Below are 72,089 nucleotides of genomic sequence, written 5' to 3'. Positions count from 1 at the left end.
TCCTGCTTCTTCCCCTTTATTCTTCACAGGCATTTCTCCCAATAAGTCTCTTTTGTGTTTAATTCAACTTGGCATCTTTTTCTTGGAAGACAATCCGATATGAGGCAATGAGGGGGGAAAAAAGCATCACTTCTGTGATATTTATGCCAAAAATGCATAATCTGAATCTCTTTATTAGACAAACCCACACTGAGGCATCTTGTACAAAATAATTGACCTGTAATCCTCAAAAGTATGAAAATAAAAGACTGAAAAACTGTTCCAGGTTAAAAAAGTCTAGAGACAATATAACTAAAATGTAACATGTGATCCTGGATTGAATCTCTTAGTCACAAAGTCATTATCAAGATAATTGGAACTTCCCTGGTGGTGCAGTGGTTGAAAGTCCACATGCCAATGCAGGGGACATGGGTTCGTGCCCCGGTCCGGGAGGATCCCACATGTCGCGGAGCGGCTGGGCCCGTGGGCCATGGCCGCTGATCCTGCGCATCCAGAGCCTGTGCTCCACAACAGGAGAGGCCACAGCAGTGAGAGGCCCGCGTACCACAAAAAATAATAATAAGATAATCAGAAAACTTGAACTGGTTCTTTGTATTAGATGGTAAAAACGTCTTGATGGCAGGAGAGGAGATACTCACTGAAGAATTTAAGGACTATGAATGCATCATCATATCTGAAACTGAGTTCAGGAAGACCTTTGTCTTTGCCCTATACCTGAAAATTTCCTGTAAATTTGGAATTCTCATTTTTCAAACAGTAAATCTGGTGGTGTGTGGAGTATGGATTAGAAGAGGCCAAGAAGTAAAGTCTCCAGACTTTCACAGGTGCCCAGATGAGAAAGAGTGGGCCAGCAGATTTGGCAAAAGCAACAATAGATTCAAGTTAGATTTAAGTGATAGAATTAGTGACTCATTAATAAATTGGATATGGGGGGGTTAAAAAAAGGCTTTTTGTTGGTGGTGGTGTTTTGTTTTGTTTTGTTTTTTTTTTGGACCACACCAGGCAGCTTGTGAGATTTTAGTTCCCCAACCAGGGACTGAACCCAGTCCCACGGCAGTGAAAGCATCGAGTCCTAACCACTGGACCACCAGGGAATTCCAAAAGAGGTTATTAAAAATAGATTTTTGTTTCTGGCTTTAGCAACTGAGTGGAGGCTAGCCATTCAGTGTAGCAAAGAAGATGGAGGGGTTAACAGGTTTGAGAAGAAATTCATGAGTTCTGTTTTAGACATGTTATAATTAAGAATCCTAGTATTAGTAGGCAATTGGTTATATGGGTCTAGAACTCAGAGTAGAAGTTTGGGGCAGAGATGTAAATTTAGGAGTTATTAGCATATAAAAGCCATTTAGATGAATGAGATCACCTGCAGAGAAAGAGTAGACACTGAAGAAAGAAAGTCCATAAATTAAACCTGGATGATCTCCAACATTTACATATCAGTTAAAGGAGGAAAGCAGCTAAGTAGACCAATTCTGATGGAATCTATTTAAATAATTGCTCATCTGTCCCATAGTAGCTGAAAACAGATGAGCTCTAAATCTGGTTTTAAATTTGCACATGCAGTAATAGGCTCATTCCTTATAAGAACTTGGGAATTATTGTTTCTCCTGGGGCTCATTTAGAAGCTTCCTAGCGTTAACAAACAGGTAACTATTTGCCTTATTACACATATAAGAGAGAGAAAACTACTCTCACTTTCAATTCACTATCAGTATAATCATCAAAGGGGATTGTAAATGAGAGCTTTCTTAAGAAATACAATTAGCTTGAGACTACTTAAGTATTCTTTCACAAAATTTTAACTCTGTCTCTGAAAGATACAAAACATATGTGGATTGATTTTATATATTTTACATTTGCTATTACACAAATTCAATAAAAATAGCTGGCATTTTTATTTTTAAAGATAGGTCGTGGGCTTTCTGGGTACCCCAGTAACTGGTGAATGGGAAAGAAAAACAAAACTAAGTAACCATTAAAACAGTTCTTCCGGGCTTCCCTGGTGGCGCAGTGGTTGAGAGTCCACCTGCCGATGCAGGGGACGCAGGTTCGTGCCCCGGTCCGGGAAGATCCCACATGCCGCGGAGTGGCTAGGCCCGTGAGCCATGGCCGCTGAGCCTGCGCGTCCGGAGCCCGTGCTCCACAACGGGAGAGGCCACAACAGTGACAGGCCTGCGTACCACAAAAAAAAACCCAAAACAAACAAACAAACAAAAAAACAGTTCTTCCTAGAAGCAGGATAAAATGGATGATCCTGATGACATTTTGGCAGGGGGATTTCTAGGAAGATGTCACAGATATTCATAGTGACTCCAAGGAAGATATCTGGTCCAGTGTCCATAGGGTATGTACTTTGTACACCCTTACAAAATTGTATTAAGAGAGATATTTAGAATGCTGATGTTGAAAGACTTGAAGAATCTTACTTGATCTGTAAATTTAATAGAAAGAGTTCTATCTCAGCTCTGCCATTCACCTGTGAAAGACTTCACTAAATGGAGTTTGGCCCTGACATTTCCCTCAGTTCATGTTTTCTGTCCTTCTCATGTTTATGAACAAGCATAGCTAGAGTTCTTGGCTCTAACCCTCCAAAATTTTAATAGTAAAATCAGTAGTAGTAGCATATTGAGTTACTTGAATGGTATTTGCCATTGCACAGAGTAAAAGAAGGGGCCAGCTGGAGAAAGTCTCTCTTCCTTATCACTAGCCTCTACACAACTGCTTTTCTTCCCTTTCCTAGAATAGACCAGGGACCCTCATTAGGGCTCAGCTGAAGCAGAAATACAGAAACCAGATGTTTCATGGAGTCTTAGTCATAGGTACTAATGTATATTTAATTATTTTATTTCAACACCCTCATTCTCTCAGAGGCACTTGTCTTATTCCCTATTTTGTTCATCACTGTATTGCCAACACCTAGAATAGTGCTTGGTATCAAGTAGATACATTACAAACATTTTGTTGTAGATACATTACAAACATTTTGTTGACTTACTGAATACTAAAATTAATATGACCTTGTGTAGATGGAATATGACTTGCTTACTTCACTGTATTTAATAAATATTCAAAAATGTTGACTCTAGGGAATTCCCTGGTGGTCCAGTGGTTAGGACTCCACACTTTTACTGCTGAGGGCCTGGGTTCAATCCCTGGTCAGGGAACTAAGATCCCGCAAGCCACGTGATGTGGCCCCCCCAAAAATGTTGACTGTAAATAATTTTTCAATTTTCATACGTGATATAAATGCTAGGGAATATAATTTAATACTCATAACTATACTATACCTGAGGCTCTTTCCTTTTCTGCATTATTGAAAACAAGAACATTTAATTTTTTTTGTGAATTTAATAGAAACTTTCTGAATACTTTCATAAATTCACTGAGGGATATTGTAGAGCTCAGTGTAACAAGTACAGTCATTAAGGTTTAGAAATTAGTTTCTTTCTTTACTTTCAGTAATTCAATGTTTATTTTCTTAAATCTTTTATCAATACCTTAGAAATTTTCATATTTCATAAAAATGGGGTAAGTTTTTGATTAATTGATTAACCCTTTGATATTTGTATAGGAAGTATTTTTCCCAATTTATTTTCATTTTATTTTTCTTAGAGTTTTATAGATATCTATAACAGACTGATATAGATATAAGTTGTTATATGTAAGCCTCATGGTAACCACAAATTAAAAGCCTACAGGAAGTACACAAAAGGTAAAGACACAGAAATATAAGCATACCACTACAGAAACTCATTAAATCACAAAGGAATAGAGCAAGAGAGGAAGAAAGGAACAGAGAGGAACTACAAAAACAGCAAGAAAACAATTAACAAAATAACAATAAGCACATACCTATCAATAATTACTTTAAATATAAATGGACTAAATTCTCCAATCAGAAGACATAGGGTGGCTGAATAGATTTAAAAAACAAGACCTATCTATGTGCTGCCTACAAGAGACACCCTTTAGCTGTAAGGATATACACAAACTGAAAGTGAAGGGATGGAAAAAGATATTCATTGCAAATGGAAACCAAAAGAAAGCTGGAGTATTTATACTTATATCAGACAAAATAGACTTTAGAACAAAGACTAAGAGACAAAAATAATAATAGACAAAAAGGGCATGATAAAGGGGCTAATCCAACCAGAGGATATAACATTTAAAATATTTACGCACCCAACATAGGAGCATCTCAATATATAAATATTAACACACCCAAAGGGAGAAATAGACAGCAATACAATAATAGTAGGAGACTTTAATACCCCACTATGCCAATTGATAGATCACTGAGACAAAAAACAAATCAATAAGGAAACATCTGCCTTAAATGACATGTTAGACCAGTTGGGCTTAACAGATATTTACAAAAGGTACCATCCAAAAGCAATGGATACACCTTCTTCTCAAGTGTACACAGAACATTTCCTAAGATACATTGTGTGTTAGGCCACAAAACAAGTCTTAATAAATATAAGGGGATTGAAATCGTATCAAGCATTGTTTCTAACCAATGGTAGAAATGAGAAATTAATTACACAAAGAAAACTGGAGAATAAACATGCTATGGAATAACAAATAGGTCAAAGAAGAAGTCAAAAGAGAAATCAAAAAATACTTTGAGACAAATGAAAGTGGAAGTGTAACATACAAAAATTTATGGGATGCAGTAAAAGCAGATTGAAGAGGGACGTTCATAGAGATAAACACCTACCTCAAGAAACAAGGAAAATCTCAAACAACTTAACTTTACAGCTTAAGGAAGTAGAAAAAGAAGAACAAACAAAGCCCAAAGTTAGAAGGAAGAAAATAACAGAGATTAGTGCAGAAATAAATGAAAGAGACTAAAAAGACAATAGTAAAGACCAGTAAAACTAAGAGATGGTTCTTGGAAAAAAGTTAACAAAATTGACAAACATTTAGCTAGAGTCAACAACAACAAAAAAAGATTCAAATAAATAAAAATCAAAAATGAAAAAGGAGATATTATAACTGATACCACAGAAGTACAGAGGATCATGAGACCAATATGAACAATTATATGCCAAAAAACTGGACAACCTAGAAAAAAAGTGGATAAATCCCTAGAAATATACAACCTACCCAAACCAAATTATGATGAAATAGAAAATCTAAACTGACCAATAACTAACAAGGAGATTGAATCAGTAATCAAAAACTTCCCAACAAACAAAAGTCAAGAACCGTATGGCTTCCTGGTGAAATTTCACCAAATATTCAAAGAAGAATTAATACCAATTCTCCTCAAACTCTTCCAAAAAATAGAATAGTGGGTAACTCTTCCAAACACATTTTACAAGGCCAGTATAACCTGATGCCAAAATCAGACGAGTTTGCCATACACACACACACACACACAAAGAGAAAATTACAAGCCATTCGTAATGAATATAGATGCAAAAATTCTCAACAAAATATCATCAAATCAAATTTAACAACACATCAAATGGATCATACACCATGATCAAATGGGATTATTCCCCAGATGCAAGAATAGTTCAACAGCTGCAAATCAATCAGTGTGATACACCACTTTACACCATTAGTAAAGTGAAAGATAAAAATGATATGATCATCTCAATAGATGCAGAAAAAGAATTTGACAAAATTCAACACCCATGTATGATAAAAACTCTCAACAAAGTACGTATAGAGGAAGCATACCTCAATATAATAAAAGCTGAAAGCTTTTCCTCTAAGATTAGGAACAAGACAAGATGTCCACTCTCACCACTTTTATTTAACATAGGATTGAAAGTCCTAGCCAGAGGAATTAGGCAAGAAAAAGAAATAAAAGGAATTCAAATTGGAAAGTAAGAAGAAACTTGCAGATGACATGATATTATATATACAGAAAACCCTAAAGACTCCATCAAAACACTATTAGAACTAATAAAGAAATTCAGTAAAGTTTCAGGATACAAAATCAATATACAAAAATATGCTGTGTATGCTTATTAGTGTATGAACTATCATAAAGAGAAATTAATAATCCCATTTACAATTGCATCAAAAAGAACAAAATATCTAGGAGCAAAGTTAATCAAGGAGGTGAAAGACCTGTATATTAAAAGCTAAAATACATTAATGAAAGAAATTGAAGAAGACACAAATAAATACAAAGATATTCCATGTTCATAGGCTAGAGAAATTAGTTTTGTTAAAATATCCATACTATCCAAAACAATATACAGATTCAGTGTAATTCTTATCAAAATTCCAGTGGTATTTTTCATAGAAAGAGAACAAACAATCCTAAAACTTATATGGAACCACAAAAACCCCAAAGAGCCAAAACAATTTTGAGAAAGAATAAAGCTGAAAGCATCACACTTTCAGATTTCAAACTATATTTTGAAGTTATAGTAATTAAAACAATATAATTTTTGGAATAAAAACAGACACATAGATCAATGGAACAGACTATAGAGCCTTTACAACAAAGGAACCAAGAATACACATTGGGAAAGGAGAAGTCTCTTCAATAGATAGTGTTGGGAAAATTGGCCAGCCACATGCAAAAGAATGAAACTGGACAGCTATCTTACACAATACACAAAAATTAACTCAAAATGGATTAAAGGCTTGAACATGAGACCTGAAACAATAAAACTCCTAGAAGAAAACATAGTCAGTAAGCTCCTTGACATGGGTCTTGGCGATGATTTTTTTGTATCTGACACCAAAAGTAAAGCAAAAAAGCAAAAATAAACAATTGGGAATACACCAAACTAAAAGGTTTCTGCACAGCAAAGGAAAATATCAACAAAATGAAAAGTAAAACTACTGAATGGGAGAAAATAATTGCAAATCATATATCTGATAAGGGGCTAATATCCAAAATATACAAAGAACTCACACAACTCAACAGCAAAAAACAATCCAATTTAAAAAATGGGAAGAACACCTGAATAGACATTTTTCCAAAAAAGACATACAGATGGCCAAAAGGTACATGAAAGATACTCGTCATCATTAATCATCAAGGAACTGCAAATCAAAACCACAATGAGATGCCACCTCACACATTTCAGAATGGCTATTATCAAAAAAATAAGAAATAACAAGTGTTGGCAAGGATGTGAAGAAAAGGGAAATCTTGTGTACTGTGGTGGGAATGTAAACTGGTGAAACCACTATGAGAAATGGTGTGGAGGTCCCTCAAGTAATTAAAAACCGAACTAGCATATTATCTTGCAATTCCACTTCTGGGTATTTATCCAAAGGGGAAAAAAATCACTATCTTAAAAAGATATATACATGTCCATGTTCACTGCAGCATTATTTATAATAGCCAAGATATGGAAACAGCCTAAGTGTCCATTGATGGTGACTAGGTAAAGAAATTGTGGTATATATCTACAATGGAATATTATTCAGCCATAAAAATAATGCAACGTTGCCATTTGCAACAACATGGATGGATCTTGACAGCATTATGCTAAGTGAAATAAGTCAGGCAGAGAAAGACAAATACCATATGATCTCTCTTGCATGTGGAATCTTAAAAAAGAATGCTCATAGATACAGAGAACAGACTGGTGGTTGCAAGAGGCCATGGGTGGGTGAATTGTTTTTGTTTTGTTATTTTAGTTTAAATAAATCTAATTTAAATTCTTTAAAAGAATTACAAACAGTATTAATTAGCAATAATAATTTTAAAAAGAAAATGAAAATAGGCAAGTCAGAACAGATTTGTTTACAACAAAAGACATGTCTCAGGGGAAAAAAATGGTGAAGTTTGCCAGTGAAGCCATCTGGTCCTGGGGTTTTCTGTGTAGGGAGTTTTGGGGCTTTTTTTATATATATAAGAAAATAATAGATACCACAGAAATTTTACCCAGTATCTCCCAGTGGTAGCATCTTGCATAAGTATAGTACAGTATCAAAACTGGGGATATCACAACTATTGCTATAGTCAAGATATACTACAGTTCTATCACCACAAGGATCCCTCATTTTCCTTTTTCATAGCAACACCCACTTCTCTCCTGTCCCCACCCCCTACTTAATCCTGGCAACCATTAATCTGGTCTTCATTACTATAATTTTGTCATTTCCTTTTTTTGGCCGTGCCACACGCCATGTGAGATCATCTTTCCTGACCAGGGATCAAACATACAGTGTTTGATCCCTGCAGTGTTTCAAAAATGTTATATAACTCATAGCATTCTGCATGGTGCCCAACTTCAGGAAAGACTGAGACGCCATCCTTGTGGGGAAACACAAGTAAGGCTGGATCCAGGGCTCAAACCAAAGCCTCAGGCAGGGGGTCCACAGCCTGCTTTCTGAACCCCCCAAAACTCTTATGCCCTAGACTCTCAGGAGGCCTGCCATGCAGAATGCCATGAGTTAGAAGCTGGGGGAAGGAGGGCTTAGAGATGCTTGAGGGACGTCCTTAACCTACGTGAAATATTGGAAGTTGAGGTGAAAAATATGGCTTTGATATCTTCATGGAAAACTGCATTATTTCAATCCTGAATCTGGTTCAGTTCCCTTACTGACTTATTATTATATTAAAAATGTTTATTTAGCAGTGATTGTAAAATGAAAGTAATTAACATGCAATGTTTTTTGTGGGGAGACTAAGGGGAAACAGGTGTTCAGCCTAGAAAAACATTTCTCATTGGATTTCCTGTGAAGTCAGTGTGTCTTGGGTTTAACTTTGAAACAAATTAAAAATTTTAAAAAGTTTTAAAAAAAAAAGTTATATAAATGAAGCCATACAATATGTAATCTTTTGGTAATGGCTCTATTTCACTCAGAATAATTCTCTGGAGATTCACGCAGACTGTAAATAATTTGAAAAGAATTCAATCTAGTAATGAAGAAAATATAAATGAAGATGATGGTGATACTATTTTGTTAAACCGCCAAAGCTTAAAAAACAAACACACAAACATCCAACATATGTAACACTGCAGGGAAATATACACTTTCATGAAAAACAACTAAAATAGCTAACATTGATTGAATGCCTATTACTCAGGCAAGGTTCTAAGTATTTTTCTGTTTTAATTTACTAATTCTTACACAACGCTACGAAGTAAGTGCTGCCATTATCTCCATTGTATATATGAGCAAACCAAGCACTGAGACATTAATTTGCCCAAGGTCATAGAACTAGTAAAAGTCAGAGCCATGACTCAAACATTTAGTTCCTGGTTATTTTCAAATAACAGATAAGCATTATTGTAACATCAAAAATTCATCTCACAATTAAAAATCATCACCAAGTGTTCTGGCATCATAATTATTTCAATGCTTCACTTTATCGCCTATGTCCTACAGTGCTAAGCACCAGTGCAACAAATAAAAATTGGTATTATTATCTCTAATACAAATAATAACCAAGTTATTTCTATATTTATAATTTTTAAAATATTTTTTTCTTTTTGACTGTGTCCAAAAGCTCTGAAATCATGATTATCAATACCTAATTTAATAAAATGCTACAACAGTAAGGTGTATTAACATTTTACTCGGTGTTATTTCCCAAGTTCTAAAATATCTGAGGCATCTACAAAAAAATGAAATTTATTTCCTAAAAGGAGGAATTTATTTTAGACATACAGACACAGATATTTAGAAATGAAGGGGAAAGAAATCAATTACCCTGAAAATATCATCACCTAATATAGTGTTTTAAAACTGTAAGCATTCTTTATGGAACCAGAAATCCACATTAACTCAATGGGTTGCAAATAATCAAAGCTATTATGTTTATCTAAATGAGTTCTGAGTGTATATAAGTGAAACATAGTAATAATTTATATAGATTATGTTAATCATTTAAATATTGTCTGTCTACTTTTTTTTTTTTTTTGCGGTACGCGGGCCTCTCACTGTTGTGGCCTCTCCAGTTGCGGAGCACAGGCTCTGGACGCGCAGGCTCAGCGGCCACGGCTCACGGGCCTAGCCGCTCCGCGGCATGTGGGATCCTCCCAGACCGGGGCACGAACCCGCGTTCCCTGCATCGGCAGGCGGACTCTCAACCACTGCGCCACCAGGGAAGCCCTGTCTGTCTACTTTTGTAATAAAAAGCTATTTACCATTTTTTTCCTCTGATATTTGTTCCACTCTAAAAGTGCTGTTACCGTTTTTCAATTTTAAAACTATACTTTATAAATATATGTACATATACATTAATCAGAGAAAGAAAATTACATAATTATCTTAACATTACTCAGTTAAAAATAAACTATTTTTCTAAACTTAAAACTACCATATTATGATTACTGTGGCTTGTTGCATTTAAGTGGTGATTAAAATTACAGCAAAGCATTTATGCTTTCAGGAAAAAGTGTTGTATATATGATCAGCTTATTGTCATCATTATACATGTAACTGTGAAGGTATATAGACAATCTACCCAATATTAACACAGCCAAAACCAAAACAAAACAAATAAAAAGTAGTCACTGAAATGTCTGTGAGCCAGAGCACATTTGCATGTGAAATCCCTTATTTCAGATACACAGACTTATTCTTGTCACTAGAAATAATAACAATAAATGTATCTTTCTTTTGACCCCTGCGCCATTATAAATCAGGGTTGAAAATGTGTTCATTTTGGGGCTTCCCTGGTGGCTCAGTGGTTGGGGGTCCGCCTGCCGATGCAGGGGGCACGGGTTCGTGCCCCGGTCTGGGAAGATCCCACATGCCGGAGGGCGGCTAGGCCCGTGAGCCATGGCTGCTGAGCCTGCGCGTCCGGAGCCTGTGTTGCGCAACGGGAGAGGCCACAACAGTGAATGTGTTCATCTTGGATTTTCTTCTTTTTTATGCTTCTTGAGAGTATAAAATACTATCCCATACAAAATTATTGTGTAATTTTGTACAGAGATTCCTTGTAGCAAATTCTCCATAGGTGAAAATATAGAGAACTCAAAATAACTCTCAACAGATTTCAGATATTAATTATATGTTTTAGCGGGAAAAAAGTACCCATTAAATTTGCCCTTCTGCCACAGAACATAAGAATTGGCTAAATGAGATGCTAATTACATGAATGAGATAGAATCTCTGAGAATTAAATTCTATTTAATATTTAAGTATTAACTCTCCTTTCATATTAACAACTATTCAGTTTGATTCACATATTTTGGCTCTTTTCAAGGTAAGTAAAATTACTTCTTGACTTCATGAAATTCACATTCAATTTTATAAAGTTTTCAGATAATAATACTTATGCAAAACCCATATTATCTTAGGTTCTTAATGGTCACAATAAGTAATTTAAATGATATTTTCTTTAATGTAGAAAATAGTTTCATTTCTGAAATGGGACTCTATGTTTAAAATACTGTAAATTAGATCATGTTTGCCCATTGAATTCTACTGTATATCTAGAATTATTCTTTGGGAAAATGTAAGCCACAATCTAGTTTAGATGTGACATGGCTCTTAAGGGCAGAGCATGAAGATTTTGATGGTTATAATGTAGCACTAGCTCTAGTGACCCATTCATCTTATGGGAAGTTTGTGTACCTCTTTACTCCATATGATCTGGCTTACTCATATTCGGATAGTACCAAAGTTTGAGTACAAGGTAACAGCTAACTTTTTTTGAGCTCCTACTGTGTATCAGACATAATTCCAATCATTTTCAGGGATGATCTAACTCTGTGCAGTAAAATTGATTAGCCCCCTTTACAGGTGAGGAAAATGAAAGTCAGAGGGCTCTCATGGCTAAGAAGGGCTTGAGAACACAGTTTGATTTCAGAGATGAGTTTAGGACCACTATGCTATGCTGCCTTCCCATTTTCAAGACTAGAACTTCTCAATCATGAATGGGTAACAAATATGTTCAGATATGGGCCCTCTCAGCCCTTGGGATTGATGGACAGGACCTGGAGCCCAGAACCCTGGTCTGTTCCCATGTCTGTGAGCAGCTTCATTTACTTACACCAGTGCACTACACAAAGATGATTTTCTACATGTGCCATAGTGTGAAAAAGTTTGACAAGCATGCTGCCCCAGAGCAAGGAAAACATTTAGAGATAAATATATTAACTGTGTTCCTAATTTGTAACTGACATTAAATTTTCAGAGTCAGCAATCTTCTGACAAGGGATAATTTATATACCTTATATAATGCTACTTTATGTTGCTTTGCTAATAATTTCCTCCACTGATATTTTGTTATGCTTCACATTAATTCTTAACTGGCAACATTTATCCTGACTAGAGTTACCATGAATTCTTTTTTTTTCAATTCCAGAAATTATCACTTTACTATACAAAAAAACCTAAACATTTACAAAAGAAAATCAAGAGAAGTTGCATTTTTAGACCTCACTGGGAAAGTTACACAAGAGTCTGATGAAAAACCAATATCATAAAACATCTCCGTACTATGTCAGTACCATCCAGAGAAATCCAATCAACCATTATACCATAGATTGAAGTGTTCAGTACCTGAAAGTCAACCCAGTGCCCTCTTGGTTTATCATTTGCCTATAACAATATAAAACTCTAGCATCTTTACAAAACATGGAATTGTTGTCTATGAACTTTATGGGAATAAAATTTTGTTAAAGGAAATAATATAGTACAAAGATGACATGGTTCAGCTGCCAATCAATATTAACAGGAATTAAGTTATAACAGTCAGTCCAAGCAACATTTGAATAATTTTAGAAATGTGACTATAGTGTGCTGATATTCCAAGCAATCTTGCTCTGACATAGTTTTATTTTACATATATACAAGTCATGTTATTGCGTATACACATCAAGAAACTACTCCAGTTATCACATCTCAAAGGTAGTGCCTATTTTTTAGGCCAAAATTTTCCTTTGGCTTCTGGCTCACAACAAGGGGCATAGGCAGCCATTTCTTTCCAAGAGTTTACTACATTCAAGGAAGTCTGGACTCCTAGCTTGTTGTTTTCCTCATGGAATGATGAGCAGTACTGAGGATTTGAACATCGTGTCTCTGAGCATTTCAAACATTAGCTACACTTTTGATTTCCTTGCTTCTACAAGACTGTATGACCCTTTCATGTTAGCTTTTCTAGCAAAGTAAATAATCATTCCAATGGCAGGTATTATTAAGGAGGATGCACAATAGAGCATGAGAAGTTCAGGAGAAAAATAGTCCGTGTTACTTTCTCTTCCTTTAACATCAAGTGTTATGCTTGTTAATTGAAAGCCAACTTCATTTTTAGATTCACATTCATATACTCCTGCATCCTCTAACTGGGCCCTGTGGATGGTATATGCACCATCTGTAGACTTAGGCACTATGTAGCCTGGCTCTGCTTTTTTCTTCAGGATTATCAAAGTTTGGGGAACATTTCCACATGTACAGGAGATAATGACAGTGTCTCCTTCCTTGACATTCTCAGAAGGAAAAGCTGTTAAGTTGTATATCTTTTGGAGCAACTTGGATAATTAATTTGACTTCTTTTCTGCTTATTCCAACCTGTTTAATGCCTTCACAGACATAAATACCAGAATCTCCCATTTTTGTAGATGTTAAGATGAGAGTGATATTCTCAGAAAGAGGCTATAGATCCCCATTACTTAGCAGCCTGCTCCACAGGATTTTCAAAGCTGGAAGGCCATCGCTAGAGCATGTCATATTCACAGACCTACCTTCCTCCAGGATGGAGGAGGGGCTGACCAAGAGGGTTGTATCACCAGGAGCAACATTAACATATAGTACCTGTGTACTCTGCCTTTGTTTAGGTTCAAATTCCATTTCATCAATAGGTAACTTAGTCAGACAAACAAGAACTTTTCCAGTATCTTCAGTGGTGGGGATGAAGATCATTTCCAATCTCTTGGTCTCTAGGGATTTCTTACTTACATCTTCCAAAAAGATTTTATTTTTCATAATACTCTCCCCTTTAAGTAATTCAATCTCCAGCCGGTCAAAAGGATACACATCAGGAACCTTGCAGCTTACAGTGACCAGGTTTCCACTCACTAACAGACCACTCATCTCAATTTCTGGATCTCTAGGGAAGGAGTAGAGCTCCACCTGGATTACCTTTTCCAGTTTCTTATGTCCACATGTCATGGTGCACAGGTAAAAATGTTCGTTCTCAAATCTCACAGGGCTCAGGATCAACGTGGATTTGGACCCCTTGCTCCTCACCTTCCCATTCAGAGGGCTGTCTATCTGGGTTCTCCAAGAGAAAGATGGGGACTCGCAACACATGACATCACAGGTCAACACAACTGAGTCGCCAATCTGAGCAGCAATCTGGGATCCAGGAGACATCTCTACAGTAAACATTTTCTCTTGAACAATTAATTTCACCTCTTTTCTGTCTTTCCCAACCAGGTTAACTCCTTCACACACATAAATTCCAGAATCTTCCATCCTCATAGCAATTAAAGTGAGAGTTGCATTCTCAGAAACGAGCTGTAGATTCCCATTGTCTAATTTCTTGCTCCAGAAAAATCTGTGGAGCTGGTAGACCTTCACTGGTACATGTCATTGTCATGGAGTCAGCTTCTTGCAGGCTTGTGGAGGGATTCACAGATATAACTGTGTCCTTGGGTGAGACATAGACTTGCAGTTTTTTTGTAGTCCCCTGTACTTGGGGTTGAGAATCAATTTCATTAATGTGTACTGTAGCTTGACAAAAAAGAGCTTTCCCAATATCCTCATAAACAGGAGTGAAGGTTACTGCCAAACTCTTTGTTTCCTGGGACTTCATTTCTGAAGGCTCCAGAAAGTTCTGTGTCTTCACTGTATGGTTGCCCTTCAGTAATTCTATCTCCAGCTTTTCAAATGGGTAAACAGCAGGGACCAAACACGTGACTGTGACTGGCTTCCCAACTTCCAGGGAGCCACTCAAATGAATCTCTGGGTCCTTAGGGAAAGAGTAGATCTCCACTGGGATTCCTTCTTCCAGTTTCTGGGACTCACAAATCACTGTGCACAAGTAATAGTGTTCATTCCCCAGACTAACAGGATCCATGGTCAGCGTGGATTCTGTCCCCTCATTTCTCACCTTCCCGTTCAGCGGACTGTCTGTCTGAGTTCTCCAGGAGAACGATGGGGACTCACAGTCTGTTGTGCTGCAAGTCAGTGAGATGGAGTTACCAATCTGAGCAATAATTTTGGATTCAGGGAAGATGTTGATTTTAAAAGCTTGAGCTGCTAGTATTGGAGGGTCTCCTGCAGAGGTGGGGGGTGGCTGTGGCTTACCACAGGGACAAGGACACTGGCAGCAGAAGCTCTGGGAACTACTCCTTGGTGTGAGCCCTCCCAGAGTCCGCCATTAGCCCCACCAAAGAGCTGGGGAGGCTCCAGTGCTGGGTTTCATCAAGCCAAACAACCACCATGATTTCTTGAAATCATTAAAATGGAATTTTAATTATTCTTGATAAATTATTTTTTACTGTTCATATGGACTGCCTACTTCTCAATCAGAATTGGCAAATATTTTGGCTTGAATGCTGGAGTACCACAAAGCACATGAGGGTGAATAAAGTATTGATAAATAAGGGAATGCTTTCTTCCTTTTTTTTTTAAGATGGGGGGCAGGCTCCCCAAATCCAAGGAGAAGAGTTGCTCAGGGACTTCGAGGTCCAGGCTTTCTTTCTTGCCCCCGAGGATTTCTACTGTGGTCCCCCCACGCTTCCGCAGTCCCAGGCTTGGCTCCATGCCACTTCCCACACCTCAGCCACTGTTCACCTTGACCCACCACTGACTGCCATCTTGACCGGCCCAGCTGCCGGGAATGCTTTCTAAAGAAGTGATGCTTGAAAGTTAAAAAAAATATATGGAGAGTCTGTTTCTGTTTTGTAAATAAGTTCATTTGTATCATTTCTTTTTAGATTCTGCATATAAGTGGCATCATACCATATTTCTCTTTCTCTGATTTACTTCACTCTGTATGACAGACTCTAGGTCCATCCACCTTACTACAAATAACTCAGTTTCATTTCTTTTTAAGGCTGAGTAATATTCCATTGTATTTATGTACCACATTTTCTTTATCCATTCCTCTGTCGATGGACATTTAGGTTGCTTCCATGTCTTGGCTGTTGTAAACAGTGGTGCAATGAACACTGGGATGCATGTATCCTTTCAGACCATGTTTTTCTCTGGATATATGTCCAGACTTAGAGAATGACTTATGGTTACCAGAGGGGAAGGATTGGGGGAAGGGATAGTTAGGGAAAGTGGGATTGACATGTACACATTGCTATATTTAAAATGGATAACAAACAAGTGTCTACTGTATAACACAGGGAACTCTGCTCAATATTATGTAACAACCTAAATAGGAAAAGAATTTGAAAAAGAACTGATACATGTATATGTATAACTGAATCACTTTGCTGTACACCTGAAACTATCACATTGTTAACGAACTATATTCCAATATAAAATAAAAAGTTAAAAAATAATGGAGAGAGTAGGAGTGCTGTCTTAATGAGGAAAGCTTGAGCTGTTTAGAAGCCTTTGCACAGCACTGAAGTGAATTTTGAGACTTCACATCACTTCAATGCCAGGATAAAATTAAGACAGAATAGTTTAGAATCCCTGGGATCCTTAGAAACAGCACAGGGAAACCCAACTGGCAATCCCAACTGTCTTAAGTCAACGTGTAGTGACGCATAAACACTTGCACTCAAGTGTTTTCACTGTGTTTAAAATGATTTGTTCAGAACGCATTAACCATGGAAGTGTGGTTTGTGGTTTTCCAGATTTTACCTCCATAAAAGTTTTCAGGTAAAGATAAATGTTGCAGGTGAGTCAAAAAGGAAAAAAAATAATTTCCTATTGGTTGCAATAGCCAGAGAATGATTGCCCAATTACACATGTTTGTTCTGGCTTAGAACTTTGGTGGGGGCCATCCTTGGAATTTGGACAGTTTGCCATCTGGTTTAAGTACGTGATTACACGTGAGATACCAGGGAGGGGGAAGGAAAGGTGACTCCAAAGTTGTAAGCCTCACTGATTCAGTAATAATGGGCCATTGTCAAGGAAAGTATTACCAAGAAGAGGAGCTGGTTGGGTGTGTTTGGGGTGGAGAGGATGATGAATTCTTTGGAGAACATGTAGATCTGAAGGAATGAGGAGGAAATCCAAGTGGAGGTTTCATGAAAGCAATTGAAAATGCTTGCCTGGAGTTGTGTGGAGAGATTAGGACTGACGGTTTGTGTTGGAAGTCATCTACTCATAGCCTTAGGAGTGAAAGAGATCTTCTCTCCAAGGAAAAAAGGGAAAAGATAAACTAAAGGGCACATTGCATGGGTAACCGCCTTCACAGGGGGAGAAAGGTGGAAACAAAGGAGACAGGCCACACTGGCCTCCGTGGTGTCCTTGAACCCACCAAGCATAGCCCCCTGAGAGCTTGCACCTTCCATCCTCAGCCTGGAATACTCTTCCCACAGAGGCAGAGGTGCTTCCTCTGTGCGCCTATAATACTCTAAATGTTTCTCATGCTACATTCACCACAGATTATGACTTCTGTTTGTGTTGTCTCTCCTGATACATAATATTCAGAGAATGAATGAATGAATGGGAGAAGTGGAATGAGAAGAGATTGCATTCAGGGCCACATTTCAGAAATGAAGATCTTGGAGTTCTCATAAGTTGGTCAGACAATATGTTATTTCAAGGAAAATATAATCCAGTGCTTATTGTGTGCCAGGCACACAATCATCTGGAACAAAAGCCAGATGTTTTGAGACTTCCCTGGTGGCGCACCTGCCAATCCACCTGCCAATGCAGGGGACACAGGTTTGATCCCTGGTCCAGGAAGATCCCAAAAGCCGCAGAGCAACTAACCCCGTATGCCACAACTACTGAGCCCGTGTGCTGCAACTACTGAAGCCCACATGCCAAGAGCCCATGTTCCACAAGGAAAGCCACTTCAATGAGAAGCCCACACACCGCAACGAAGAGTAGCCCCCGCTTGCTTCAACTAGAGAAAGCCCGCGAGCAGGAATGAAGACCCAATGCAGCCATAAATAAATAAATAAAAGCCAGATATTTTAAAGTAGCGTCAAGACAACTCTCTCCATTTCTTGGCTATGGTTTTTCTAAGTACCGGCCTCATCTTCAGGCAGGTTCTTTTGAAGTGGCAGCGAAGTCAACACTCACTCCTTCAAAACGATTCTGTCTCTGCTGGAGTCATTTGCCTACCTTTGTGAAACTAGGGGAGGTTGGGCCCCTGATGGATTACCCAGGCCAGAGGGGGACAGTTTTGAGAGCAGAGTATGATATGAGGGCAAAATCAAAAAGTAACAAGTCCATTCTTGAAATCAAAAAAGAGGCCATCTAGTGGCACTGTGATCTGAAACAACAGTAGGGAACAGAAGGGGAAAGAATAAATTCACTCTCCCCCTCCTCCATCTTATTGTCAAAATTACACTGTACTGTCAGAAACAAGGATGGATGCTGTTCCCTGAGATTGCCTCTGTTGTGTGTTTAAAGTTCTGTAGATGAAGGAGAGTTGAAAAAGCATCACCTGAGAATAAAGCCACTTGTTAGTGTTAGAACGCTGAGCTTTGATGTTTTTATTTATATAAATCTTGCCTTTGGTATGATATGAAAATATAAATCTAATATAAAAGTTTTATATAAACTTTAAAAAGTTCTCTAAAGTCCCATATATATAATGTTGTACGTATATCATGGGCTTTGTAAATAGACCCAGGTTCAAAGCCTGCTATACCATTTACTATTTGTGTGAAGCCTAGACATATTAATTAAGCTTTTGTGTCTCATTCTCTCTGGTACTTACCTTAAGGGTTAACTAAGAGAGTGCATGAAAAGCATTTAGCACATTGTCCAGTGCACTAGTCAATATTGGTAGGTATTATTGGCATTATTGCTGTGGCCTAAGAATTTTTTATTATGGTAAATAAAATATGCATAAAACATACCATTTTAACCATATGCAGCTAAGTGGCATAAAGTACATTCACATCATTGTACCACCATTACAAATATCCATCTCCAGAATTTTTTCTTCTTCCCAAACTGGAACTCTGTATCCATTAAACAATAACTCCCCATCTCTCCTCTCCTCCCAGACTCTGATACCAAACTTTCTGTCTCTCTGAGTTTGTCTATTCTAGGTTCTTCATGTAAGTGAAGAAAGAAAGACAAGATTTCTCCTATTGTGTCTGGCTTAATTAAGATTTTTTTTTTTAATAACAAAAGCTAAATCCAGACTTTTTAGTCATTGATTCCTAGGGTTCCTGTATTACATAGACCCCAACAGATGAGCCTAAATTCCACCATCTTGGTGATAGTATCTACTAATTATAGGCACAATCTTAGTAGGTGAGAAATAGTCTCTACAGTGCAGGTTTTAGATACCCAATCTATTTCCACAGCATCACAGAAGCAGAGTTTTTTAGTGTCTATAGAATCTGAAAATATTTCTGAAAGGTAGCTGAAATGCTTGGGTGCTTTAACTGTGGATAAGGATAAAAGTTTTCACAGCTTTTTAGTAATCAGCCTCAGGACCCCTGTCCCAAAGTGACTGTAAATTGTGCAATCAGTAAGCAAAATAGATGACAACGAGGCGTAAGACTTTATTATTAAACAATGATATAAGCCTAAATAAGACTGTTCAGAAAAAACTCTATATAAAAATTTTCTCTCACAACCTGTTTCTTTTTATCATATTATGAGCTTAATGAGTTATTTCCCTGCCTGGCAAATCTGCATTCCTTCAGTTTTGCATTTCCTGGACAAAAAGCAAGAACTGTTCAGCCTGTAACCATCAAGCACCAAGCAAGTTGCTTCTGTAGCAACAAATCACCCACATGAAGTCTCTTAGGGTTTTTATCTCTTTGTTTCAATGACTTTTCAATGCAAATTTGGCTATTATCAGTCAAGTGGAAGATCCTAAAACTGCTGCTTAAAAATCTGGGAGCAGACTCTTTCTCCATAGCTCAGCTCCTTTGAGCCTGGTCTCTCTAATGTCCCTGACCCATATTACGATAATCATCACTACAAACAACATATGCCACCACTGACTGTAATTTCTATTTTCTTTGTATAATCTTGGGCAAGCAATTTATAATCTCTGAATCTTAGGGTTTCATCTATAAAATAGGCAGATAAAGACAGTTTGTGAAAATGCCTAGCATGGCATGTGGCATGTGATAAGGTACACAGGCAAATATTTAGGAAAGAAGCATGTGTGTATGTTGTACTTTCCAGCCCTCTTTCTCCTTGAGACTATTTCTCATTTCTCTCCTAACAACCGTCTCACAGCTTCTTGCTCTAGTATTTAGGAACTGAAATTATCACCTCATTTGCCCTTCTACTAGCAAGACCTGTCCTAGCATAAGCTAAGACTGCCTTAATCATTGCCCTTCCCACTTAATTATGTTTATCTCTTCCATATCCTGGGCCCTCAGCACTCTGCCTGCTGCTTTGCAGAAAGCAAGTTTGATAGCCTGCTATTTCTAGTTTTTAATCTAAATGAAATGGCATTGATTCAGACATTTGAAAGTACACTGTGATAATTAGAAAATCAAAATTCTGTAAGAACAAAAGCTTAAAAAGTGTTTATATTTTATGTTAACCCTGGGCTTTTTGTCAGAAAAGGTGATGCTATGTTCATTGTATACTTCTATTTCTTTGAACAATTATGCTGGTATTTATTGAGTGCTTACTACAGCCCAGGCACTGTGTTAAACACCTCACATATATTATTATTTCATTTAATCCATCCAGCAATCCTAGTAGGTAGGTGTCACTCATACCCATGTTATAGATAAGGAAACAAAGGCTTAGAAAGATTAAGTAACTTGCCTAATTTCACACAGAGCTGGATCAAAACCAGGCTGACCCAAGAACCCATGGTCTGGCCACCACACCAGGGTTTTCAGTGGTGTGTTCAAATGCAGGTCCTCAGTCCAGAAAAGACAGTACTGAGTTATTTTAAACTAGGAAGCCTCTGGAGGGCCTTAAATGATGGTCCTTTTTACCGTATACTTTTTTTTTCCCACTTACCTTCTTTATTTTTCTCTTATTGAGGTCCTTAGGTTTAATTTTTAGTACTAAAATCTATCTGTTCTCTGTTCCTTGCAGTAAGAAACATAAGGCTTCGAGAGCGTCATACAACTTTACAAGTTTGAAATTCCTGTGGCAACATAACACACTGAATCAATTCAAGAGTACATGGTGACCTCAGTGATTCTTGTGGTTGGAATTTTTCTTTTGTAATCAAAATAGTAAGAACACTTGATTAATTTTCTGTGAAAGTGTGCCTGAAATTAAGAATGTTCCCCACATAATATTTTATTTCTTCAAGTAAGAAATATACAGTCCCATGTGCAGAATTTATGAAAAAATGAAAATATGAAAAAAAATCGGAACTCCGATTTTATGTGGGTTATAACAGTTGTCTCCAGAGTGGGTCTTCCAAGTCCCTTGGGAAAGTTCTATTTCTTCTATTAGAATTTTGATTTCTAATTTTTTTCTGCTCATTATTTTTTAATTTCTATTTTTTATATACTTTATAATGTATATACTTTATACAAAATATATAATTATATACAATTTATTTGAAATTAGGTACTATTATGTACATAACATATGCAATATATATTCACATGTATTTTTATTCTATATATTCATGTATTTTTGTTCATATATATAAAGTATATGCTGAAAACATTTTGATGAAATGAGTCATCAAAATTTTAAGCTTCCAGCAATTCTAAAATATAACAAGAATTTATTTTTTTGTAATCTAAGCAATCAGAAATGTTTTTAAAGATACAGTATTTTCATGAGAAGGAGCTAAATCATAAATAAATACCCCGTGATAAAGTTAAAAGGCCATTTGTAGGATATACCATGTTCATCTAAAGTATAATGATGATTAAAAGCTATAACAATGTTCTTGGGGGTTTGCAAAATTCTTAATTATCCTCTAGCTTAAATTGTCTTGTGTCTAGTCTAAAAGTAAAATTATATAGAGCCAGTCATTGGTAAGTGATTTTTTTCAAGTTAATTTCTGATACTTGCAGTGGCTCCATTGTCCCTGATGTGACATACAAGATTTTCTAGTATCCTGATGGTGTCCAATTCTATCTCATTGCTCAACACTACTCTCCTCAAGTCTATGCTAAATTCACTTCTCTTTAACAATTCTCTTGCCTTTGGGCACTTGCAAAATCCATTCCCTCTCTAAGAGAGAAACATCCTTCCCTTCTCTTTGCCTGGCTACCCTCTTCCCATCCTTTCAGCCTCAGTTAAACTATGTTTCTTTTAAATTCATATTAGTTGCCCCCTCTGTGTATTCCAGGGCATCCTATACTCTCCTCTCCTTTAACATTTAACACATTGTATGTCTAGATGTCTGTCTTCCAACCTAAATTTGTAATACTTGCCTCACATTTCTGGCAGATTGGACTATTTGGATCCAAGTCTAGGTGGAGAAATAATGGCACATGACTGAAGCCTTCCAACTTGAGTGATACGGAAGTTTCTCTGGCCCTTAAGTGGCACTGCATACCCTCTCTGGTCTGTTGGTTTATACCTTGTGGACTGTTTATTATATGCTTTGGTATCTTTACTTAACTCATTCCCTCACTCTTTTTTCTTTTCTCCTTGTCCTCTCTTCTTTTGTTTATTAGACTGACAGGTTAGCCCTGCTAATATTTCTGATTTTCCTCCATATACCTACTGTCTATAGGAAATTAACCTTGCTCATCTAGGCAGCGTTAAAACTTAGGCACTGATCCAGAATGGCCAGTCGAGAAATGCGGCTGAGCAGAGGCAAGAGAATGCACTAGCAGCATGGGGAAGGACCAAGCTGACTTTAGATGAGACCAGATTTAGTAGATATTTGACCCTTGATCAACAATCAGTCTTTTAATGCAAATTTTCCCTACTTTGGGAAAAAAGAGGTAGGTTTTTCTTTCTCAGCTCCTAATCTTTTTTTTTTTTTTAATCACAAAATGCATTTTCTCTATCTTTACATCCACTTGACTCTAGGGCAAGGATAGTTTCTAATTATGCTGTCAGCAAAATTATATTTGATTATGAAGGCAAAAACATTGCTAAATTATTTGAAATTCTATTTCATTTACATTCTAATTCAAATTTGACCTTCCTTGATTTTGTTTGATTGCAATAGTGTATTATAGTCATTCATCAGCCATTTTTCTGGATCATGAACTCAGATTTATATTGTTTGTATTAGTTGATTTGGAAAGTGCTTTCAGTTTTCATTGTATTATTTCTTTGTGGATCTGAATTGTAGATTTGCTCTTCCCACCTCTCATAGTGCTATCATAAGCAAAATAAAGTCTTAAAACCGGCACCATCCTCAAGATTTATTTTTACAATAATTTTGCCTGTAGTGATACTGTTGGCTTTAAAGTCTTCTCAAGATTGTGCCTTACACCTCTTCTCATGAAGGGATGATGTAGTCAATTTGATTGGAGTAATTTTTTTGGAAATTACTGGCACGATGGGGAGGTGATACACTGTTTTCTATCAAAACTGCCTTTCTCAGGGAAGCCTTTGCTGCCTGCCTTGCCCATGGGTAACTTACAGACTCGAATACAGATCACTCAGGGAAATAAATTGCAGTATCAATGGAGGGAAAAAAAATGCCTTATATAGAAAATTAATTTGTCAATTTCTTAGTGTCCAAAGTTTTCTTTTAGATTTTGATAAACAGGCAAAATTATTTTAACTAGCTGTAAGTGAAAGTGTGAAACTCTTGTTTAAGGATATTATTTGCCTTTCAATGGTTGAATACATGATGAAGTAAACATCCTAAGGTTCACATTATTAAAGTTATCACAGTAATTGTCAATAATTAATTCTACTTAAAAGTATAAATGATTAATCGGGAGACCATGTATATGTAGAATCACGTTCTGTTAATAATCATAGATTAAGAATAGGCTGAGTTGGACTTAAACATGATGACATCTGGCCTGAGGAATGAGTCCACGTAAGTGACTTTTTAAAAGTTGAACTAGTTACTTAAAAATTTTTAAATATATACATTCTTAAAAATCTTTTTTTTCATGTTGCAAGATGTAGAGAATACAGAAAATCAGATAAACAAAAAGAACATAATTACCCAAAGTCCAACTACCCAGAGACAACTATTGGTAATATTGTGTGTATGAAACAAGTTTTAAAAAGTGTACAAATAGTGTATATAGCATACCTATTTGTGCAAAATGATAGAAAAAGGCAACTTCTCAGTTCCTGGCTGTTGTTTTGTTTTTTTGATAGTACACTTCCTAGTTTTTAATACAGAAATCTTATAGAAAAAATAATATATACATATCTCAACACTTTTTAATAGAGAAAAATAACATATTTACATCACCCAAACTCAGTACAATTTTAAGAAAACAATGCTTGGGAAAGCCTCGAGTTATATTGCAGACACATTGGTAGGTTAAGAATCAAATGTACATGTTTTGGGACGCTCACAAGTGTCAACAAAAGTCATCTGCTTCTCTGAAGTCAGTGCCTGAAGATGCCCTAGTCAGGCATACAAAGCAAAGGTTTGTTAATAAGTCTATTATTGGTGATTAGTAGGTGATGTTTTAAGGAATTTTTATCCTAATATTATAGTATGTTACATATATAAACACTTTACTGTGGTTTATATATGATTTAGGAAATTGGGGGTCTGGGGGTTGACATGACACAAGATGCATTAGAATGATAAAAATAGGCACCTGCTTAACATTCTCTTGCAGATTTTCAGGACTGTATTATTAATGTTAATAACACATTACCATTAATGTGCAGGCATTAACATTAACTATACAGGTGTGTGAGATACCTGTATATGTAATTGTGCATACATAAACAATTTCTGGAAGCATATACCAGAAACTGGTATCACTGACCGTCTCTGGGAAGGGGACTATGTCACTGGGACAGGAATGTCAATTTTGAACCATATGTATCTGTTAGCTATCAAAAATGAAATTATATAAGTACAATCAAATATAATGTGAAAAATATACTCATGCCTTTGAATATGACTAGTTTTATCTATTTTCAGTAAAAGCAAACATGATTTAAGACTATGATTCATAGTCTCTATCCGTATTAAATGTGCAATGATTTACTAGGGGCTACTGAGATATGAGGAGATGTTCATATCTATAGTAGACTTAGACTGGTGGTCTTGAAACTCTAGTCAGGTATCCAGTGGCCCCTTTAAGGAGCTATTGGGCAAGAGCTGGTATCTCTCATTAAGGAGCACTCTAGGGAAAGAAAGAGAGAGAAAGTGAGGGACGGAGAGAAAGAAAAAAAGAGGAAGAAGAAGAAAAAAATTGCCCTGAGCACTTCTCACTTTTCTGCTTCTTTTTGCTGGCTGTTATCTGATTCACAATCCATTGCTCCCAACTACAGTCGGCCCTCCAAATCCCAGGTTCTGCCTCCCTGGATTCAACCAACTGCAGATTGAAAACATTCAGGAAAAAGAAAAATTCAAGAAAGTTCCAAAAAGCAAAACTTGAATTTACTGTGTGCCAGCAACTATTTACACAGCATTTACATTGTATTTAAATTATTTACACAGCAATTACATATTAGTATTAGGTATTATAAGTAATCTAGAGATAATTTAAAGTACATGGGAAACTGTGCATAAGTTATATGCAAATGCTACGTACACTATTATACAAAAGGAACTTGAGCATCCTTGGATTTTGGTATTGGGGGTCTTAGAACCCATCCCCCATGGATACAGAGGGACAACTGTACAACTTTTGTTATCTCCACTGATCAGCTCCAAGTGGTTTTTTTTCCCCTTCCAGTTTTATTGAGATATAATTAACATACAGCACTGTTTAAAGTGTACAGCATAATAATGACTTATATACATCATGATTACCACAATAAGTTTAGTGAACACCTATCATCTCATATAGACACAAAATAAAAAGAAAAAAAACTTTTCTCCTAGAGATGAGAACTCAGGATTTATTTTCAACAACTTTCATGTATTACATACAGCAGTGTTAATTAATCATGTTGAACATTATATCCCCAGTATTTATCTTATAACTGGAAGTTTGTACCTTTTGACCACCTCCATTCAGTTCTCCCTTCCCCCGCCTCTGGTAACCACAAATCTGATCTCTTATTCCATGAGGTTTTTTTAAAATTATTATTATTATTATTATTGGCTGTACCGCACGGCTTGTGGGATCTTAGTTCCCTGACTAGGGATTGAACCCTGGTTCTTGGCAGTGAAAGCACCAAGTCCTAACCACTGGATCACCAGGGTATTCCCAAGTTTGTTTATTTTTTGGTGTAGAATTGACCTACAACACTATGTTAGTTCCTGGCGTACAACATGACAATTCAATATTTCCATACATTACAAAATGATCACCATGGTAAGTCTAGTCACCATCTGTAATCATACAAAGATATTACATTATTATTGACTACATTCTCCATGTTGTACATTTCACCCTGTGACTCATTTATTTTGTAACTGGAAGTTTATACCTCTCAATCTTCCTCAACTATTTCTTTCCTCTCCCCACTCCTCTCCTCTCTGGCAACCACCTGTTTGTATCTATGAGTCTGTTTCTGTTTTGTTATGTTTGTTCATTTGTTTTTTCTAGATTCCACAGTAAGTGAAATCACATGGTATTTGTCTTTCTCTGACTTATTTCACTTAGCATAATACCCCCTAGGTCCATCCATGTTGTTGCACATGACAAGATTTCGTTCTGTTTTCATGACTGGGTAATATTTCATTACCCAGTCATGAAAATACACACACACACACACACACCACATCCTCTTTATCCATTCATCTATGGATGGGCACTTAGGCTGCTTCCATATTTTGGCTATTGTAAATAATGCTGCAATGAACACAGGGGTGCATGTATCTTTTCGAACTAGTTTTGTTTTCTTTGGATAAATACCGAGGAGTGGAATTACTGGATCTGGTAGTTTTATTTTTAAATTTTCTTTTTTTTAATTTTTGGATGTGTTGGGTCTCAGTTGCGACACACGGGATCTTCGTTGAGGCATGCGGGATCTTTTGTTGTGGTGCGCAGGATCTTCATTGCAGCGTGCAGGTTTTCTCTTTCCAGTTGTAGCACGTGGGCTCCAGGGTGTGTGGCTCTGTAGTTTGCAAGCATGCAGGCTCTCTAGTGGAGGTGTGCGAGCTCAGTAGTCGTGGCACATGGGCTTAGTTGTCTTGCGGCATGTGGGATTAGTTCCCTGACCAGGGATCGAACCCAAGTCCCCTGCACTGTAAGGTGGATTCTTTACCACTGGACCACCAGGAAAGTCCCTATTTTTAATTTTTTGAGGAACCTCCATACTGGTTTCCATAGTGGCTGCACCAATTTACATTCCTACCAACAGTGCACAAGAGTTCCCTTTTGTCCATCCAGGTATTTCTTAATGATCTCCCAGATGCTACTTGAGCAAACAAATGAAAATCCTGCCTGTAGGAGCAAAGATTAAACTTCTTTCCTGTTCAATGATTTTTGGAAGTGCCCTGTTTAATCCTAGTTCTGGATTTGTCTAGCTCCAGCTGAGTATAGGGACACTGTTAGCTCATGAGGGAAACTCTCAGAGTCCCTGCCCATCTGCAGATTTTTGGAGGCATGTGTTCTAATTGCTCTGACTTATGTCAGAAGTCCAAAGCTAGGTTTCTATTCTCACATGCATTAATCTCAAGATACAGGATCTTCCCATTTAGGAAAAGAATAATGAATGAAATGATTCCTGGCCACCTTTCAGCCTGCTCATCATTATGCCAAACCCTTCATCCTCCAAATGTTTCCAAAAAAGGCTATTTGAACTCTTTTTTGCTTTTATAACACCCTCCTTAGCTTTGGTAATCAGGCATCCACTCTTTGCCTCATACCATATGTACTGGCTTATTATGGAAGTCTAGTCCTGGCTGAAATAAACTTCATGGTCTGTGGCCACTGAGGGTGGGTATGAACTAGTTTTCATATCAGCTACCTGATAAATCTGGTAGCCTGACAAATCATGGGATCTATCATAGTCATGCTATTAAGGTTTATCAAGGCTTCATGTCACTTCCCCTTGAGGACTCATGACAGTCAAAAGCTGATTACTTTAACATGATTTATTTCCAAACCACCAACAGCTCTTCAAATGACAGAAAGTTATCAGAAGTCTTTCAACAGCCAGCCTGACACTCTGTCCTATAAGCTTTAACTGGCTTTGCTAAGAACATTGTCTCTTAAGCAATTCTTCACTCTATAATTTTAAGCCACTCAACACAGGCTGTACCAAACCAGCTTTCTCCAAATCCTCAGTTGACTTCAGCTGAACACCCTGTTATTATTACTGAGAATAGGTTCCCTTATTGTCATCCTGTCAAGGAAGTACCAGGTGCATGTGTTACACTTAGGCAATGACGCAGTCCTCTTATCACCCACACAAGCACCCTAATGCAGCCTAAGTTCCTATAAGATACCTCTATCAGTCTGCTTTATCTTCCTCATTACAGTGCTGTCTGCTTCCTCATATCTGCCTCACATCAGTTTGTATATCTCATGACTTTTCAAGTGAAAAATTTAAACTTTTAACAGTAGGCAAAGTTCTGTGCTTGCAGACAACAATCCTTGCTCTTTAGGAACTTATATTTAGAAGGATACAGGAGACATATGCCTTAATTACTGTGACGCCAATCAGCTGATTGTGTGATGTATCAGGAGTCCAGGCAAACCACAATAGAAGTTCAGAGGAAGAGATCTCTGTCTGGGGCGGCAGAAGGCTTCATGGTGGAGATAGCATCTGAGCTAAGATGTGAAGGCTGGCTAGGGTTTTAAACCACAACTAAAATGGAAGAGTTGACATTCCAGGAAGAAGAAAATAGTCAAGTAAATGGAACATCTGAAATTATATGTTTAGAAAACAATCAGCAGCCCATTTCTGGCTGAAAAACAGAGTACATGAAACATAGTAAATCTAGACATTTTGGGGTCAACTTGTGGCATGCTTTGATTTTCCAAATTATAGAACTGAATTAATATGTATTAAAAATAAAATCACAGGATTGGAACAATGTTTTAGAGATGAATTTGATACTGAAATGCAGAGTCAGAAGGATGGAAAAATAGTTAAAAGATTACTGAAACAGTAGTAAAGCTCTCTTAGAAACAGGATTGTAAAATAACTGAGTGCTGTAAGGAATTATAAAATAAGTTATGTGATGAATACTACAAAAAAATAGTATCAATGTATGACAACCAGTTAGCTATTTTAGACCTAATGGATGACTTAGAAAGAAAAGGAATGATAACACACTCCGTTTTTGTATGCTATGCAGCATCTATCATTTTTCTTTGCATATAGTAGGTGTTCTATAAATATGGATTCAGATGCTCTATTTTTAATATCTGATTTCAACATTCAGGATATTTCTAGGTAAGCTAGTCTCAATTTTGTTGTAGCTAATTTAAAATGCTGGATTTATAACTACTAGAAATTGAAGTGCACTATAATACTATGGCTATATTATCATTGAAATTCTTTGATAATTTATTACAAGTTTCACAGCATATACCATCATAAATTTTAATCCTTACATTTTATCTGCAAGAGTAATACATACTTGTAACAAATGCACAGAATATAAGAGCATATGAAATAAAGGAAGCAAATTCCAACGCCCCTGGAAACCTGGCAGGTAACAACACGAGTCAAGTCTGACACAGAGAGGGTACATACCTGTTAAAGGGGGCAGCGTTTATCCAGCTCAAGCCAATTGTTGCCAGGCAGGAATACGGGTCTTGGGTTTCCAAATCTTATTTTAAGAGAGCTGGAAGTCCAGGTTTTCTCATGAATTCTTTTGATCTTTAAAACATTCTCTCTCTGTAAAAAATACATCTGCTAGTTGAATCAAGCTGGCAGGTCACCAGTTTGCAGTCTCTGATATGAAGTAAAAAAGTGAAAGTCTTTATGCTCTAGCCTCATTTCATAAAGATGTGCATTGTGGACAATTTGATGCACTATGATATGATGATTATGTCTATTAGTCTATAAATTGGTTTTTGAAATTAACAATAGATTGAGGACATTTTATATGCCAGCCTATGGAGATGCTCTTCTACTTCATCTCTTCCATCTTCCTTCTCTGGGCTCAGTTTTTCATTGTTGGAATTACATAATTAAATTACCTATTTGTACCACTTTAAGGGAAATTTATATTATTTCCCTTTTTAAAAGTTACCATTGGTAACAGATGGACAGCCTTACAGAGCTATCATTCTTCTCTTGTGCTAACATGGATTCTGTGATGTGGTGTTGCTGGGTGAGTGAAAAGGCACGTGCATTTGAGATTTTAATAGATATTTCCAAATAGTACTCTAAAAAGATACCTGGAGTGTTAGAGAGTGCTAGATTTTATCATCTCTTGTAAATACCAGACAGAATCTTAGACATTTTTCTCAGCCTGATTAGAAATGTTGTATTTGATTATTTTTTACTGGTGAGGTCAAGTACCTTTCTCTACACTAATTGGTCATTTGTAGTCTTCAATAAATTGCTTGCTCATAGTTTTTGCTCATTTGTCTACTCAGGTTGTTTGCCTTGGTTACTGATTTGCAGCTTAGTATTTTCTCCCATCCTGTTTGCTCTTGGCTATGGTTCATGTAGTTTACCTTTGGACTTTCTGCCTTTCACTGTATGGAAATGTTAATTTTCTATATCATCAGATAAGATCATCACATCACCAAATATTTCCTATGTGTCTTCTGAGTTCTAGGTCATACTTGGAAATGCCATTTTCTCTTCAAGATTATAAAAGTATTCACCCACATTTTCTTGTACAGTAATATATATATATATAATATACATAACATGCTTATATACATATTAAATGCTACTATATTGAATTTAGATATTTAATCCATTAGAAATTTATTTTTCTAAATGGTTGGGGTAGGGATCTACCTGGTTTCCTTCAAATGGTCCAACTGTCCAAATATCATTTGTTTGGGTAACTGGACCAGCTGATTTTAAGTGTCACCTTTGTTATATATGATTTCCCACACATATGAGTTTGTTTTTGTTCTCTCTATTCTGTGCTACTATTTATCTATTCTAGTACCAGTACCAGATTTTTAAATGTCTATAGCATTATACTACATTCTTATATACAGTAGGAATCTCCTTTTTAAAAAATTTGACTATGCTGAAGCTAAACATCATTTGACAGTGACTTTTCTGATTCGATAATATATCATGTATTACTATTAATCCAAGACTTCTACAATGTTAGTTGAAAAAGTTTGAGTTTATTCCTAGATATTTTATAATCGGGGTTGTTGGTAAATGAGTATTTGCTTTTTTTTTATATAACTCATTACTTGGATACAGTTGTCATATAAGAAATCTATAGTTATTTATAGTATCTTTGGGGGGACCATTTTATCTAACTTAACTATTTCTAAGCAGATGATTTTAGTCTCCTGTCCTGTAGGATGTTGAGGAGAAAACGATCAGTGAGTTGAGCTGCCACAGAAGAACGCTGAGATTTTGGCAGCCTAGTATGTGTTTCTAAAAGTCTGGAAACTCTCAGGACTAGGTAGTGTTGATAATATACATTCTAAAGGAAATTAACTACTAGTTGACAATAAATTAAGATGTTAGCATTGCATTCCAAAATAGACAGTGGCACTCAATTTAAAGTTCTAAAGAAAACTGTTATAAATGATTATGCTCAGAGGCATTTGTCTGAAATGTTTGCACAATGATTCAGCACTTTATTAAGGTGAAATTTTAAAAAACTGATCACCAACTTGAGTCAATAAACGTATGTTTTATAAACAGACTTACACTGAAAGGTAAAAAACATCAAGTTCTTTTATAAGTGAATCTGACAAATATTTCCTGTAGCAATAGCAACCATTTAAATTTTACAGAGCTTTTAGTAGTTTTGTAGTTTACCTGCAATCATTTAATCCTCAGAAAAATTCTATGAGATGGAAAACAAGGCTCTAGTGTTATCCTCACTTTCTCAATGAAGAAACTGAGGTTTAATGAGGTTAAATGAGTTGTCCAAATTTATATAACTCTTAAGTGGTAAAGTCAGGGTTTAGATGCAGATCCCCTGAAGCTTATATCAATATGCACTGCAATCCACACTGCTGCTTCCAAAAGGATCCAGCATATTGTAAAATGACATATGAAATATCCTGATGATCTTGTCTTTGATCCTTGATTACATGGCTGTGCAATCACACATGCAATCTGTGTGACCCCTATCTGACATTAACATTGCATGGGTACACCAAATTCTCCACCGTGCAAGTCTGAATACTGTCTTTCTGCCATGGCCAATGAAAGATTTCATTAAAGCCCTCCAATGTTTTTTTGATATCCATATTGACTTTATGCTAAGCAATTGTGTTCTATATAATAATCAATTACAACATAATTCCAAAAGAAGTTTTTTAGCATTTACAATCCTAAATTCAATGAACTCTCTACTCTGCCATTGGCATGACAACTTGACGTTCACAAGGATTTGACATTTTTGAGTTTTAGAATCTAGAATATTTTAAAAAGCATTTCTGAACTTTCCATAACAATTTTTTTCTTCAAATTGTGAGGCTGTAGAACTCCTTGTATATTATTTTTCCTATGTCAAATGCCCTCTTCCCTGGTAGAGAAGGGCTGTAGAGAGGATGGAATATTAATGGATTAAATCTCAATGAATGCCCTACTGATGGCTGGGGAACATACGTTTAAAAATTTAGTTAATTATACACTGAAACTTTCAAAAAAAATTGAGATTTGTTATGATTCTTACTTCTAAAACCCTCACTTCCTCTCTTTTCCATCCCTTTCCTGCCCCACCCTTGTCATATTACTTTTTCCTCAAATTCACCAGATCACCAGGGACTAACACATTTATTCTAAGCCATCTCTATACAGCAAAGTGCTGGATAACAGGTATGAAAAAAAAGAGCCTTTCAAATATTTCTAGTTGAGGAATAATACAGATAAAAGAATATTTTAAGGATTAACTTCTTAGTTCTATTTTGTGTTGGCTCCTGTCAAGCTTCCATAATTTGAACTTTGAATAAAAATACATATGACCTAAAAATTAGTAATCAAAATGAAGTAAAAAAAGTACCTTTCTGTGAAACTCTCAGAAAGTTGTACTTAAACAAGGAGAAGTCAGTATATCATATACTGTATTCAACACTTTTTTCAGATTACATGCCAGGGTTTAACAGAGTAAACTGTCAATCCAAATTATGGCTAGATTAAAACCTCTCTCTAAACCAGTGACTGTAGTGAAGACAAGGAATATCACATAAAAATGTTTTCTCTTAAATAAAAAAGCCTATACATAGTGTTCTAACCAAAGCAATCCTTGTTTCATGCTTACAGCTGAACTCCTTATAAAATGGAGATATGCTGTCATGGCATTATATATGTAGCACCTCAGGGAAAATATTGTCAAAGCAATAAACTTATGTAGAAATACATAAAACATTCACAAGTCTTTCCATATAATATTCTAGCATATGTTTAATAATTTTCTCACTTATTTCTATGAGTTATTTACTGTTTACTTGGCTAAAGAGTAAGATATTACCATAATGAGTCAGAACAGTATATTCCCTAAACAGAAAATTCTCTAAAGGTTTAGTTTCTTAGCATAGCTTTTTGCCTGCTAATAAATGTTTAACAAGAACGCTCAGGTTGCTTGAGTGCAAGAGATATTAGTTATGTACCAAAAAAGTTTTATTTAAATATTAATTTTGATGTGAAGACATACCCCCTATATTCTCCACCAATAAAATAGGGCCAGTAGCCTCTGCAACAGTTAGAATTTTTCTTTATTTTAGAGAAGAGGAAGTTGCACAAAATAATAATTCCTGAAATATATTGGCATTTGCTATGTGCAGGAACTATGCTAACGATCTAACAGGATAGAAAATGGGTATTTACACCCATTTTTCAGCTAAGAAACCTGAAGTTGTGAAAGTCACTTGTTATAAATGGTAGGGACAGGATTCAGTCCAGGTCTACTTAAATTTAAAACCTGAAGCTTCAACTAGACATACAGCTACAGAAGAGCACAGGGAATATCTGGCTTCCCCTGAACATATTTTTGAAAAGAATATGCTTTCTTCTTTTTAAGAAGAAAATTAGAACATTATGTTGATACAATGGTTATGATTACAATAGTGGCAGCAGCGTGAAAATAATAATGTCAGATTCTGGCAACAACCCTGCTTTAAATCACTGCACTATAGTACTTTCCACGACACTGAGTACTTCATGAGGACTTTTTTTTTTTTTTTCTGTTTTATCTATTCACCCATTGCCCGATTATTTGTTATTTCCTGGTTACCTTGTCTTCTAGCTTTAGAAATGGCCTAGAAGTCAGACATCATTTTTTTAAAAAACTTCTCAGAGAGGAAATATGTGGTCCTCCTAGAATTCCTGGAAGGACTGGATTATCTTTCTTCTCCCACAATAATAATACTATCTTATGAAGAAAATGTCAGGAGGTCATAAAACAGTTACTTTTCCTGATAGTGGTGGTAACTGTACCTAGATGTAGTCCTACTCTTTCACGTGCCCTAGTGACATATATTTTTAGGACATCTGGTAAGATTCAGTAGGTTAGAGAAGCTTACAAACAATCTTGGGGTATTGAGTTACAGCTTCAAGGAAAAGAGCATGAATGTATCCACTGAATCATCACTACTAAAAAAAGACTTCAGAATCTCTCATAGTTAGACTTTGATTCATTAGGTTTTCAATAGCAAAGACTTTCTGCACACAAGTAGACAATAGACAGCTTGGTCAGGAATTAAATATGATCCTGGACTTCACAAAGTTTGCTTATGACATTGGACAATGCTACAGTCTATTCAGTGAAATGTCCTAGGCCTGAATCTGTGTTGGGACAGGTCGTTTGCAACTAAAATATTTATCCCACATCATCTAGGTCTATTATAGGTTGAACTATGTCTCCTACAAATTTATATGTTGAAGATCTAACCTCCAGTAACCTCAGAATGTGACCTTATTTAGAAACAGTCATTGCACATGTAATTAATTAAGATAAAATGAGGTCATATTGCAGTAAGGCGGGCTTCTAATCCAACACAAACTCGTGTCCTTGTAAAAAGGGGAAATTTGGACACAGAGACATGCACACAAGGGTAATACCACGTGAACATGAAGTCAGTTGGAGGTGATACATCTACAAGTCAAGAAATGCCAGATTTCCTGCAAACCACCAGAAGCTAGAAGAAACACATGAAGATTATCCCTCACAGCCTTCATAAGAAACCAATCCTGCCAATATCCTTGATATCAAACTTCTGACAATAAATTTCTGTTTGAGCAGCCTAGTTTGTGGTGCTTTATTATGACAGCCCTAGGAAACTTATACATGGTCCTTCAAGAAAGATCTTCATTGATTTAGGATGAAATATATGTCTCTATGCCTTCAGAGGGTTGATATGAAAAACGTTGTTTAAATAATCCTTTATATTTTATAAAGCTATTGTTAAAATAGCCACACACTATGATAAAGACTATTATAATAAATTCCCATGTGGATTTAGTTGCAAGAAAAGTTTTGCCTTAGTATGCTTTTATGTTTTCCTTTTTAATAGTGCCTCAATGTGCTTCTCTTCTTACTCTAGCACCCAGAAAGCTTGGAACCAAGTGTATTGCCCCCAAACTGAACATGTGTATCTGAAAACATCTACTCCTGAAATGAAAACATTTGCAAAACATCCTTTAGATGTTTTCTCTTGTTGTATCCTTACTTGTCTCATCTGAATGTAATTCGTAAGTAGTTTCAAAGCCTTTCAGGAAAGAAAAATCAATTTTTAAACAAAATGATAGCATATGCCCTCTAGAAGTTAGTCATAATTTGTGATAGTGTCAGAAAAATTAGAAGTACTAGCTGGAGAACAGCGTTTGGGTAGCCGAGTACTGAATAGCTATTAATTCGGAAAAAAGTGTTGGGGTGGGGGGGTATGGGCATGGAATCATCCCTTTGAGATCCAGGAAAACTCTTATACAAGAGAAAGCATCAAAGACACAAAGATTTTTCCCATATGGTGTTTCGTCAGTTCATCAATAACATTACTTTCTGTGATTGGTTCATGATGTCGAGAAAAGGCTCACCTTTTTTTTTTGTAAAAACTGAAACAAGCAGAGGTAGTATATTAATGTCCTAGGAAGAAACAAAAAAGTTAAGAGGAGGACTGATGGTGGCAAAAGCCTAAGCAGGGAAGTTGAATGATAATTGTGGCAGCAGAGCTGCAAGTAAGCAGGCGTCTTGATGTCAAAATGAAGCGAGTCAATGAGTCAATACCAAATATCAGTGAGGTCTGAGTCTGGTGATACAAACTGCAGCTTGCATCCCTGCACTGAAGCCCATTAAGCCAAAGACACAAGAAGTCCAGAAATACAGAGCATCGACAGTGATGCCACAGAACATGTGTGCAGAGAGCATAGCATGAAATTCAAGAATTCACCTTAACCTTAGTAATTCTCCAGATGATGCACAGCAGTATGCCAGGGCACATCAACCAACATATCCAAGCAGCTGGCAAAGTAGGTGGATGTTTACAGTCACTGCATGTAGCTCAATGTTCATAAGCTGTGTCATAGCTCTATGTCATACCCCCTCTCCCTCAGCTACTACTGCATCTGTACCTAGGGCTCCATGAGCAGCCATGAGTTCCAGGCACTCAGATAATTTATGATCTCATGTCATGTTCACAATAACAGTATGAAATAGATTTTTTTTAAAAATCTTGCTTTAAGGTAAGGAAACAGAGGATCTGAAACGTTAAGTAATTTGTTCAAGGTAACCCAGCTGATGAATGGCGGAGTGGTATTCAAACTTAGGTCTGTTGGAATTTCAAGTGTTCCTACCCAGCCTTTCCAAAGAATCATTGCTATTGCCAACTCAATCATTGTCACTGTCCAGTTCGGAAATCTCCAGATCGATATTGTCATTTTTCTTCTTTAGGAGAGTATTTCTGGCTTTTCACAAAATGTCTTGCCCCCTTTACAGTCATCCTTGTCATTTCACTAATGTCACTTATTCTTCCCCTCCATCAACAGCTGTTGATGGCAGCTTATCTCTGGATACAAGGTCTTTTAGGAGAGGGTGGATAATTGTGTCTACTTGGAATCAGCTGTAAGTATGCCTTCTGATTTCTTCTCAGCATCTCAGAACGATTGATTTTGTCCCTGGTGTGACCCAGTTGTCTTGCCCCTTTACAAAGCTGGAGATCTGGAGTCAAAGTAATTTAAGGTCTGAATTTGCTCTATGGAGAAATTTCAACAGCTCTAGGCTCACACAATGGACAATGACAAGAGGGTCTTAGCATCTGCGGGGCATAAGGGTCTGGCCACCACACTATGCCTTCTTTCTTTTAGCTTACATTATAGTATTTAAGTCAAGCAACTTAAATTGACACTCATTGTAGTAGCCTGAATAATGACAAATTATGTCCATTTCCTAATCCCTGAGACTGTGAATGTTACCTTATACAGTAAAAGGGACTTTGCAGTTATGATTAAGGATTTTGACATAGATTATCCTGGATTATCTGGGTGGGTCATAAATATTATTACAACTGTCTTTAAAAGAGACAGAGGGAGATTTGATTGCAAAGGATCAGGTGATGTGATGGATCTGATGATGCCATGAAGCTCTAGCAATAGAGAAGGCAAGGAAAGGGATTCTTCCACCCAGAGTTTCCAAAAGGGAGTACAGTCCTGTTTATATGTTGACTTCAGTCCAGTGAAACCAAATTTCAGACTTCTGACTTCCAGAATTCTAAGTAAATGTATGTTGTTTTAAGCACCAGGTGTGTGTTAATTCATTATAGCAACCATAGGAAACCAATGAACACATATTTTTAACCTTAAATGGAATGGGCCCCAAATACTTGAAATGTTACCATCTTCTTTATCAATGTCTTTCAGAAAATAACTCCCTTAGAGATTCCACTCAGTTTTACTAATAAGGGGCTGGAAGTCCTGTAATGCAACTTCAAAAAAATATGCAACCCTTCTTTTCAATAAATGTGTTAATTAATGTGAGCCACAAACTTTGCCTTTTAATATTCTTTGTTCAGCTGGCATAATACAGCTGGGGGTCCTATGCTTAAAAGAAATAGTAGGAAGAGTTCTTGAGTGTCCTTGACTATGCCCCCTCCTCCCCCTACTTACCTTTTAGTGCTGAGGGTCAGGCTGCAGAATGCAAATTTATTTTGTAGATTAGATCTTATTTCTTGTACACCAGGTCTGTGTAGCTGCTTATTTCTAGTATCTGGGTGAAATAAGTCTAGAAAATGCCAAATAGCCCTATGCAAAGGTGAAAGAAATGAAAAATTATCAAAGAATGTCAAATAAATATGCACACTTATTATAGTTATTTTTGTGTTTACTATGTAAAACCATTAGAATATTACTACCCTTTCTGTGGCTCATATGAATTTATATTGATAACTTCTTATTCTAAATAGATGACATGAAAGACCTTTGGATTCAGCTGCTTTCCTTTTCAAATTTCACTCTCAAGAAAGTGAAGCCAATGATCATGAATTGGCACAGTATACATTTTAGACAGATTCTTAGGCTCATGACCCAGTTCTGCTACTGCTCAGATTTCTGACTCCTTCCTGGAGCTCATCCAAAAGCACCTAAAAGCCACTTTTTACTTAACCATGGTGATTTCAGGGTCCCATGGATCTGGTTCATCTCAGTAAGGCTAATAATTCATTGAACAACATACCCAGGAAAAGAAAACTTAAAGATGTTTTCTGGCTTTATTTAAAATGACTTAGAGCAAGATGCTATTTTGTTCTTTGTGGCAAGTGTTCGTGTTTTAAAGACACAGTACTCCAGTAAGTCTTCCAATTTTGACCAGGAGTTGCTTTGTGTAATTCAGAAATTACTGATTGAAAATCCTTTAAATCCTTTAAAGTTTTTTCCTGAATATTTCAAATAGGTGAAGATTTACTGTTACCTAAAGCTTTCTAATAGGAACATTTTGATTTAAATGGGATTTGGGGGGCTTCCCTGGTGGCGCAGTGGTTGAGAGTCCGCCTGCCGATGCAGGGGACACGGGTTCGCTCCCCGGTCCGGGAAGATCCCACATGCCACGGAGTGGCTGGGCCCATGAGCCATGGCACCTGAGCCTGCACGTCTGGAGCCTGTGCTCCGCAACAGGAGAGGCCACAACAGTGAGAGGCCCGTGTACCGAAAAAAAAAAAAAAAGGGATTTTGGTCATATTTGAAACTATCAGTTAAAAATCACTGGACTTCCCTGGCTGTCTAGTGGTTAAGACTCTGTGCTTCCAATGCAGGGGGGATGGGTTTGATCCCTGGTTGAGGAACTAAGATCCTGCATGTCACACAGTGTGGCCAAAAAAAAAAAAAAAAAAAAAAAAAAAAATCACTTCTTTATAATTCTTAACCAATTGGGTGCTGTTTTTCTTGCACAAATTGAAAAACAATTATTGACCTTAGAGAGGAAACTGCATGCCCTGGGTTGGTGATGAGTCCTTTTCATAATTCATTGTACATACTCCAAATCTCGGTGGAAATCTAGAAATACTATGGAGCAAAAGAACAGAGGCTTGCCTAGTGGGCAGAGAAGTTGGGCAAACTTAGGTTACGGGGCAAATGCTTGGGCTAGAAGCATTTGGGAACAATTAGGGAAAGAAACTGAAAAAAACAAAAGAAAGAAAGAGGATAGAAGCACAAGGTCGTAAGAGGCAAGAGGGCTCATGGGAGGTTAAACTGTAACAGAGGAAAGGGACGTTCATGAACTTAGAAAAGGGAAAAGTGGGACTAAGTGCTAATTTGTTAAATTTGGAAATGGAAATTGAGGGATGTCAGATGGCATCTATTGTTTCAGTGAGTAAGATAGGAAGGAGACTAGAGTTCAAAGAGGGGAAATGTTCAGGATAATATTTGTGAATATGACAGAAAGTCAATTAATGACTGAAGAAACTGTTGAGTGGAATGAAGGCTGGGTTGAGACTGCATATCTTAAAAGTCTGTAATAGAACAATCAGCTAGGCTATGCTTTGCAAATTCAGGTACCCTTGGGTCTATCAGCTGTGTGCCTAGAATAAACAAAGCTGTAGGAATAACAGAACAGCTTCCTCTAGTATCAGTTTTACTTGAAACATATGAATGAAATTTTAAGTGCTTAACTGAATGTTTTAAAAATATTTTAATATAGACAGAATGAAAATCAGGGTAAATTTTTTAAGATAAATGAGAAACTTCAAACAAATTAAGTGCTTGTGGTAAGCTGCTCTTGATTATAACCCCCAACACTCTCAGGACTGCTACATGTAACTGTTCATTTTCTTCTACCCTTGGAGGAATGCCTACAGAAAAGTTTCAGATGCTAGGGAGCTGTAGACAACGTAAGCAGGAGCAGAGAAAGCAAGAGGGCTGATTTCTCCCTGGGATTGGCAAGGGCTGGAGGCCAATGAGGTGAGGAATTATAAGGTGCTTGTGCAAGGCATTAAAGGTGGCCTTTTACTCCATAGGATAAAGTGATTCTCCCAATCTGTCTGACATAGATATTATATTTATCTGTTTTACAGATTTGGAAACTAAACCTCAGAGTGGTAAACCATTTGCCTAAGACACATAGTTAATAAGTAACAAGGGAACTAAGTGTGGTCAGAAAGGTTCTGATGGCTTAGGAGACCAAGAGGCAACAGAGGGACTACAAGTCTTGATGACAGTAAAGGCAGGGTCAGCAGGGGCAGGGCCTAGACAAGGTAGAAAGACATCAAAGGGAGGCACTGTATTTACTGTTGTTTGAAACCAAAACGTCATGGTTTAGATTTAACAAAACTCCGTAAGCACCATTCAAAAAAATCAAATCAGCCTTATATCTCCCACCAGCTATTTAGGGTGGCTGTTCCTCTGCCTCATTTTTCTTTCCTGGAGGACAGAAACTTCAATAAGACTGAAATTTCCTTCTGTTATGCAACAATCACAAATTAAGAAAATGGAGTAAACTACATTGGATTAGTAAGCAGTGAAGTTTTTCTGCACACCATTATTTGGGGAAAAGCACAATCTCTAGCAAATTGTATCTTCTTGCTTCTTAATAACATACATATAGTATGCCAAAGATTTGGGACCTATGAGAGCTTCTGTTCCTCCCAGTTACACATCATTGTGTTGCCTGTGGTCAGGCTCCCTCATTACTTTAAAAGACTTTTTCCACATTAAGAGCAACCTTTTCAATCTCTTGGGGATTTCAAATTATTATTTTTGTTACTGTTCATTTAATATGTATTTATTGAGCACAAGCTGCATTTTAAACATTGTGCTATTTGGGGGGCAGGGGGCAGCGGAGAGAGGCACCAAGAGACTTGTTTACAACCCAGGACTCATCTTTAACTGCTACCTAGTTTACCTACAAATCAGACTTAAACCTGTTTTCTAACAGATGGAAATCCTAAATTATCAATAGTAAGGTCAAATAAAGGAGCTTGCAGTAGGCCTGGTTGGTCCATTTTGGAGCCTGGTGTTTCCAGAGAAGCAGGATTCCAGAGAGTGAAGAGTCAGGCAGAGGACTTGGGGGACTAGGTATGAAGTAAAATCACTGTGTGCAGCAGAGCTGGAAGGTCACAATAAAATTCCCACAGATTAGGGAGGTTAAAGATGCACTTGGTGTGCTTTAAAATGCATTCATGAGCTGTGTGCCAGACAGGTGAGAATCAACCAGGGCAGCTCCATCCTTACCCATGATCCCCTTCCTCAGTTCAACCCATCAGCAGTAGCAGTTACAGATTAAAAATAGCAACAGTAGCTCTATGTTGGCTAATCCTACTCCAGAGAGGCCACTATGTCTATATACATTAAATAACTTTACCAAAAAATGTCCGTTTGAAATGATGGACAGGAAATTAAATTTCCTGGCAAAGGAAGTGGTGAATGCTGATTAGAAGACATTGTCTTTCATGAACTCAGTAGAGTAGACTTCTCTATTAAAAATAAGAAGCAATCTTATTGCTTTGTCTGGGAACCAATATTTCCAGATTCTTTTGATATATTTGTCTAAACAGTGGAGGCTGAGTGGAGAAATGTTACTGATTTTCAGATTAAACAAGTTAATTGTTATTACAGAATCGACTAACTTAACAAGTGTGTATCTGAGTTGACCAGAAGTACCTCACCTCATGCAAATCAGTTTCCCAATTAAAAGAATTTCTGAGATCACATCATTTTGTTTAAGGTAAATGGACTAGCTTTTGATGTAAAATACCAAAATCATAATTAAGACTAAGAAATGTGAATGATCCATAATGTATTTTGAAAGCCAAGTAGGTAAAAATCCAAAAATTTAATCATTCAAGAGCAGTAATGCAGAAATGTCATGAAAAACATAAATATCAAATTCACAAAATACCATCTGACAGACATTTCAGGTGAATGGTAGCAGTGTGGGTCCAATAACAAGAACAAGAAACAATTATAAAATCTAGGGGGACTTCCAGTCCTTTCCATTAGACATTTACATGACAAGTCTGAAGATGTCTTAATAGGAAGTTTGGAGATTTTATCAGAATGACTTTTTCCTTCACAGACTCTAAGGAATGAGACATGTATACCATTGGTGCAGATATTGAGATTAAATATCCTCCATAGGATTGTGCAACATTCATTAAACATTCTGGTGTGCAAACTATGTTCTAAGTGTTGGGATAACTCTGAAAAATCTACTTAAGCTATTTTTTAATCTTTAAGTGGAAAAAAGAGGTGTGGGGAGAGAGGCAGTGTGAAAACGGCACTAAGAGGGATATGCTGGGAAAATACTGGAAAATCAAAAGGGTTTCTGAAAACTTGGGCAAATTTAATAACTATGTTTAGGAGAGGCAATTTAGAAATCACGACTATAGGAGCCCCTGTATTGTGTGAGGTGCCATTGCATGAGCAAGGATGGTGTGAAAAGGGACATCCCAGGCTGCCACCATGGCTGACCTGGGTGGATAACGGAGGATCAGTAAATATTTCTTACAAATCTTCCTATTAGATTGCCAGTTGTGGTAACATATTTGTAATTTTTGAAAAGCAATTAGGTCAGGAAAAGATTTTCGAGTTTCTGAAGGTTTTGGAGTTGAGGATGAGTGCTACCATGACCAGGATGGGGGCTCTGAAGCCCAGCCCTCTCCCCTCCCAGCCTTGTGTCAGCACTGGTGGTTTTGGTGAAGATTAAAGGAGAAGCACATACAGAGCATCTGCATTCTACCTGGTACAAATAAGAGCTATCCTGATCACCAACATCTTTTTCATCATCACTCATAAAGTGCTGGGATATATATGAGACGAATGGTGAAAACTTAATATTTAAACAAAGAATTTAAAATGAAGAGAAGAGTTACAAAAACAACAAGACCAGAATCAGCAGCCAACTCTCAAGAGCCAGGTTCCAATGAAGAGTACACATGCCAAGGGAAAGGGCTCCCAGCCTTTCCTGTCAGCAGGCAAGTTCGGGGGAGAGTAGACTAGAGCGCATTTCTCAAAGGGTGCCCACCACATTCACCTGAGATGTTCTGTTGGAAAGGTGGATGTCTTCAAATCACTTCCCAGGCATCCCAACTCAGGAGTGCAACAAAGCACAAATGGGAAAGGAGCCACTGTCAGCAGGGGCGACTCATGGGGATGTCAGGACTCACTTGTTGCTCTCAAACTACTCAGCTTCACAGACCTCTGAGTTTTCCTGAACTTCTCTGTTGCTGTGGTAGTATGAGAACACGTTTCCCAAGGGAAAGGCCTTGTGGAGGGATTGCTTCTTCTCCATGCCATGGAGATCTCCTGTCCATCTTTGCCCTGTGGGAGAAGGCTGTGGCAGAGGCCCCTGGCCTGGGGGTTCAGTGCCTGGGAATCCCACTCAAGCCCATGCCAGGGGGGTCTGGCAGGCAGTCCCTACCTCATTGACGGGCAGGGCCACAAGCTCAGTGGAACCATTGTTGGCAGTTGGCACCACCTTCATGAAGCTCACTTTGCTGGGGTCCTACTCCTTTGAGAGGCAAAGTGCTGCTGCTGAACCCTTCTCAAGCCCAGCTCCATGGTCCCCAATGGGGAGGCTGCTGGGGCTGCAGCTCTCGGGACATGTTCTGGAACATGTTCTGGACTCTAGGTGTTGGTTTGGTCATTCCCCAGTCTGTCACTGGGCCAAGGGACAGCACCATGCTGGACACCTCACCATGCCTCTGGTCCAGCTTATATCAAAGCTGGGGTCACAAATAACACCCAAAGCCCAGAGCTCTGCTGATGACATGAACTCAAACAGGAAGAACAATACCTGGCATGAGGTTCGCTCTCAATCCACATGAGCCCTGTCACAGGCCACATGGCCTGCTGCCTCTTCCCCCCAACCCATCACTATTCTTCCTTATGTCCTTAAGTAATGACAGACAATGAGACTTGAGGATTGTTCTTAACTCAGCTAAGGGGCTTGGCATGTTCTGTTTTCTCCACCTGGAACAGTCACACAATTGGCTTCAGGCCTTTGCTCAAAGGTCGCCTTCTCAGGAAGTTGCCCCTGGGTGCTCCATCTAAAGTTCCCTCACAACATTCCTATCCTTGTCCTGATTTTCTCTCTTTAGCATTGACTGCTGACTATGAGTTCTATCTTCCCCACTAACACCATAAAAGCCATGGGTTTGTCTGTTTTGTTCACTGCTATTTCCCAATCACCTAACATATGGAGGCATTGAATGGAGTTCAATTAGTGCTCCCTCAATCCTGTGAGATGCATCCATCCCACCCTCTGCTGCCATGGGTGTTTGGGGGATGGGGGTGGGAGGGGAGGCACAGCCCTGATCCTGAGAAGCAAGGCCCTGCCCCTCTGAGAGTTCATGGGCCACCAAAGCAAGCAGAAAATAATGAAAACAGACAAATTTACAAACTCTGGTAACCTATGAAAGAAAAGTGCAAAGCACTACATGGGGCCAGCCCCACGGCAGGCCGTTTGCAGAATAATCACAATGGTACTCTGAGGTATGTGTTACAGTTCTCACTAAGGACCCTGGCTAAGATCCCTGATGCAAACCCAGATCTTCCTGTCCTAACCTCACAGCTGATTAGCTCTTCTTTGTTCTTCATCCTTGGAGAGAAGGTTAACAGTCATACTTTTTATTTGCAGGCCAACAGGCAGCGCCCCCCCCACAACTCCCCTCCATTCTTTTGTCCCTTGCTGGGGTCTTTCATTGTACTAACTTGAAGCCACCAAGCCCAGAAGTTTGAGCCCCTCCCCAGGGATAAGGCTTGCTGGGATAAGGGAGATTTCACTCTCTCGGAAGAGAAAGAGGATTCAGTCCACTTTTGAGGGGGTGAGGGATTCCTGTCTTTTTGCAGCCCTTGGTGCTGTTTCCTTTCCCTCTTCTTTCAGCAAACACATGCCTGGGATCTGAGGGGAGGCTGACTAAAGGCTGAACTCAGTGCTCATGGCTCCAAACCTGCTGATGTCATCTGAGGCAGACCCAGAGGGCCTGATATCAACTACTGACGCAAGGCAACTCTCACTCATCCATATTTCAGGGCTAAAGGTCACATGCACTATCTTGCTGTTGTATCCTGATGGCAGTCTTAACTAAATCACTCTGGTCTTGCAGAAAGGCATTTAGACTCCAAGCAGTTAAGTCACTTGCTCACAAATAGCTCCTGCTCCTCCTAAACGCTGCGTTAACTGCATTTCAAACTACCTTTCGTCCACACAGTGTGGGGGAATGAAAGGGTGAGCCTCTGAGCATTGTACAGTAGGACTAATGCTCAATTCTCAAACCAAGTTTCATAGATAGGGAAACCTACCCTGCAGGTCTAGCCTCACAATTTGAAAAGCGAGATAGGAGATAAGACTACAAAGACGACAGGGCCGCTTCCAAGAAAAACCAAGTACCCGCTAACATGGGACCTAGCATTAACAAATCCTATCAAACAGCAACATATACCGGGCCCAGCGCTAAACTATCGAATCTAAATGACCACACCAGGAAGGAATTCCAGAGAAGGGAAGTAACCGGCGCCAGGGTGGCACAGCAAGTCAGCAGTGGGGTCGGGATTTAGCCAGCGCAAAAGGGTGGAGAGCACCGCTGGAGACCTAGGCCCAGAAAATGCGAGGCCCAGGCAGGGCTGGGGACGGACACAGCGCAGTGGCAAAGCCCGACCTTGCTAGGGATTGTGCTCGTGCGCAAGCACTTACCGGGGTGCAGCTGAGCGCGCACTGCGCGTGCTCGTACCAATGCGCCGAGAGAACGGTAAGAGCGCGAGGCACATGGTGGCGAGCACGAGCCACATGGCCTCGGGGACCTACGTCCAGCTGCCAGCCCCAGCAACCAGCTGCCGCGGCGCCCAGCCAGGCCAGGTAGAGCAGCCCCTCGAACGGCAGCACCGTGAGGCGCCGCAGCCACCGGTTCGGCCACAGGGCGGCGACTAACTCACTCACTGTGAGTGCAGGTCCAGCAGCAAGGAGCGCGCGCGCGCGCGCGCGGCAAAGAGGGTACGCGGCTGCAACCTGGGCTTGGGCTGCTCGACGGGGTGGGCCAGGCCTAGCAAGGCCGAGCCCCTCAAGACAGGCCGCTGCCCCCGGGCCCAACCAACATCGCCCCCGTCTTTCCCAGAGCCGCGCTGGTTTCCGCATAGGTACCGCCTCACTTCTGACGTTTTACTTCCGCTGAGCCTTGGGAGCCACCAGAGCATCCCGGAATCAGAACAGCTGGGGACACGTAGTGGGCTGGATCCGGAAGTGGCTACTCAGGGAGACGCCATGACAGGTTGCTGCCGGAAAAAGAGGCTGGACGCCGCCATGACAGAAAGGGCTTGAAAGGGCTAAAGGCGGCCTGTCTACCCTGCCACGCCGGACTGAGACCGGAAAAAACGAGGCAAGCCCGGGCGCCGTGACAACCTGAACCGGAAAAGGCGAGTCCTCCTCCGAGACTACACGGCACCGGCCTATCTGGTTCACGAAGGACGGAACTTGTACACTTCGGAGGCAGGGCCTGTCAGGGAAAAGCTGGTGTTCAGGGGGCGGGGCTTGCTATGAGGTGGGGCTTGTGTCTCCTGCTGAAAGCCTCCGCCTTCAGGGTCCTGGGGAGGGCTCAGGACTGGCAGGCTTACAAAGGTAACACGGGACACAGCCACACATGACAAGAGCCATCATGCAATAGATAATAATTACTCACAAAATTACTACTTTAACATAAAATATGAAAAATCGGTGTTTATTTGAAATGATGTATTTTTTCTGTATTATTTACTTTCCAGTTACATAAATGCTGTTGTTTGAACAAAACCAAAATAGTATTGTATTACTAATAGAAAAAGGTATATCAATATGTTTATAGTGTTTCTGCCCTCTGATACAGAATTTATGAGCTATATTTTCAACTGTTTATTGGATATTGAATTTTCTGTTACATTGCGTGTTCTTAAGATTCTTAAAATACATATGTGTAAGACTTTGCAAAAGGAGAATGGGACTAGGCACTTGGATATGGCACTAGGACTTGGATAATATTCTATATTTAATAAAATAACGATGATGTTTCTTTCTTTCCCGTTACACAGTAGGATATTTTTACTCTTTCACTCTTCTTTTCCAATTATGCTTATATGAACAGACTGCGACCTTTAGAACATCCTTTTCTTTTATGTAGTTATAAAACTAAGGCAAAGATGACATCATTTTGACTTGCTCTTATAAAGTTCACAATTCTTGATTCTTGGTGTCATTCCAATGTGATGACATCAAGCTAAATATCCTCTCAACTAAAGCCTTTCTTTACTTACTAACAACAACAAGCTTTTTGACTTGTAGGACTTTGTTTCTAGTTCTCCAAAGCAGGTTTGTTTTGTAGACCAGCTTATTTATCAATCAAGCCTTTGCATCTATAAATTTATCATATGCTGCTATCGGTGTCCACAATGTTTGTAGATTTTTGAACACTCAGAAGCACGTGGGATATCAACATACATTAAACCTCCCTTTCTCCGGGAGAATGGTTTTAAAGCATAGAGGTAATTTGAAGTTGTGAAATCAGAGTTGGATTCCAAATAGTTACATTTTTAGGAAAGAAACTGAGAATTTTTTGTTTAGTTTGACTGCCCTTTCCTGGTGACATTTTGAATTCTAAAGCAGGCTTATTTCAAAAAATGAGTAATTTTTTGCCATATGAATTTTTGTCACAAACTACACATAGTGTTCAACAACTTAGGGGCAATTGGTTCATCCTTGTCTTGTGCTTTTGGTGTCATATGCAAGAAATTGCTACCAAGACCAATATCAAGGAGCTTATTCTCTCTGTTTTCTTCTAGGGTTTTTACAGTTTCAGGTCTTATGTTCAAGTCCTTAATCCATTTCAAGTTAATTTTTGTGAGTGGTATAAGATAGAAGTTCAATTTCATTCTTTTGCTTTTGGTATTCAGTTTTCCCAACACCATTTGTTGAAGAGACTACCTTTCCCCATTGGGTATTCTTAGCTCCCATGTCAAATATTTGTTGACCATATATGCATGGGATTTTTTCTGGGTGCTGGTGGCCTTATGGAATGAGTTAGGAAGAACTCCCTCTGCTTCTGTCGTCTGAAAGAGACGTAGATGTAATAATTGGTATACCTTCTTCTTTATAGGTTTGGTAGATTTTACCAGTGAACTTGTCTCGGTCTGGTGCTTTCTGTTTTGGAAGGTTGTTCATTATTGATTCAATTTCTGTAATAGATACATGCCTATTCAGATTGTCTGTTTCTTCTTGTGTGAGTCTTGGCAGATTATGTCTTTCAAGGAATTGGTTCATTTCATTCAGCTTATCAAATTTGGGGGCATAGAGTTGTTCATAGCATTCCTCTATTATCCTTGTAATGTCTATGAGATCTGTAGTGATGTTCCCTCTCTCACTTCTGATGTTAGTAATTTGTGTCCTCTTTCTTTTTTATCAGTTAGCTGGCTAGAAGCTTATCAATTTGATTGATCTTTTTCAAAGAACCAGCTTTTGGTTTTGTTAATCTTCTTTATTGATTTCCTGTTTTCAACTTCATTGATTTCTGCTCTAATTGTTATTTCTGCTTACTTTGGATTTATTTTGCTGTTCTTTTTCTAGTTTCCTAAGGTGGAAACTTAGATTACTGATTTTAGATCTTTCTTTTCTAATATATACACTTATGTATAAAAATTTTCTCTAAACACTACTTTTGCTGCATTGTAACAATTTTGATACCTTGTTTTTTTTCATTTTCTTCTATTGGGTTGGCCAGAAAGTTCATTTGATTAATGAATATGTTGTTCAATAAAATTATTGGTGAAAATGAAAAATGTGTCTTTTACACACACTTACTAGAGAATGGACTTGAGGATATGGGGAGGGGGAAGGGTAAACTGTGACAAAACGAGAGAGAGGCATGGACATATATACACTACCAAACGTAAGGTAGATAGCTAGTGGGAAGCAGCCACATAGCACAGGGAGATCAGCTCGGTGCTTTGTGACCACCTGGAGGGGTGGGATAGGGAGGGTGGGAGGGAGGGAGATGTAAGTGGGAAGAGATATGGGAACATATGTATATATATAACTGATTCATTTTGTTGTGAAGCAGAAACTAACACACCGTTGTAAAGCAATTATACTCCAATAAAGATGTTTTAAAAAAATGTGTCTTTTACTTTTACTTAAAACATAATGAACTTTTTGGCTAACTCAATGTTTTAAAATTTCTCTTGAGATTTCTTCTCTGACCCATATGTCCTTTAGAAGTATGTTGTTTAATCTCTGTGTTTTTGGATTTTTTCAGTTATCTCTCTGTTATTGATTTCTAATTTAATTCCATTTTGGTCTGAGAGAAGACAATATGTGATTTCTATTTTTATAAATTTTTAAGGTGTGTTTTTTGGCCCCAAATGTAGTCTATTTTGTTGAAATGGTCCCTGTGAGCTTTAGAAGAATTGTAATCAGCTGTTGTTGGATGAAGTAATCCATACATGTCTATTATAACCAGTTGACTGGATATGCATCTCTTCCAACTGGCTGTTCCTGAGTTATATCTTTTTTTAAAAAACTGGTAACCTAGTAAGTAAACTGTTTTTCTGAATTCTGTGAGCTGCTCTAGAAAATTAATTGAACCTGAGGAGGAAGTGGGAGAAACCTCTGATTTATAGCCTGTAGGTCAGAAGTACAGGTAACAACCTGGAATTGTAATTGACCTCTGAAGTGAGTGGGAGAAATCATGTGAGACTGAGCTCTTAACCTGTGAGATTTGATGTTATCTCCAGGTAGATAGCATCAGAATTGAGTTAATTGCTTGGTTTTGTTGGAAAAACAAAACAAAAAAACACATACCAGAGTGTCTGACATTAGTTGGGGGGAAATTCTCAGTCATTAAGTTTCAAATGTTTCTTCTGGTCCTTTTTCTCTTCTCCTTCTGATATTATTATTATATGTAAACTACACTTTTTGTATTTGTCCCACTGTACTTGGATAGCTGTGGTTTTTTGTTTTTCTTCTCTTTGTTTTTTTTTTTTTATTTTTGGAGATTTCTATTAACATATCTTCAAGCTCTGAGATTCTTCCCTCAGCCATGTCCATGTCTACTAATAAGCTCATCAAAGGCATTCTTCAATTCTGTTACAGTGTTTCTGATCTTGTGAAAGAATTTTAATCTAAAATACAACCAGAGGATATAAAATGGAGAATCTCACACATGTGCCCTCAGGAAGACAAAACTTAAGGACTAAGAGAAAGGTTTCCCATAAATGCCTGCTTTACAGAAAACTGATAGTGTCAGAATTTTCTCAGATGATAGGGATTGATCAAAGTTGTCTTATACCAATTTTGGAAAGTTTTGCTGGAGACATGAATAGGTGATAACCCAGGTTGTGTTGATCTCACAAAGTGGGCTGAATTGAGCTTGGTTTGTGTGACTGGACTGATTTTGTCAGCTCAGTAAGTTTTCATGGCTAGTATATATTCTTTATTTTAACAGACTCTAACTGAACTTTCTCTTCTTTACATTCCCTTTGCATAAATACAGCCTACTCCAAGCCCTCAATGGGCTCACCTGTAGCTTGCTACACTTTGCTTGCCCTGACTTGCAATTCCTCTAACTATTCCTGCACAAACTCACCTTTTCGAGCTTACCTCAGTTTATATCTTTATTGTCAACAAACTCTAACATTTCTATTTTGTTATTTCTTAGGGTTTTCATCTCACTGTTTACACTGCCCATCTGTTCTTGCATGCCATCTACTTTATCCACTGAAGCCCTTAGTATGTTAATTATAGTTGTTTTAAATTCCTGGTCTGATAATTTCAACATCCCTGTCATGTTTGGTTTTGATGCTTGCTCTGACCCTTGAAATTATGTTTTATGCCTTTTGGTATACCTTGTAATTTTTTCTTGATAGCCAAGCATGAGGTACTGTGTTAAAAAAAAAAACAACAACTAGTGTAAATAGGCCTTTAGTCATGTGTGGTGAGGTTTCAGGAGCAGGGAAGCAATTTATAGTCCTATGAATAGGTCTCAGTCTTTTAGTGGGCCTGTGTCTCTAGGATCTCCCTTAAGTGGGAGAGAATGGCTAGAGTTGACTGGAATTAGTATTTCCCTTCCCTCAGGTCAGGTAGGCTATGATAATACCCCAGCAAATTAGGCTTTGGTTAACTAGTTTCCCCTGAGGACAGGCCTTGTTAAGAATAGTTCTATGACATTTATCAAAATGGTTCCTTTTTGGAGGGGGATGGGGAAGATGACAGAGTAAGAGGATGTGGAATTTACTTCCTCCCACAAAAACATCAAAAATACATCTACATGTGGGACAATTCTCAAAGAAAACTAACTGGAAACTGGCAGATCTATACAACCAAAGCTGCAAGAAGGATCTCCACATAACTGGGTAGGATGGGGGAAAAAAGCCGTCACATCAGGACCAGCACCCCTGGGAGGGATCTGTAAGGAAGAGAAGGCCCACAGATGAACGCTCAACCTGTGGAGCACCCTTCCTGCTGAGAAATCTTCTGATACTGGTTAGCCTAGACTCTACTCATGAGGAGTGTGCGTGTGCTGGCTTGCTAACAATCAGGGCAGAGAAAGACTTGCACTGGCAGCTACTGCCGCACTGCACTTCCCAATCCAAAGGGGTTAATGCCCCAGCCCTGCTTACTCCCCACCACAGCCTGACACGAGAACAGGACAAAGATTTGGTCTAGCTGTGCAGAGACACAGGTGGGGGAGCCTGGGGTGTTATTTTTGCAAAACTACAGAGACCACTGTCAGTGCATGCACAGGGGTGGTGGGTAAAACCGGGCAGACATATTCAGCATGCACACCAGGCAGTGCCACAAGAACGCCAGCAGCTAAGTGTTAAATCTCAGGGTAGACAGTCCCTGGGAAAGGATCTAGCTATGCAGAGACAGACTGGAGTTTCTGGGGTGTGATCCAGGTGAAGCCGCAGAGCCCATTATTAGTGTGTGCACAGAGGCGGCAGCTGTAGCCACAGAGTTCATTGTCAGCAAGTGCACAGTGGTGACAGGTTCAACTGTGGCAGACATTGTCAGTGTGTACACCAGGTGGTGCCACATGAATGCTCAGGGCCTAGGTGCTAAATCTCATGTGGTCAGGCCCTGGGCAGGAGTATGTGGTGATACATTTCCTGGAGGAAGCAGCCCAGCTCTACCCACTCCACACCACAGCTTAGCACCAGATCTGGGGTGGACAGGTCCTGGGAGAGTTCTGCCATAGAGGCAGCCCAGGTCCCAGGCAGAAGAACAGCCACCTAGATTCCTGCAGCCACAATGCCCTGATCCCCAGGCCCAGCCTGCTACACACCACAACCTTGCATTAGATCTGGGATGGACACAATGGAGAAAGGGACACAGCCTTGGAATGCTTCTGTGCAGAACCACAGACACCTACACAGGCAGTGCATAGGTTCACTGTGCCTGGACATGCCTCACTTGCTTCAGCAATGACATTCTTTGGGACAGGGCATGCACTTAAGGGAGATGGAGCCTGATAGAACCTGGCCCTAAGGGCCACTATTCCATCAACTGGGGATCAGACCCACATCAACAGTGTGATGACAGCCAGAGAGTGAAGAGAAGACCCCACCACACATCCAGCACAGACTCTGGACCCCCCAAAAAAGTCACACTCCCTTTCAAGGGTATAACGACCAGCATACTCTGAGGAAAGATGTGGCTGGCATCCATACCAAAACCAGCCCTCTCACCAAAAATATTTGATGCGCCGTTTACACAGGAACACTCCTACATAAAATCACCACTTTAAGACCACAATAGATAACTGTTTCTCCTAAATTCATAGACACAGAGAAAGTTAAGTAAAATGATAAGGCAGAGGCAATACTCCCAAATAAAAGTACAAGAGAAATCTTCTGAAAGAACAAACCTCAGTCTACTAGACCTCGAGTTCAAAAAGGAGGTAATAAAAATGCTGAAAGAATGGGCATAGAAATGCAGATAACTGTAACAAGGACCAGAAACTATAAAGATGACCCAATCAAAATTTGACAATTCAAGTTCCAAGGTAAAAGTAAATCTAGAAACAATGAATAGCAGGCTAGTGACCCAGAAGAACAAGTAAGTGATATGGAATATAGAATAATAGAAATCACCCAATCAGAACAGCAGACAGAAAGACAAATGAAAAAAACTTTGCAGGCCAGAAGGGAGTGGCATGATATATTCAAAGTCCTGAGAGGGAAAAACCTGCAACCTAGGATACTCAACCCAGAAAAATTATCATTTAGAATAGGGTAGATAAAGGATTTCTCAGATAAACAAAAACTAAAAGAATTCACCAGTACTAAACCTACCCTAGAAGAAATGTTGAGGGATCTTCTGTAAAAGAAGCAAGAATCTATAGGAAAGGGAAAATCCCAATAGGAAAGGCAAATATATAGTAAGTATTGAAGATCATTTAAACAAGCAAGTATGTGGATTAAAAAAACAAACAAAAAATGTAAAAGCAACCATAACTGCAATAAGCAGTAAAGGAATAAGCATGAAGATGTAAAATATGACATCAAAATTACAAAATGTGGTGGAAAAGAGTATAAAAATGTAGATTTTTAAAACGTTTTTGAACTTGTAGGACTATCAGTTTAAAGCATGTAGCTATTGTTATGGATTAAAATACTTGAACTCCATGGTAACCACAAATCAAAAACCTATAGTAGGTACACAAAAACCAAAAGCAAATTAACTCAAGCATACTACAAAAGAAAATCATCAAACCACAAAAGGAAAAACAAAAAGAAGAAGAAATGAACAAAGAAGAACTAGAAAGACAACTGGAAAACAAGGTTTAAAATGGCAATGAGTACATACATATCAATAATTACTTTAAATGTCAATGGACTAACTGCTCCAATCAAAAGACACAGACTGGCAAATTGGATAAAAAAACAAGAACCTACAATATGCTTCCAATCAGAGCCTCACTTCAGGATGAAAGACACACACAGACTGAAAGTGATAGGAAGGAAAAAGATGTTTCATGAAAATCAAAACAATAACAATGGAGGTAGCGATACTTAGACAAAATAGACTTATAAACAAGGGCTATAAAGAAAGACAAAGAAGGACATTATATAATGATAAAAGGATCAATACAAAAAGAGGATAGTAAAAAAAAAGGGGGTGGGGGACTTCCCTGGAGGTCCAGTGGTTAATACTTTGCCTTCCAATTCAGGGGGTGCTGGTTCAATCCCTGGTCAGGGAGCTAAGATCCCACATGCCTCACAGCCAAAGAACCAAGACATAAAAGAGAAGCAATATTGAAACAAATTCAATAAAAATTTCTAAAATGGTCCACATCAAAAAAAAAAAAGAGGATATTACAATTTTTAACATATATGTACCTTATATAGGAGAATCTAAATGTATAAAACAAATGCTAACAGACATAAAAGGAGAAATTGACAAGAATACAGTGATAGCAGGAGACTTTAATTCTCCATTAACATCAATGGACAGATCATCCAGGCAGAAAATCAATAAGGCAACAAAGGTCCTAATTGACACCATAGACCAGTTGGACTTAATTTATATCTACAGGACACTACACCAAAAGAATCAGAATACACATTTTTTTTCAAGTGCACATGGAAGATTCTCTAGGATAGACCTCATACTAGGTCACAAAACAAGCCCCAACAAATTTAAGAGCATAGAAATTATTTCAAGCATCTTTTCTGACCACAAGGGTATGAAACTAGAAATCAACACAGAAAGGAAAATGGGAAAAGAAGTAAAACATGGAGACTAAAAAACAGGCTACAAATAAATAAATATATATATAAAACAGGTCAATAATGAAATCAAAGAAGAAATCAGAAAATACCCCAAGACAAATTGAAATAAAAATAAAACCATGCAGTTTTAAAAGGGAAGTTAATAGAAATACAGACCTTCCTCAAAAAATAAGAAAAATCTCAAATGAATAACCTAATCCACCACCTAAAATAATTAGAAAAAGAAAAACAAAACCCAAAGTCAGCAGAAGGAAGGAAATAATAAAGATCAGAGAGAAATTTTTAAAAATAGAAATAAAAAATAATAGAAAATATCAATAAAACCAAGAGCTGGTTTTTGAAAAATTAAGCAAAATCCTTAAACCTCTAGCCAAGCTCACCAAGAAGAAAAGCAAAAGGACCCAAATAATCAAAATAATAAATGAAAGAGGAGAAATAACAAAACTGATACTGCAGAAATACAAAAAATCATAAGAGATTACTATGAACAGTTACAGGGCAACAATTTGGACAACATAGAAGAAATGAACAAGTTTCTAGAAACATACAGCCTTCCAAGACTGAGTCAAGAAGAAACAGATAATTTGAACAATGAAATAGAATCTGTAATAAACTCTCAGCAAACAAAAGTCCAGGGCTGGACAACTTCAATGGGGAATTGTACCAAACATACAAAAAAGAACTTATACCTATACTTCTCAAACTATTCAAAGAAATTGAAGATGAGGGAACACTCCCAAATTCAATCTATGAGGCCAACATCACCCTGATACCAAAACCAGACAAAAGCTCTACAAAAAAAAGAAAATTACACACCAGTATCTTTGATGAATATAGATGTAAGAATTCTTAACAAAGTATTAGCAAACTGAATCCAACAATACATAAAAAGGATCCATGATCAAGTTGTATTCATTCCAGAGTTGCAAGGATGGTTCACCATTTGCAAATCAATCAATGTGATACACCACATTAACAAAAGGAAGAACAAAAACCAAATGATCCACTCAATAGGTGCAGAAAAAGCATTTGACAAAATTCAACATTTATTCATGATAAAGCTCTTACCAAAATGGGTATAGAAGGAACATATCTCAACATAATAAAAGCCATTTACAACAAACTCACAGCCAACAACTATCACCACTTCTATTCAACATAATATTGGAAGTCCTACCCATAGCAATCAAAAAAGAAAAAAATAATCAAAAGATATCTAAATTGGATGGGAAGAGGTAAAACTGCCACTATTTTCAGATGATCTGATACTCTATATAGAGAACCCTAAAGTCTCCACATAAAACTATTAGAACTAATAAATGAATTCAGCAAGACTGCATGATACAAGATTAGTATACAGAAATCTGTTGTGTTTCTATACACTAAAAATAAAATATCAGAAAGAGAGAAAGTAAAAAAGAAAATGGCTTTTAAAACTGCATGGAAGGGGCTTCCCTGGTGGTGCAGTGGTTAAGGATCTGCCTGCCAATGCAGGGAACACAGGTTCAAGCCCTGGTCCAGGAAGATCCCACATGCCATGGAACAACTAAGCCCATGTGCCATAACTACTGAGCCTGTGCTCTAGATCCTATGAGCCACAACTACTGAGCCCATATGCCACAACTACTGAAGCCCACGCACCTAGAGGCCGTGCTCCACAACAAGCCCCAGCAATGAGAGCCTGCACACCGCAACGAAGAGTAGCCCCTGCTTACCACAACTAGAGAAAGCCCACATGCAGCAATGAAGACCCAATGCAGCCAAAAATAAATAAATTAAAAACAAACAAACAAACAAACAGTCTGGAAAATAATACAATACCTATGTAACTTAACCAAGGAGGTGAAAGGCCTATACACTGAAAACTATAAAACACTGATGAAGGAAATTGAAGATGATTCAAAACGAAATAGAAAGATATCCTGTGCTCTTGGGATGAAAAGTTAATATTACTAAAATCACCATACTACCCAAAGCAATCTACAGATTTGATACAATCCCTATCAAAATACAGAGGTGAATTGTGTGAACATTTAGAATAGAACTAACACCTATCCTTCTCAAACTCTTTCAAAATAGAGCAGAGGGAGGAACACTCCCAAATTCATTTTACAAGGCCACCGTCACCCTGATACCAAAACCAGAAAAAGATGTCCCCAAAAGAAAACTACAGGCTAATATCACTGATGAACATAGCTACAAAAATCCTCAACAAAATACTAGCAAACAGAATGCAACAGCACATTAAAAGGTTCATTCACCATGATCAAGTGGGGTTTATCCCAGGAATGCAAGCATTCTTCAGCCTATGCAAATTAATCAATGTGAAACACCATATCAACAAACTGAAAGATAAAAACCATATGATCATCTCAATAAATGCAAAAAAGCTTTCAATAAAATTCAACACCCATTTATGGTAAAAACTCTCCAGAAAATGGGCATAGATGGAATTTGCTGCAACATAATAAAGGCCATATATGACAAAACCCACAGCCAACATCATTCTCAATGGTGAAAACATGAAAATATTTCCTCTAAGATCAGGAAAAAGATAAAGTTGCCCATTCTCATCACTATTATTCAACATAGTTTTGGAAGTTTTAACAAGGGCAATCAGAAAAGAAAGAGAAATAAAAGGAATCCAAATCAGAAAAGAAGTAAAACTGTCACTGTTTACAGATGACCTGATACTGTACATAGAGCATCCTAAAGATGCTACCAGAAAACTACTAGAGCTAATCAATGAATGTGGTAGAGTAGTAGGATACAAAATTAATGCACAGAAATCTCTTGCATTTCTATATACTAACAACAGAAAAATCTGAAAGAGAAATTAAGGAAACACTCTCATTTACCATTGCAAAAACAGAATATAATACCTAGAAATAAACCTACTGAAGGAGACAAAACACCTGTATGCAGAAAACTATAAGACACTACTGAAAGAAATTAAAGATGATACAAACAGATAGAGAGATATACCATGTTCTTGCACTGAAAGAGTCAACACTGTGAAAATGACTATACTACCCAAAACAAACTACAGATTCAATGCAATCCCTATCAGGCTGCCAACGACATTTTTCACAGACCTAGAAGAAAAAAGATCACAATTAATATGGAAACACAAAATACCCCAAATAGATAAAGCAATCCTGAGGGGAAAAAAAATGGAGCTGGAGGAAACAGGCTCCCTGACTTCAGACTATACTACAAAGCTACAGTAGTCAAGACAGTATGGTACTGGCACAAAAACAGAAAGATAGATCAATGGAACAGGATAGAAAGCCCAGAGATAAACCCACGCATATATGGTCACCTTATCTTTGATAATAGAGGCAAGATTATATAATGGGGAAAGACAGCTTTTTCAATAAGTGGTGCTGGGAAAACTGGACAGCTGCATGTGAAAGAATGAAATTAGAACACTTCCTAACACCACACACAAAAATAAACTCAAAATGGAATAAAGACTTAAATCTAAGGCCAGACACTACAAAACTCTTTGAGGAAAACATAGGCAGAACACTCTATGACATAAATCACAGCAAGACCCTTCTTGACCCACCTCCTAGAGAAATAGATATAAAAACAAAAATAAACAAATGGGACCTAATGAAACAATAACTTTTGCACAGCAAAGGAAGCCATAAACAAGAGTGAAAGACAGCCCTTAGAATGGAGGGGCTTCCCTGGTGGCGCAGTGGTTGAGAATCCGCCTGCTAATGCAGGGGACATGGGTTCGAGCCCTGGTCTGGGAAGATCTCACATGCTGTGGAGCAACTAGGCCTGTGAGCCACAACTACTGAGCCTGCGTGTCTGGAGCCTGTGGTCCACAACAAGAGAGGCCGCGACAGTGAGAGGCCTGCTCATGGCGGTGAAGAATGGCCCCCGCTCTCCACAACTGGAGAAAGCCCTCACACAGAAACAAAGACCCAACACAGCCAAAAATAAATAAATAAATAAATTTATAATGGAGAAAATATTTGGAAATGAATCAATGGACAAAGGATAAATCTCCAAAGTATACAAGCAGCACATGCAGCTCAATATCAAAAAAGCAAAGGACCCAATCCAAAAATGAAGAGAAGACATAAATAGACATTTCTACAAAGAAGATATACAGACTGCCAACAAACACAGGAAAGGATGCTCAACATCACTAATCATTACAGAAATGCAAATCAAAACTACAATGAGGTATCACCTCACACTGGTCAGAATGGCCATCATGAAAAAAATGTATAAAAAAATAAATGCTGGAGAGGATGTGGAGAAAGGAAACCCTCTTGCACTGTTGGTGGGAATGTAAGTTGATAAAGCTATGATGGAAAACAGTATGGACGTTCCTTTAAAAACTAAAAATAGAACTACCATATGACCCAGCAATCGCACTACTGGACATATACCCTGAGAATACCATAATTTGAAAAGAGACATGTACCACAATGTTCATTGAAGCACTATTTACAATAGTCAGGACATGGAAACAACCTAAGTGTCCATCGACAGATGAATGGATAAAGAAGATGTGGTACATATATACAATGGAATATTACTCAGCCATAAAAGGAAACGAAATTGAATTATTTGTAGTGAGGTGGATGGACCTAGAGTCTGTCATACAGAGTGAAGTAAGTCAGGAAGTGAAAAACAAATACCATATGCTAACACATATAGATGGAATCTAAAAAAAAAAAAAGTTTCTGACGAACCCAGGACAGGAATAAAGACACAGACGTAGAGAATGGACTTGAGGACATGGGAAGGGGGAAGGGTAAGCTGGGACGAAGTGAGAGGATAGCATTGACATATATACACTACTAAATGTAAAATACATAGCTATTGGGAAGCAGCTGCATAGCTAAAGGGAGGTCAGTTCTGTGTTTTGTGACCACCTAGAGAGGTGGAATAAGGAGGGTGGGAGGGAGGTGAAAGAGGGAGGGGATATGGGGATATATGTATACATATAACTGATTCACTTTTTTTTTAACATCTTTATTGGAGTATAATTGCTTTAAAATAGTGTGCTTCTGCTTTATAAAAAAGTGAATCAGTTATACATATACATATGTTCCTAGACCTCTTTCCTCTTGCGTCTCCCTGCCTCCCACTCTCCCAATCCCACCCCTCTAGGAGGTCACAAAGCACCGAGCTGATCTCCCTGTGCTATGTGGCTGCTTCCCACAAGCTATTTATTTTACGATTGGTAGTGTATATATGTCCATGCCTCTCTCTCTCTCTCTTTGTCACAGCTTATCCTTCCCCTTCCTCATATCCTCAAGTCCATTCTCTAGTAGGTCTGTGTCTTTATTCCTGTCTTACCCCTAGGTTTTTCATGACATTTTTTTTCTTAAATTCCATATATATGTGTTAGCATACAGTATTTGTCTTTCTCTTTCAGACTTACTTAACTCGGTATGACAGACTCTACGTCTATCCACCTCATTACAAATAGCTCAATTTCATTTCTTTTTATGGCCGAGTAATATTCCATTGTATATACATGCCACATCTTCTTTATCCACTCATCCGATGATGGAAATTAGGTTGTTTCCATCTCTGGGCTATTGTAAATAGAGCTGCAATTAACATTTTGGTACATGACTCTTTTTGAATTATGGTTTTCTCAGGGTATATGCCTAGTAGTGGGATTGCTGGGTCATATGGTAGTTCTATTTGTAGTTTTCTAAGAAACCTTCATACTGTTCTCCATAGTGGCTGTACCAATTCACATTCCCACCAGCAGTGCAAGAGTATTGCTTTTCTCCACACCCTCTCCAGCATTTATTGTTTCTAGATTTTTTGATGATGGCCATTCTGACTGCTGGAAGATGATACTTCATTGCAGTTTTGATTTCCATTTCTCTAATGATGTTGAGCATTCTTTCATGTGTTTGTTGGCAGTCTGTATACCTTCTTTGGAGAAATGTTTATTTAGGTCTTCTGCCCATTTCTGGATTGGGTTGTTTGTTTTTTTGTTATTGAGCTGCATGAGCTGCTTGTATATTTTTGAGATTAATCCCTTCTCAGTTGCTTCATTTGCAAATATTTTCTCCCATTCTGAGGGTTGTCTTTTGGTCTTGTTTATTGTCTCCTTTGCTGTGCAAAAGCTTTGAAGTTTCATTAGGTCCCATTTGTTTAGTTTTGTTTTTATTTCCATTTCTCTAGGAGATGGGTCAAAAAGGATCTTGCTGAGATTTATGTCATAGGGTGTTCTGCCTATGTTTTCCTCTAAGAGTTTGATAGTTTTTGGCCTTACATTTAGGTCTTTAATCCACTTTGAGTTCATTTTTGTGTATGGTGTTAGGGAGTGATCTAATCTCATAGTTTTACATGTACCTGTCCAGTTTTCCCAGCACTAGTTATTGAACAGGCTGTCATTTCTCCACTGTACATTCCTGCCTCCTTTATCAAATATAAGGTGACCATATGTGGGTGGGTTTACCTCTGGGCTTTCTATCCTGTTCCATTGATCTATCTTTCTGTTTTTGTGCCAGTACCATACTGTCTTGATTACTGTAGCTTTGTAGTATAGTCTGAAGTCAGGGAACCTGATTCCTCCAGCTCCATTTTCCATTCTCAAGATTGCTTTGGCTATTCGGGGTCTTTTGTTTTTCCATACAAATTGTGAAATTTTTTGTTCTAGTTCTGTGAAAAATGCCAGTGGTAGTTTGATAGGGATTGCATTGAATCTGTAGATTGCTTTGGGTAGTAGAGTCATTTTCACAATGTTGATTCTTCCAATCCAAGAACATGGTATATCTCTCCATCTATGTGTATCATCTTTAATTTCTTTCATCAATGTCATAAGTTTCTGCATACAGGTCTTTTGTCTCCTTAGGTAGGTTTATTCCTAGATATTTTATTCTTTTTGTTGCAATGGTAAATGGGAGCGTTTTCTCGACTTCACTTTCAGATTCTTCATCATTAGTGTATAGGAATGCCAGAGATTTCTGTGCATTAATTTTGTATCCTGCTATTTTACCAAATTCATTGATTAGCTCTAGTAGTTTTCTGGAAGCATCTTTAGGATTATCTATGTATAGTATCATGTCGTCTGCAAACAGTGACAGCTTTACTTCTTCTTTTCTGATTTGGATTCCCTTTATTTCCTTTTCTTCTCTGATTGCTGTGGTGAAAACTTACAAAACTATGTTGAACAAGAGTGGTGAGAGTGGGCAACCTTGTCTTCTTCCTGATCTTAGTGGAATTGCTTTCAATTTTTCACCGTTGATGATGACGTTGGCTGTGGGTTGGTCATATATGACCTTTATTATGTTGAGGAAAGTTCCCTCTATGCCTACTTTCTGCAGGGTTTTTATTTTAAATAGGTGTTGAATTGTGTCGAAGGCTTTCTGTGTAACTTTTGAGATTATCATATGGTTTTTCTCCTTCAGTTTTTTAATATGGTGTATCACGTTGATTGATTTGTGTATATTGAAGAATCCTTGCATTCCTGGAATAAACCCCAGTTTATCATGGTGTATGATCCTTTTAATGTGATGTTGAATTCTGTTTGCTAGTATTTTGTTGAGGATTTTTGCATCTATGTTCATCAGTGATATTGGCCTGTAGTTTTCTTTCATTGTGACATCCTTGTCTGGTTTTGGTATCAAGGTGATGGTGGCCTGGTAGAATGAGTTTGGGAGTGTTCCTCCCTCTGCTATATTTTGGAGGAGTTTGAGAAGGATAAGCATTAGCTCTTCTCTAAATGTTTGATAGAATTTGCCTGTGAAGCCATCTGGTCCTGGAATTTTGTTTGTTGGAAGATTTTTAATCTCAGTTTCAATTTCAGTGCTTGTGATTAGTCTGTTCATATTTTCTATTTTTTCCTGATTCAGCCTTGGCACGTTGTGCAATTCTAAGCATTTGTCCATTTCTTCCAGGTTGTCCATTTTATTGACATAGAGTTGTTTGTAGTAATCTCTCATGATCTTTTGTATTTCTGCAGTATCAGTTGTTACTTCTGCTTTTTCATTTCTAATTCTATTGATTTGAGTATTCTCCCTTTTTTTCTTGATGAGTCTGGCTAAAGGTTTATCAATTTTGTTTATCTTCTCAAAGAACCAGCTTTTAGTTTTATTGATCTTTGCTATCATTTCCTTCATTTCTTTTTCATTTATTTATGATCTCATATTTATGATTACTTTCCTTCTGCCAGCTTTGGGGTTTTTTTGTTCTTCTTTCTCTAATTGCTTTATGTGCAAGGTTAGGTAGTTTATTCAAGATGTTTCCTGTTTCATAAGGTAGGATTGTATTGCTATAAACTTCCCTCTTAGAACTGCTTTTGCTGCATCCCATAGGTTTTGGGTCATCATGTCTCCATTGTCATTTGTTTCTAGGTATTTTTTGATTTCCTCTTTGATTTCTTCAGTGATCACTTCGTTATTAAGTAGTGTATTGTTTAGTCTCCATGTGTTTATATTTTTTACAGATTTTTTTGTGTAATTGATATCTAGTCTCATAGTGTTGTGGTTGGAAAAGATACTTGATACCGTTTCAATTTTCTTAAATTTACCAAGGCTTGATTTGTAACCCAAGATATGATCTATCCTGGAGAATGTTCCACGAGCACTTCAGAAAAATGTGTATTCTGTTGTTTTTGGATGGAATGTCCTATACATATCAATTAAGTCCATCTTGTTTTTGTATCATTTAAAGCTTGTGTATCCCTATTTATTTTCATTTTGGATGATCTGTCCATTGGTGAAAGTGGGTGTTAAAGTCCCCTACTATGAATGTGTTACTGTTGATTTCCCCTTTTATGGCTGTTAGTGTTTGCCTTATGTACTGAGGTGCTCCTATGTTGGGTGCATAAATACTTACAATCGTTATATCTTGTTCTTGGATTGATCCCTTGATCATTATGTACTGTCCTTCTTTGTCTCTTGTAATAGTCTTTATTTTAAAGTCTATTTTGTCTGATATGAGAATTGCTACTCCAGCTTTCTTTTGGTTTCCATTTGCATGGAATATCTTTTTCCATCCCCTTACTTTCAGTCCGTATGTGTCTCTAGGTCTGAAGTGGGTCTCTTGTAGACAGCATATGTATGGGTCTTGTTCTTGTATCCATTCAGCCTATCTGTGTCTTTTGGTGGGAGCATTTAGTCCATTTACATTTAAGGTTAATATCGATATGTATGTTCCTATTCCCATTTTCTTAATTGTTTTTGGTTTGTTATTGTAGGTCTTTTCCTTCTCTTGTGTTTCTTGCCTAGAGAAGTTCCTTTAGCATTTGTTGTAAAGGTGGTTTGGTGGTGATGAACTCTCTCAGCTTTTGCTTGTCTGTAAAGGTTTTAATTTCTCCATCCGATCTGAATGAGATCCTTGCTGGGTAGAGTAATCTTGGTTGCAGGTTTTTCTCCTTCATCACTTTAAATATGTCCTGCCAGTCCCTTCTGCTTTCAGAGTTTCTGCTGAAAGATCAGCTTTTAACCTTATGGGGATTCCCTTGTGTGTTATTTGTTGTTTTTCCCTTGCTGCTTTTAATATGTTTTCTTTGTATTTAATTTTTGACAGTTTGATTAATATGTGTCTTGGCATATTTCCCCTTGGATTTATCCTGTATGGGACTCTCTGTGCTTCCTGGACTTGATTAACTATTTCCTTTCCCATATTAGGGAAGTTTTCAACTATAATCTCTTCAAATACTTTCTCAGTCCCTTTTTTTTCTCCTCTTTTTCTGGATCCCTATAATTCGAATGTTGGTGAGTTTAATGTTTTCCCAGAGGTCTCTGAGGCTGTACTCAGTTCTTTTCATTCTTTTTTCTTTATTCTGCTCTGCAGTAGTTATTTCCACTATTTTATATTCCAGGTCACTTATCCGTTCTTCTGCCTGTTATTCTGCTATTAATCCCATCTAGAGTATTTTTCATTTCATTTCTTGTATTGTTCATCGTTGTTTGTTTCATCTTTAGTTCTTTTAGGTCCTTGTTAAATGTTGCTTGCATTTTGTCTATTCTATTTCCAAGATGTTGGATCATCTTTACTATCATGATTTTGAATTATTTTTCAGGTAGACTGCCTATTTCCTCTTCATTTGTTAGGTCTGGTGGGTTTTTATCTTGCTCCTTCAACTGCTGTGTGTTTTTCTGTTTTCTCATTTTGCTTATCTCACTCTGTTTGGGGTCTCATTTTTGCAGGCTGCAGATTCATAGTTCCCGTTGTTTTTCGTGTGTGTCCCCAGTGGCTAAGGTTGGTTCGGTGGGTTGTTTAGGCTTCCTGGTTGAGGGGAATAGTGCCTGTGTTCTGGTGGATGGGGCTGGATCTTGTCTTTCTGGTGGGCAGGTCCACGTCTGGTGGTGTGTTTTGAGTTGTCTGTGGATTTATTATGATTTTACACAGCCTCTCTGCTAATGGGTGGGGTTGTGTTCCCGTCTTGCTAGCTGTTTGGCATAGGGTGTCCAGCATGTAGCTTGCTGTTCGTTGAATGAAGCTGGATGCTGGTATTGAGATGAAGATCTCTGGGAAATTTTTGCCATTTGATATTATGTGGAGCTGAGACCAGTGTCCCATCTTGTCCCACACTTGTGGACCAGTGTCCTGAATTTGGCTCTCCCACCTGAAAGGCACAGTACTGACTCCTGGTTGCAGCACCAAGAGCCTTTCATCCACACGGTTGAGACTAAAAGGGAGAAAAAGTAGAAAGAAAGAAGTAGTAGAAGTTGGAAGAAAGAAAGAAAGAAAGAAAGAAGGAAAAAAAGGAAGAAAGGAGGGAGGGAGGGAGGAAGGAAGGAAGGAAAGAAGGGGGGAAGGAAGAAAAAAGAAAGAAGGTAAAGTAAAATAACATAAAGTAAAAAAATATATAATAAAGTTATTAAAATAAAAAATAATAATTAAGGAAAAAAAGAAAAATCGGACAGATAGAACCCTAGGACAAATGGTGGAAGCAAAGCTATACAGACAAAATCTTACACAGAAGCATACACATACACACTCACAAAAAGAGGAAAAGGGGAAAAAATCATAAATCTTGCTCTCAACGTCCACCTCCTCAATTTGCGATGATTCGTTGTCTATTCATGTATTCCACAGATGCAGGGTACATCAAGTTGATTGTGGAGCTTTATTCCACTGTTTCTGAGGCTGCTTGGAGAGATTTCCCTTTCTCTTCTTTGTTCTCACAGCTCGCAGGGGCCCAGCTTTGGATTTGGCCCCGCCTCTGCTTGTAGGTAGCTGGAGGGCATCTATTCTTCGTTCAGACAGGATGGGGTTAAAGGAGCCGCTGATTCGGGGACTCTGGCTCACTCAGGCTGGGGGGAGGGAGGGGCATGGTATGCTGGGCGAACCTGCGGCGGCAAAGGCCAGCGTGACGTTGCACCAGCCTGAGGAGCGCCGTGCGTTCTCCCGGGGAAGTTGTCCCTGGATCCCGGGACCCCGGCAGTGGTGGGCTGCACAGGTTCCCTGGAAGAGAGGTGTGGATAGTGACCTGTGCTCGTACACAGGCTTCTTGGTGGCGGCGGCAGCAACCTTAGCGTCTCATGCCCCGTCTCTGGGTTGCGCGCTTTTAGCCGCGGCTCGTGCATGTCTCTGGAGCTCCTTGAAGCAGCGCTCTTAATCCCCTCTCCTTGCCCACCAGAAAACAAAGAGGGAAGAAAAAGTCTCTTGCCTCTTCGGCAGGTCCAGACTTTTCCCCGGACTCCCTCCCGGCTAGCTGTGGTGCACTAACCCACTGCAGGCTGTGTTCATGCCGCCACCTCCAGTCCTCTCCCCGCGCTCCGATAGACACCCGAGCCTCAGCTCCCAGCCCCGCCTGCCCCGGCGGGTGAGCAGACAAGCCTCTCGGGCTGGTGAGTGCTGGTCTGCACCGATCCTCTGTGCGGGAATCTCTCCATTTTGCCCTCCACACCCCTGTTGCTGTGCTCTCCTCCAGGGCTCCCCCTCCGCCGCCCACAGTCTCTGCCCGTGAAGGGGCTTCCTAGTGTGTGGAAACCTTTCCTCCTTCACAGCTCCCTCCCACTGGTTCAGGTCCCGTTCCTATCCTTTTGTCTCTGTTTATTCTTTTTTCTTTTGGCCTACCAAGGTACATGGGGAGTTTCTTGCCTTTTGGGAGGTCTGAGGTCTTCTGCCAGCATTCAGTAGGTGTTCTCTAGGAGATGTTCCATGTGTAGATGTATTTCTGGTGTATCTGTTGGGAGGAAGGTGATCTCTGCGTCTTACTCTTCCACCATCTTCCCCTCGTCCCCCCAATTCACTTTTTTATTCAGCAGAAACACAACATTTTAAAGCAATTACACTCTAATAAATATTTTAATAATAAATAAATCTGCTTTTGTGTAACTTTTTATATGGAATTTCCAGATTGAATTTTTAATAGTTTCTTGAAGCTACGGAGCTAATCCAAACAACTGTCATCAGTCTTCACCTGCAATGCTCACAGATTTGGGTACATTCCTCCCTTCTGGAGGTCCCCCAAATATCCAGGAATTTCTGTGCCTGCCAGGAAGTTATCTTATTCACCAGTAAGCCTGCTGGGAACCCTGTAAGCAAGGTACCAGGCTGTTTTTCCAAGGGGTTTTAATGGTTCCATTAAGTCAACCTTGGTTCCTTCAAGCTGTCTCATCATGCCTTTCTGGTCTGTGTCTATATGTGCCTCTCTCAAGTATGACATTCCAGTCAAAGCCTTGGTAATATAACCAATGCTTCCAATTGTGTACTGTATAACTGTACACGGAATAGATTCTTACTGAACCTATGAAAATAAATATATTGCCAAGAAAATAAGAATATTTATAGAGAGCTTCTGAATTCTGAAGGGATATGGTAGGGAGAAAAAGATAAATGTTTCAATTCTGCCTACAAATGTATAATTTATAATATTTCTATAAATCTTTAAAATATCTTTGTATCTGGAAGGCAAAGATTTTAAAAACTAGTAATATTTTAGACAGAGTTATAAAAAATTAAATCCATATTCATCAATTCATTCAATCCCTTGTAACTACTTCTTGTTCTGCTTGAGTCTAGTTTTCTGCTAGTTCTGACACCTTGCCTGATTACTGAGGGTGGTAGTGACACTGATAATTCCAAGAAGTTTGCAACTTTTTGTTAAGGCTCCTATGATTTGACCAGTCAAGTTGGTGCCCTGATCACTGAATATTGTTGAAAGCATACCTCAAGTGGAAAACACATCTTCTAACAGTTTTATTGCCACTGTGAGAGCATCAGTCTTGTAGCCAGGGAAGATTTCAACACATCTAGAATACATACATACAATAACAAGAACATTTTGACAACCCATACTATGTGGGAGATGAAAGAAGTTCAGTTGCTGGTGTTTAATGGGTTCAGAGGAAGGAAGTCTGAGGCCTTTGTGGACAAAAATAAATTTTTTCCCCTAAGTTATAAACCTGACAGGTCAGATATTGTTGGTAAACTGTTTTCACAACTTTATAGACATCTTCCCACCAATAGTTACAATTTGAATCATCTTAAATGCACTATGGTGGGTGAAGGAATGTAAATTTTAAAATGTGGTTTGCCAGAGCCAAGAAGAAACGAGTGCTGTCTTGGGTTTCCCATAGCCCCAACTGGTTGTTTAATTTACCATGCTTAGTTATCCACTTAACCAAAATAACAATTAAAGACTTTATAGGTAAATATAAATTATATAGCTGAAAAAATTTAGTTATTTTAATATGAGAACTAGGTTTGCTTAAATAATCAAAGACCTGATAAAGATAATACAGAACATAATTGATTATTTTGAAAAGACACAAGAACTTTTTTTAATAGGTAAATTACTTAAAGGTAAAGAAAAACCTTTCATAATCTCTTACTATCAAGAACAGATCAATAAAAAATGCACAACTTTATCCTTAGAGAGAAAACCAAATTCAAATTTTTGCATCAGTTTACTTTAATATTAAAAATCATTTACCTAATTTAATTAATTCCAATCTTGTCCAGTCCTGACCACACATAAAATTCTTTTCCAAAGATTCTTTATTCAGAAACATTTTGCAACTTTATATGTCCATTTTAGTTTATCCCTCATTTTCTTTCTCATTTAGAAATAACCAGCTTTAGGATAAAATTACTTTCTTTATACTTAACAAAATATTTCCAGATCTTATACCTTTTCTTACCCCAAAATACATCCAATTTCTATTATTATATCTGGTAGTGTAACCACACATATTAATTAAAATTCATAATCCTTTGAAATCTTAATTTTTTCACGAAAAGAAAGAAGTTAACAATTGTGAACTTTATTAACATTTTGTGGCTTGGCGAACTTGTAAACACATTTTATAATTTCTAGAAACATAATTTAACACATAATTTAACATAGCAAAACTCTAAGGATGTAAATTACCAAAGAGATTTAGGAAATTATTTAAGTAGATATATCTATAAAAATTATTGTTAAAAAGTACACTTAAAAACTCTTATCGCATTTAGGTCTATTTAATTTATTTGTTCTTAAAAATCATGCAAAGATTACTCATGAAAATTTCATGAGACACTAATGCAGTTTGCCATTTCCTTAATTTTGTGTTTGCTTCTTCTTTACCAACAAACTTTACAATAGAGACAAAATTAGCCCATTTGACTAGAAAATCTAGGTGGAATGAAAGTTGAATAAATGAATTATATTTAATGCTAACTCTGAAGACACAACTGTACTAACTGACGATCTTAAAATTAGTTTTAATTTACTAAATATCATCCTAAATCATGTGAATTTGAAAATCATTTGAGTTAATTTTTTACTATACTTTTGAGAATTTTTATATAGGCACTTGTTTGCTAAAGCCAATATTTTCTAAATATGTGACAAATTATATTTTTCCTCCTTATTTTATGCAATTTACATTTAGACAACAATTTTCTTTTAATTTTTATTTTATATTGGAGTAGAGATGATTTACAATGTTGTGTTAGTTTCAGGTCTACAGCAAAGTGGTTCATTTATACATATACATATATCTATCCTTTTTCAGATTCCTTTCCCATTTAGGTTATTACAGAATATTGAGTAGAGTTCCCTGTGCTATACAGTAGGTTCTTATTAGCTATGTATTTTATACATAGTGGTATGTATATGTCAATCCCAATCTCCTAATTTATCCCTCACCCCACACCTTTCTCCTCTGGTAACAAAAGTTTGTTTTCTAAGTCTGTGAGTCTATTTTTTATGTAAATAAGTTAATTTGTATCACTTTTTAAGATATCACATATAAGTGATACTATATGATATTTGTCTTTCTCTATCTCACTTATTCACTTAGTATGATCATCTCTAGGTCCATCCATGTTGCTACAAATGGAATTATTTAATTTTTTTTGAGGCTGAGTAATATTCCATTGTATAAATGAACCAAATCTTCTTTATCCATTCATCTGTCAATGGACATTTAGGTTGCTTCCATGTCTTGGCTATTTTAAATAGTGCTGCAATGAACATTGGGGTGCATGCATCTTTTCAAATTAGGCTTTCTCCAGATATATGCCCAGAAGTTAAGTTGCTGTATCATATTCTAGCCCTATTTTTAAGGAACCTCCATACTGTTCTCCATAGTGGCTGTATCAATTTACATTCCTACCAACAGTGCAAGAGGGTTCCATTTTCTCCACACCCTCTCCAGCATTTGTTTGTAGACGTTTTGATGATGGCCATTCTGACTGGTGTGAGATGATAACTTATGGCAGTTTTGATTTGCATTTCTCTAATAATTAGTGATGCTGAGCATCTTTTCATGTGTTTGTTGACCATCTGTATATCTTCTTTGCAGAAATGTCTATTTAGATCTTCTACTCATTTTTTAATTGGGTTGTTTCCTATTTGGTGTTGAGCTACATGAGATGTTTATATATTTTGGAGATTAATCCCTTGTCAGTTGCATCATTTGCAAATAGGTTTTCCTATTCTGTGTGTAGTGTTTCCATTTTGTTTATGGTTTCCTTTGCAGTGCGAAAGCTCTGATGTTCAATTAGGTTGCATTTGTTTATTTCTGGTTTAATTTCCATTACTCTAGGGACAGATACAAAAAGATATTGCTGCTATTTATGTCAAGGGGTGTTCAGCCTATGTTTTCCTCTCAGAGTTTTATAGTGTCTGACCTTACATTTAGGTCTTTAATCCATTTTGAGTTTATTTTTTATGTGGTGTTAGTGAATGTTCTAATTGCATTCTTTTATATGTAGCTGTCCAGTTTTCCCAGCACCACTTATTGAGGAGACTGTCTTTTCTCCATTGTATAGTCTTGCTTCCTTTGTCATGGATTAAGTGACCATGGGCGTGTGGGTTTATCTCTAGACTTTCCATCCTGTTCCATTGATCTACATTTTTTTTTGTGTGCCAGCACCATACAGTTTTGATTACTGTAGCTTTGTAGTAGAGTCTGAAGTCAGGGAGCCTGATTCCTCCAGCTCTGTCTTTCTTTCTCAATATTGCTTTGGCTATTCAGGGTCTTCTCTGTTTCCATACAAATTGTAAAATTTTTGGTTCTAATTCTGTGAAAAATGCCTTTGGTAATATGATAGGGATTGCATTGAATCTGTAGATTACTTTGGGTAGTATAGTAATTTTGACAATATTGATTCTTCCAATCCAAGAATGTGGTATATCTCTCCATCTGTTTGTGCCATCTTTGATTTCTTTCATCAGTATCTTCTAGTTCTCTGAGTACAGGCTTTTGCCTCATTAGGTAGGTTTATTCCTATGTATTTTATTCTTTTTGTTGCAATCATAATGGGATTGTTTCCTTAATTTCTCTCTCTGATCTTTCCTTGGTAAGGTATAGAAATGCAACAGATTTCTGTATATTAATTTTGTATCCTGCAACTTTACCAAATCCACTGATGAG

At 37.9% G+C, this 72,089-nt stretch overlaps 2 protein-coding genes across 6 annotated transcripts; both read right to left on the bottom strand.

The window, feature by feature from the left end:
* Positions 1–12,983: 12,983 nt before the first annotated feature.
* On the bottom strand, positions 12,984–15,704 carry LOC309973995 (vascular cell adhesion protein 1-like; the record flags this gene model as incomplete). The annotated part of the gene is given in 4 exon segments (XM_082858448.1): positions 12,984–13,384; positions 13,626–14,436; positions 14,438–15,162; positions 15,692–15,704. Coding segments are annotated over 4 exon segments (1,950 nt in total).
* An 8,636-nt stretch (positions 15,705–24,340) lies between these two features.
* LOC309974039 (endoplasmic reticulum transmembrane helix translocase-like) lies at positions 24,341–46,901 on the bottom strand. Of its 5 annotated transcripts, none has more exons than XR_014326847.1 (4): positions 46,217–46,901; positions 38,203–38,337; positions 29,698–29,841; positions 24,341–25,412 (listed from the first exon to the last, which is right to left on the bottom strand). XR_014326847.1 is itself a non-coding variant. In XM_082858477.1 (2 exons), exons 1-2 carry the CDS (start codon positions 46,652–46,654, stop codon positions 38,296–38,298), a joined length of 480 nt encoding a protein of 159 aa, XP_082714603.1. In that variant the 5' UTR covers positions 46,655–46,901; the 3' UTR covers positions 36,206–38,295. The 5 variants fall into 5 exon arrangements, 1 of the variants encoding a protein (XP_082714603.1); XR_014326849.1 differs by lacking the exon at positions 24,341–25,412 and adding an exon at positions 25,719–28,803; XR_014326848.1 differs by lacking the exon at positions 24,341–25,412 and having other exon boundaries at positions 25,719–29,841.
* Positions 46,902–72,089: the final 25,188 nt, after the last annotated feature.

This window comes from Leucopleurus acutus (assembly GCF_964270905.1).
Source record: "Leucopleurus acutus genome assembly, chromosome: 17".
Taxonomy (NCBI): Eukaryota; Metazoa; Chordata; class Mammalia; order Artiodactyla; family Delphinidae; genus Leucopleurus; species Leucopleurus acutus.
The sequence above is the reverse complement of the archived record's forward strand: the minus strand, read 5'-3'. Positions and strand labels throughout refer to the sequence as shown.

What these genes read in the sequence shown, in the direction of transcription:
- LOC309974039 (XM_082858477.1), bottom strand. Translation starts at nt 46,654, where the DNA reads ATGCGGAAACCAGCGCGGCTCTGGGAAAGACGGGGGCGATGTTGGTTG. An exon ending in GCGCGCTCAGCTGCACCCCG is followed by an intron (nt 38,338 to 46,216) that starts GTAAGTGCTTGC and finishes ACCTTTGCATAG; the next exon opens with GGCTATTTGGCATTTTCTAG.